At 34.7% G+C, this 72,089-nt stretch overlaps 2 protein-coding genes across 3 annotated transcripts; one reads left to right on the top strand and one right to left on the bottom strand.

The window, feature by feature from the left end:
• Positions 1-18,695: 18,695 nt before the first annotated feature.
• LOC128557464 (uncharacterized) lies at positions 18,696-21,079 on the top strand. Its single transcript, XM_053544843.1, has 2 exons — positions 18,696-20,113; positions 20,630-21,079. The coding sequence occupies exons 1-2, from the start codon at positions 18,700-18,702 to the stop codon at positions 20,857-20,859; spliced, it is 1,644 nt and encodes a 547-aa protein (XP_053400818.1). The 5' UTR covers positions 18,696-18,699; the 3' UTR covers positions 20,860-21,079.
• A 15,360-nt stretch (positions 21,080-36,439) lies between these two features.
• On the bottom strand, positions 36,440-67,685 carry LOC123556860 (uncharacterized). 2 transcript variants are annotated; one of them, XM_045347910.2, is made up of 10 exons: positions 67,500-67,685; positions 66,246-66,748; positions 51,557-51,800; positions 50,890-51,006; positions 50,046-50,468; positions 49,457-49,670; positions 48,651-48,816; positions 41,844-42,032; positions 38,648-38,880; positions 36,440-38,467 (listed from the first exon to the last, which is right to left on the bottom strand). In XM_045347910.2, the coding sequence occupies exons 2-10, from the start codon at positions 66,305-66,307 to the stop codon at positions 37,818-37,820; spliced, it is 2,298 nt and encodes a 765-aa protein (XP_045203845.2). In that variant the 5' UTR covers positions 66,308-66,748; positions 67,500-67,685; the 3' UTR covers positions 36,440-37,817. The 2 variants fall into 2 exon arrangements, with proteins under 2 accessions (XP_045203845.2, XP_045203846.2); XM_045347911.2 differs by lacking the exon at positions 67,500-67,685 and adding an exon at positions 67,292-67,378.
• Positions 67,686-72,089: the final 4,404 nt, after the last annotated feature.

Here is a 72,089-nt window from a genome sequence, read left to right as displayed (position 1 = left end):
TTTTTGCCGTGCGTTCCATTTGATAATAATTCCACGCATGCGCAGAACGGCTGCACCAACTCAGCAATGAGAGAAACCGATGTAGGTCACAATAGCCTAAATAGTTTTCCCTATATATTCTATATAAAACTGACCTTTTTCAAAGAGCTACCAAACATAGCTAGACCCATTTCAGAGAACAAATCCTTACCTCATTTTAAAGAGTTATGATAAAACTGATATAAAATGAAGAGAAAAGTAGGGGTCATCTATCTTCTAAGAGAGATTTCTCTGGTCACATTTACTTACTGTAAACTGACATCAAAATCACACTGCTGTGACCTGGAAGTACTACTCATACTAAAATTGAGCTTGACTTCACCAAATACAACCTGCTCTCCCATTTTTCCTACCAAAATGTCAACAACACATCCACAATGAAATTTAAACAAAAACTAGCCTCAATTTAGACCTCTGTTGCCATGCCAAGTGAAAAATTAGTGTTCAGATACCTGGCAGCCATTACGCGACTAGACCAGATGGCTCCCACGCTGGTTCCTTTAGATTAGTTAGGCCTATAAGAAAAACTGTTTTTCTGTAATAGTCTCAATTTCATTTGTATAGTACCAGTAACACATCTGCATGAAAAATACCAAGTTTCAGCTTGATTAAATCAGTTTTCCAGGTTTCATGGCATTTTCAGTAACGCGGGTCCCTGCGCCAATTTTCCTTCAAAACTGATGTCGCGACATAATTTTTAACCAGTTCTTCTAGCCAGAGCTGGTTTTTGCCCTATTTCATAAATTTTCACCATAATTTGCAAGCAAATTACACACTTACACTTTGAAATATACCAAATGTCCCCTCTGAAAGGTATAGATGGGCATAATTTAGAGTGCAAATTTGCATTTTTTTTAAAAAGTACCCCCAAAACAGTGAAAATGTGATTTTTTGGGGTTTTTATCAAGTTTTGCACTAAAATTTCAATGAAATGCTCATTTTTTTACTAAAATCTGACCAAACTAGTTCATTTATATCAATATCTGGACAAATCTCAATTTTTGCCCACATTTTCTTATAGGTCACAATAGCCTAACTAGTTTTCCCTATATATTCTATATAAAACTGACCTTTTTCAAAGAGCTACCAAACATAGCTAGACCCATTTCAGAGAACAAATCCTTACCTCATTTTAAAGAGTTATGATAAAACTGATATAAAATGAAGAGAAAAGTAGGGGTCATGTATCTTCTAAGAGAGATTTCTCTGGTCACATTTACTTACTGTAAACTGACATCAAAATCACACTGCTGTGACCTGGAAGTACTACTCGTACTAAAATTGAGCTTGACTTCACCAAATACAACCTGCTCTCCCATTTTTCCTACCAAAATGTCAACAATACATCCACAATGAAATTTAAACAAAAACTAGCCTCAATTTAGACCTCTGTTGCCATGCCAAGAGAATTATTAGTGTTCAAATACCTGGCAGCCATTACGCTAGACCAGATGGCTCCCACGCTGGTTCCTTTAGTTTAGTTAGGCCTGTAACTCATTGCAGACTTGGAGCGGTCGTCTGCGCATGCCCGAAAGTGATTATCAACTGTAGCGCTCGGCAAAAATATGCATATTTTTGCATGTCCGCATGCATTTAGTGTACAATATGCATAAAATACTGACTAAAGGTTAGGGTTAGTATCAACATGGTTACAAAATATATACATTTAAGATATTTTCGTTCAAATTTAGTTAATCCGGTATGTACCGGAGTCTGTAATTTATACCAGCGCTCCAAGTCTGCATTGAGGCATACAGACACTAAATAGAAAAATGGCGCGAAAAAAAATGGTAGTCGCATAATGGCGGATACAAATAGTCCTCAGTTTTTTTGCTCTGTAGAGCTATTTTCCTTATTTTCTTTGCAATTTTTTTGCTAAAATCACATGACAGATCTATGCTTGACATGTAGGTAGCATTTTCATAATGAAATAACAACATGCCAAACATTTTCATGGAAACTTAGATCATACACCACCAGTATAATTTGGGGTCTCATTTTTTAGCTGATTTTGCAGTTTGTGTGTTGCACTGAAATTATTTTTCTTGCATCAAACATGGCCCCCACTTTTCTTTTGATTTTTAGTTAGCACTGACAATATTCTTCAAGCAAATGTAAGTTACAGACATTTAAAATGGGACCTGATGTGTGCTGCGGTCATTGGAAATGGGTCAATTTTATATAGAATAAAGAACAACAACTATTTAGTGTGTTATAACCTTGAGTCACAGTCATGAGAAACATTCACGGTTAATTTGGTTATTAATAAAACCCGGCCCAACCCGGCCTAACCCAAACCACGGAAATAGCCGAATCCGATTGTACGGAAACCACCGGAAACTTACGGACGGAGGGCTAATATAATTACGAATGATATCGTGTCGATATCAATTTATATATTTAGAATTTAGAAAAACACTGAACTTTATGATGCCCGCGGGGAATTTCTTTGAAGAATGAGTTAAGACTGCGTATTTTTTCTGGTTGCAAAAACGTCTTTATTGTTTGTTAACATATACACAGGAAGTCTTTATAGATAGCATTGTTTTCTATTGCAAGGACGAGCCTTCTAATTAGTTTCTGAAATTTTGTATCGTTATCATAATATACTATTTCATAATCATGTTTTGTCCAAAAAGTTGTTATATTTTGAAGAAAAGAATTCCTCGCGGGCCTCATAAAGTTCAATGTTTTCTTAGTGTTTTTATTCTGTAATTTTACTTCCACAATAACGGCACAAAAAATGACGGACACCGAAAAAAATGCTGGTCTATTAATCTATAATTTGCTTACTTTATAAAAACAAAAAAAAGAGTTTTTTGTTTCACAGGTGCATTCTCAAGGCCTTAAAAGTTCTTTGTGCGTAAGTTTTTTTTTTATTATTCTTCTTTAATTCAGTGAGACTTTCCGGAAATTATTTTTTTGTCAAAAAGAATGAATACGAATAATTTCTAACATCACTGACCATTTTTAAAGCATAGAATCAGCAGTTTTGAAACTTATTATTAAAAAGTTGAAAAAAAATCTCAAACACCATAAAAACATTTAGGGTCTGGTCAAAAATTTAGGATAGGCTGGGATACCGGAAACATTTTTTTTTACGCACGAATAATGCAGCGTTAAATATTGAAAAGTTTTACATATGGTACCCCATATTTTAAAAAATATCCAGTATAAATATATAGAACCAAATACTGAGATAGATTTGTTCACGCAGTATTCTGATTATCTCTGGAACAAAACCGAATTGAACTTAGTCGACTGAACAGACATACGATGAAAGTCACGCATTTTTTAATATTTTTTTTACTTGTTAACAGTTATTCGTATCAACAGCATGTTTCACACAACAGCCTTTAATTATATGACGATAATTTCGAAAGTTTAGTATTTGTTTATAAACTGACCTCTCTTACGTATTATCAAATTTTAAACTTTTTATACATAGATGTCTCATAATCCGGAGGTCGCGGGGTCGAATCCCGTCAGCGGATTTTGACTGTAACTCAAGCAGTCCCTTCTTTCGGCGCGAGTACTGGTTAGTTTCCAGGAAGCAGTCATCGAGTGTATTTCACATTAGTTGGTGAACCGAAACTCGACGCAAAAAAGAAATATTTTAAATGGGAACAAATTAACCATTCAATTGAACTCATTGTATAGAATGATTCACACTGTTTCGTGAAAAAAGACCAAGTAAAAACTTGTTAAGGTTCGTTTGCTCTACACTTTCAGTTTATGCATTTGGATACTTCAAGTATAAACTTTAAAGGTTAGACATATCTTGCAAATTTTTGCAGTTGATTTAGGTCGATTTGATATATTATTGTATACAGCATGCCCCTTCAGTCAGTTTGCTGGTGCTCGGCATTGTATACAGCATGCCCCTTCAGTCAGTTTGCTGGTGCTCGGCATTTTGGATATAACAACAGAAGAACCTTTGAGCCCGCTAATCATGATTTACAAATAAGTCTGAAAAAAGCAACATAAAACTTTGAATGGATGTTGTTTCTTCAAATCTCACAAATTTCTTCATTAAGATTTTTTAGTAAATTTATCAATATCACGGTGTACAGCAGACGATTTACTCTAACATTACTTACTTTACTATGGTCACGTGACCACAACGGAAGTGAACTGTACTTGGATCTATATTGAGCAGCTTTAATGCTGTCGCATTCTGAGTCCCTACGTTCTGTGGGTTTGTCATCGGTAGAACCAAACCTATTGTAATTATGCAAATTAAATTGTTGCTCTTTTTTATACAGAGTAATTATACGATAGTTTGCAGTTTCCTACGAAGGATCTGGGTGTAGTTCTCCACATAAAATGGTTTGTTAAACTGCCCATATGTGGCCAAACCCATAAAGCATCTCAGAAAAGTTTTAACCTTACATATTTTTTTCTACTTTACGGTAAAGAAGGTGTAATGAAAGGGATTTTCCAAAACAAGTGCCATCCTTCAAAACTTGTTTAAATTATAGTAAAAGTTGATCTTCATCCGATGTACACTAATTGGTAAAATTCATACTTTTTACGCAAATGGCGCCGAGAAATCACATTTTAGCTCAACCCTTAACATATATAGTTGTGACGTTTCTGTTTTTTACGGCGATTAATTTAGTTTTTGGGGCGTCCATTAAATTCAAAAAGTAATTATGTTTCAATTGATATAACAGGCCCATTGAAACCTTTATATTTTCGAGCGGAATGACTAAGTAGTGTGTTCTTTAAAAAAAAATACAATTATCATAAAAATCTATTGAACTGTAAAATAAACGAAAAATACAAGAGGTCTTCTACTTCGTTTTTGTCTTAATTTTCTCCTATCCTATTTTCACGCGCAGCTACTGCACACCAAATTTTTACATACAAATGCTTGTATCTTAGGGAAAATAAATTAATCACCAAAAAAAGTTTACAACAGCATAAATTTCATTTTAAGTATATTCCTATTTTGCTAGCCATTTTCTATTTCTTTCCGATTTTTATTGTTACATGTGTATACCTGAATGCATGTTACACACAAAAGCGGCGTAATGAAAAACATAATATATATACTTCTTTTTAAACATTTTACTGATCGTTCTCCATTCAATGTGCATCTTTTATTTTCTGAAAATGTTCCTGAAATGTTTTTGAATGGAATAGAATTATAAAATGACTACCAGGTTCATTTTCACGCTGTGGTGCTGGGAAAATTTTGACTTTGCATACCATAGTCTCGATCAACTTAAAAGGCAGAATTAGTCGGGAAGAATTATTGCCTGTTTTGGCCTTTTGGCATGTTAAGTCCATTTTCGTCTACAATTTATTATACATTTCCATTGTAAGCACTAAACCCTTTCTCTACAGTAACTTACAACTGTCGCATTGAAAAATATTAGTCACGGATAGAGAGACCATACCGGACGCCAACCCTATGATCGCTCGATTGACGGGCAAACGCTCCAGCCCTTGTGACATAGACAAGAGATTATTGTCTACGAGTCAGTTGTATTTGAAGTTTCAAAACTGGAAAAAGTATATAAATATTGCATTCCTGAGAAGGTGATATGAAAAACGTTCACCGCGAGATATATGAATATCGACCGAGGCGCCAGCCGAGGTCTGTATTCATATTTCGAGAGATCACACTCTCATGAATACATTATTTATTTTATTATACCGAAAAAAAGATATAAAAGTAAAAACATTTGCTGGAAAATCAGCATAATTGATAAAATGATTTATTTAACATTAAAAAGTTATTACTTACCAAATAATGAAGACAGAATTAAGGAGGCTTTACTAGTAAGCACTTAGTAACTGTGGCGACTTTGCTGTATAAAAAGACTTTTTGACAAGTATAGTCTAGACGTTTACATATCGCTGATCACTATTTCAACATAATCGGCAGAAGTAACATTCGAAAAAACGGCGATAACTACGAAACATATAAGTGAGCACTCATTTTCTTAGTAGTTAGTTTATTTCCAATCTGATGGTGATAGTTTCAATTTAATATTTGATGAAAAACTGTTTTCAAAATTTTGCATGTAGAATTAATAAATCATTCAAAAGCAGAAAAGAAAAATGGGCCAGGTTCGCACATGCATGAACACAAGATAAAGTAATTTAATCCTAAGTATAAATAATCAATACGAAAGTATCGATCTCTCATAGGGAGATATGAAAATGTAATATCACATGCGCAGAAAAACAAAATAGCGTTGTTGCACATGTGCTATGAAATTATTGTTTTTATTATTAAATCTATATTTATAGTCCTTTTCATTGTTCTAAAAGTAGTCACATGATCAATGACAAAAAGTCGTATTGACTCGAAGGCGGACCCAAAAACATGTATTGATACCAGCTTTGATGCTGCGCCCTCGTGATATAATTCCTTCGCGTCTGAACTCCAAACAATGATTTATTCAACGACAAATCACTGGATGAGATATATTATTTCTTAAATATCACATGCGCAGGAATTGAAAATAACGATTTTGCGCATGAGATATAAAAACATTATTATTCTAGGTCTTTGCTTATGTCAAGTGCAATACCTCATCAAACGTTTCATCAATATTAAAGAGCCATGCCTCCAGATTTGGCTAAAAAATAATCTTTCTTTCAAATTGAAGTTTTGGTCATATTATGAACATTAGAATATGAATTTTTGTTTGTAAAATATTTTAAAAATTCCAAATCGGGAAAAAAAGATGACCGCGTCGGGAATCGAACCCCGGACCGCCGCGGCAATAAAGACATTTTCCCGTCGTCGTAACCAATAGCGCTATAGCTGAAGTAGTGAATAAATGGAGACAGATTACCTGGAGTAAAAGCATGGAAAAACGCTTTTCGATTTTCATCGTAAAAAGTAGTAAAACAGCAAATTCTCATGTGTTTCCGTAACATAAAGTTTGTCAGTAATTAAGTTTTAAAGCCTTCTTAAGAAATATAGCATTTATTTCAAGATATCTAAAGAATATTTTTTTTGTTGTCGAACGATCTGGAGGCATGCCGCTTTAAATACTTTGCTTGTACTTTTGTAATAATGAAGCAAAATACACCTAAATTTGCATTGATTAAGATGACGGTGTTACCATTCGTAATTGTATTAGCCTTCCATCCGTAAGTTTCCGGTGGTTTCCGTACAATCGGAATCGGCTATTTCCGTGGTTTGGGCCGGGCCGGGGTTTTATTAATAACCGTTCATTTTGCCGGTAAACAATCTCAAAAGTTCGGGATCTGAAGATGTTTATCAACTTTATTTTACCATGTACATGATTTTTGAGGTTTTTACAAAATTAATGCAAATTTCCATCCATCATTAAAATGTCCCAGTGGATCATCTTAGATTAAAAAATTAATGTAAATTTTGTTGTACGTCTGCAGTCCACTTCTGGTGCTGTCAAAGTCACATTTCTGCCATGTGACATGTATAATCGTACTATTTTATGCACTGTTTTGTAAGGTGTACGCATTATTTATCAATGCATTTATTACTATGCACTTAAACAAGAGGGCCATTGACCCTAAAACGCTCACCTGAGTACAAGGCTTCAAGTGTACTTGTGTCTCTGTGGAATTATAGCCGGGTATAATTTTTAGCGGTATAAAGTGATAAGCATTATCATTCATTTAAGTAAATTGAGGTGATGAATTATAATAATGATATGAAACTGTAACATATATTAGACATATTTATCAAAAATAGCTTCATTAAGTAAATAAATCAAGAAGAAATCAAATGCAAGCATCATTATTTAATATTTTCTACTTGATTTTCTTTGAAGTTGAGTTTAAAAGAAAATATGCAGATTGATTTTTTTCTTGCATTAATTAAGTTTTTACAGAAATATAGCAGTTTTGAGAGGAAATAATGTCAATTTATTTGGTCCTTACAATGTTAAACACAATCTTTTAAACCTACCAATAATTCTGTGTTTCATGTTCTAGTTGAATCTGCAGCTCATTTCATGAAAGAATATTTAAAGTAAAAGTAACTGAATCAAGAGTACTGACACTATGAATTGACATCCGAATTTGTGTCATCCAAAATACCCTGCAGTTTCAGATATGATTTTTCCCACTTTTCGCCAATAACACGTACTTTAGCAGTTGCAATTTTGCAAGTTTTGCAGGAAGTTTTTATTGAAATAGCCTATATATTACTTGCTGGATGGTTCGGCATGTTCTTCCAGCGTCCATTTTATTTGGTTTACAACTGTTATTACAACTGCATGAACAGATCTGTCAATTTCTGCCGACCGGTTTCATTTTAAATTATACCAAAATATCAAAATTTGTTTGATATATACAAGTATTTGAACATGATGTATTTCCGCTCAAAATAAAATGTCATTATGTGGTTTGCAAAAAAATTGTCGTGCACGCAAACGAAAGTACAATTTGACAATTTGACCTCCAACTGTTACCTTGACCTTTGAGATAGGAACCTGAGGTTTGCATATGACTCTCCGTCTCATTGAGGTTAACATTCATGCCAAATATAAACAAGATTGCTTCATGCATGTCAATGTTATGGTCTGGACAAACATGCCAGACGGACACATGCAAGCACACACGCACTGACGCACGCACATACACCGAATAGCCATTTGAACAACTATGTTTTCGGATCTGCAAGCGGGCTCGACAAAAAGCAGAATGAGTATAAATGTTCTTGGCTGCTTGTGTTCATGACTGTTTCAATGTTTTCAGATTTATTTATCATTTGGCTTTAATATTGAATATTTTCTGGCACCTTCTGTTGTTTCAAGTTTTTGCTGCAGCATCCATGACAGTTATGGCATAGAACATGACATAATAATATTTAAGCCAATCAAAGGGACAAAAGCCCTGCCCAGTCTGTAAATTTATATACTGAAAAGTCTTAAAATTTATTGATTGTCCATATATTTACAGAATGTCCATAAAATCGAAATCCTCGACCTATAAAAGTCGATATAAACCATGTGACCCCCGGGGCGGGGCCATATTTGACCCTAGGGGGATAATTTGTACAATCTTGGTAGAGGATCAGTAGATGATGTTACATACCAAATATCAAAGCCCTTGGCCCAGTGGTTTTGGACAAGAAGATTTTCAAAGCTTTTCCCTATATAAATCTATGTAAACCATGTGACCCCCCGCCCCCCCCCCCCCCCCCCACTCCCCAGGGCGGGACCATATTTGACCCTAGAGGGATTATTTGAACAAACATGGTAAAGGTCCATTAGATGATGCCATATACCAAATATCAAAGCCCTAGCTACTGTGGTTTTGGACAAGATTTTTAAAGTTTTTTCTTTCGGCTGCCATGGCAACCAGAGATCTGTATGGATTTCATTTCTTTGACTAATTTTAAATGAGGATCATGCATGGATCATTCCTGTGAAGTTTCATCAAAATTGGACTAGTGGTTTAGGCTGGGAGGTGTTGATGGACGACGACGGACGCCGGACAATCACTGTTCACAAATGCTCACACTTGACTCGAGCACTTCGTGTTCAGGTGAGCTAAAAAAACACAAAATGTGGCTGAATTTATGACTCGAACCAGTAGTTTGACTAATTTTGGCCATATTAGATAGGGCCCAAAATGTGCACCTCTGCGCAAACAGGTTCATTTGTTACTCTTTAATTAGTCCAAATAATTGTACTCAAGCGTTGAATATTGTTTTATTTTTTTGACTGGTCGATATCCCCCTCCAAGTACTCTAGGTAGACAACATAAAAAATCAGAATGTAAAATCGGTCTACACGAGGTCTCATTATTTAGACTACCCTTTAACAGTGTTTAATAGGCTTTGGTAACTACTGCCTGTAACTTACCAAATACTATTAAAGGGTATCAAATGAACAGTAAAACTGGTCACTTCTTACAGTATGTATCTAATATTTAGTGCACATTTTGGGCCATATATAGTTGATACTACAAATTATTATTCAACTTTACAATATTACACACTGTATTAGACCAATTGCAAACATCATATGAAACAGACAGAGCTAATACAAAACATAACTGAGCCAATATGAGAAAAACAGGGCCAATACGAGAAAAACAGGGCCAATACGGAATTCAAGCATTTTGATTGGTTTAAAAGAGAGGGCCAATACGGAGACGTCACTTCCGTTAGATTTTTAAATGACGCCATTTTATTTTACATCAGAGTTATAGATAACATTTTTTCTTTCACATTTTGACAAAAAAATCATCTAACATGTTCATGTAACAACCAAGTATAACTGAGCAGGGTGCACGTCTTCATAGATTACAATGATACTTTCGCTTATTCGGTATTGTGTAAAATGCAAGTGTTTCCGGGTAGAATGCACTTTAGGTTACATTCTACCAATTCAATTCCTTATTTATTTCATATTAATAACAAAACATTCAGACCTCATTTTCAGCACTTTAAAGCATTTCAATGATATGAAAACCATATATGGTCATTTAGTATAACATGTCTTCTTATCAAAAATAGAAAAATATTGACATGTTATGTTGAATATAAGAAAAATAATCTGTTCTGAGAAACATCACCCTCTAAAAATGCCCCCATGAAAACAGCCGTTTAGCAGTTACGCGTAGGTAGACATTTTTCGCAAAGAATAAAACTTTTTCCAAGAAATTTACAATGAAAATGGTCTAGATCTATTCTCAATACTATAAGCAATAAACATAAGCCAAAAATTTAACTGTCACCTCCTCATGTCACTCATTATACCAGATTTCATCCATAGCATGGAACTACATTTTGGACTACTTCACATGTAACACTGAGTAGTCACTTCCGGTTTGGTGTAATCCGTCCTTTAGCGGTCCCCGGAAGTTTACAATGCGCATGCGCAGCAAGTTGGGGGTGTGGGGTAAAGCGGGGCTGTGGGGGCGGCAGCCCCCAAACATATTCATCTCAAAATAAAGTTACCCCTTTTAACTTTTAATATTTAAGACATTATTAAACTACTATTATTATAGGGACCGCTAAAGTGCAAGTGCTCCGGATGAGACTTATCTTTAACAGACATTTTGATAGTGTGGACTATTTGTGAAATGATAAATAGCGATTCAAATGCTGGAAAATGGATGAATAAATTGGCGAACAAGAGTGTCAGTTGTGAACTGCAAACACTTTCGGATAAGAATTAAACGAGGCATGGGAGTGTATAATGTGTGCTTGGTTGTATTATCTTGATCAACACATATGTGTACAATTTTGTGTCTCGTTGTCAGCAGCCTAAAAGAAAATGACTTTTAAAGCAGTTTTATCACAGTTCAAATGATAAGATAACTCACTACAGTAAAGAAAATAAATAGGAATTCAAAAAATAAGGTAAGTTCTAGTTACTCTTGATTATGTCACATCAAAAATATCTCTCAAAATTATTCTCAAGTACCTACATACAACTCATTCTGTTTTACCGGCTAAAATGCTTATGATTTCTAAAATAAGTCTAAACAACCTGTCAAGATTTTTCACCTGAACGTGCATAGCTGCCACAAGGTAGCTCATTCACTAGTGAGTTCTTGTACTGTTACCGCCAACAGTCGAAAGTTGAATAATAATATTATCATTAATCAAGCGATTTCATATTGGCCTAGTTATTTGTCCTTGGGCAGTCGTATTGGCCCTCGGCCGACAACCCTTGGACAAATAACAAGGCCAATATGATTTTGCTTGATTAATAACATTATAATCTTACCAGAAAGTGCGTACACCAGGAAGTGCGTACCGCCTACTGGTACCGGTAAACTGCATAATTTCTAGGCAAAACTAAGACAGATTCTGGACATAACAATAAATGTTTCAATAAGATACGACTGATGGTCCATTAACGTTAAGGTGTTAACACGAACAACAATTTTCTTAAAGGAAAATATTTGCATAAAAACTTTGATACGTGAAGCTTTATGGATTTATTGACTTTGGACCCGGCAAATAAGGGGAGGTAACAATTGTTGTCGGGAGGCGGTATGATTATAGATAACGGAAAGGGCCCCTTCGCAGAAAGGGACTAACATGATCGGAAAGGGTCTGCCATATGTTTATCATTGGAAATTATTGAATTATTTCTTCAAAAAAAATTTCATTTCGTCATTTAAAAAGTAAATGAATTTAATATGCAAATAAAATTATCAATTTTCGATTTTTTGTTGTCTAGCCTAAGTTCGTTTCAAGTTTTATTTCTACATCAGGGCATATAATATGCATGTGATGAAAACATTGATACACATATTGAACCAGTAATTATAAAGACAATGCTAAGTGTACAAAACAACAAAGCAGCATATTGTATATCTAAAAAAAAACAAAAAATAAAGCTATAAATCATTTTACTGTTTCTAAGAGTTACACATGTGCATCCAACTATGAGATTAGTATATTTTATATGGAGAATGAAATTATTTAAACTGAGACAAAATGGTTTTACAAAATGATGCTAGTTTAATAAGTTTTGCCTTAATTATACAATTCATAAGATCATCTAGTTTGAATAAACTAGGATGGTTAAAATAATATTTTGACATGGACTTTTTTGTACTGGCACTGAAGAAGTCATATTCAAATAGATAGTGCAAATGCAGAATAGTTTTATACACTATTTTACAAATTTTATCATCTTTAGCGTTTAATAATTTGCTCCAATAACATAATACTCTAGATTTGGCCTGTAGCGTTAATTATAGGCCGGCATAATCGTGGATAGTGTAAGTTCGTGGATTCCTCACCACATATGACGTCACACTCCAGCTTTGGCGCACGCGCCTTTATTTTATCTTTATGCGCGCACTTGCTTACAGAAGATCCGCAAGTAAACACAAACTTTGGTCAACCACCAAAAAAAAAGTCAAAATAAGAGGTTTTAACAGGTAAGAACACCAATAAAAGCCCAAGCATGAACTGAAATTGAAATTTAGAGAGAGAGGGGATCTTAAGTAATGGAGCCTGCATATCACAGGAACTGCCAACAGACAAAATTTTAAAAAGGAGGCTCCATACCTAACGGGAGTTTTAGCAATATCCAACGTTATTAAAGCGGGTGTATTGGAAGTACCCGAGCCGAAATAATTAAATTGACACTTAAACTTTACACTAACACAACACAGACATAATGCTAAACGATCGAAATATATATAACAGCTCTAACAGAAGTATAGGGAGACTTTTCAAGGCCGTCAACGGTACAAACATACCAGACTAGAAAAAGTGGAAAACCATAGGTCACCTAAAACGACATAAATGAAAATTTTGCAGGATTTCGTTGAGACTGTACATGGACAGTAGTGAATGAAAGCTTTATTCCACGCCCTCCGACTATCGTCCACATCCGGGAAAAAATACTTTAGTCAATTTCTAAATAAGTATTGTTGTAATTTTATAAGATTTTAGATATTGTATTATTTTCTTTTCCTTAGGGTATTTCATTGCAGAGAACCTCTCTTACTTTCTGCATAATGCTGGGGTCAGCTAGGGTCAGTGTGTATTTCAACATGTAGCTCAATAAATCTTTAGGGTCTAGGCTACCTAGCTGGCAGGGCTAATGCTATAATTTATGAGATAGCGTTCCATATTAGGGGGATAGCTTAGAGTATTTTGTAGCTGGTATAAAAGGGGTTGTTTCCGTGTTTTCTGGGCTTTTTTCTGGACTTTTACTGAGTTTCTGAAGGTACGAAGTTGCAAATATGTGAGAAAAAGAGAACTTATCATTTTGAAATAATTGCTGTACATATTCGTTATAACATGACTTTACTGTAGATTAAAATGTAATAGACGTTTATGATTTGTGTTTGTATATCTACACAATTTATTACAGTATGTAAATTTCTCGTTCTGGAATTTCAAATATTCTAGACTAATCTACTAATTGTTGTGAAAGGAATAAAGAAGTACACTGTCCTGCCATTGTACACAACGCTATAGGTCACAATAGCCTAAATAGTTTTCCCTATATATTCTATATAAAACTGACCTTTTTCAAAGAGCTACGTACAAACATAGCTAGACCCATTTCAGAGAACAAATCCTTACCTCATTTTAAAGAGTTATGATAAAACTGATATAAAATGAAGAGGAAAGTAGGGGTCATGTATCTTGTAAGAGAGATTTCTCTGGTCACATTTACTTACTGTAAACTGACATCAAAATCACACTGCTGTGACCTGGAAGTACTACTCATACTAAAATTGAGCTTGACTTCACCAAATACAACCTGCTCTCCCATTTTTCCTACCAAAATGTCAACAATACATCCACAATGAAATTTAAACAAAAACTAGCCTCAATTTAGACCTCTGTTGCCATGCCAAGTGAAAAATTAGTGTTCAAATACCTGGCAGCCATTACGCGACTAGACCAGATGGCTCCCACGCTGGTTCCTTTAGTTTAGTTAGGCCTATAACGATTGTCTAGGTTATAACACACTAAATAGTTGTTCTTTATTCTATATAGAATTGACCTATTTCCAATGACCGCAGCACACATCAGGACCCATTTTAAATGTCTGTAACTTACATTTTCTTGAAGAATATTGTCAGTGCTAACTAAAAATCAAAAGAAAAGTGGGGGTCATGTTTGATGCAAGAAAAATAATTTCAGTCCAACACACAAACTGCAAAATCAGCTAAAAAATGAGACCCCAAATTATACTGGTGGTGTATGATCTAAGTTTCCATGAAAATGTTTGGCATGTTGTTATTTCATTATGAAAATGCTACCTACATGTCAAGCATAGATCTGTCATGTGATTTTAGCAAAAAAAAAATTGCAAAGAAAAGAAGGAAAATAGCTCTACAGAGCAAAAACTGAGGACTATTTGTATCCGCCATTTTTTTTTTCGCGCCATTTTTCTATTTAGTGTCTGTATGCCTCTATATTGATAGGAACCATGGCAAGACCTGCTTTCCATTGTCGTAAAACATATCAAGTGACTGTTCTGTCTGCACCAGGAATAATTTAAAACAGGTCACGCACGTTACAACTCCATTGACTTTGAGAGTGTGCAGTTTGTTCGAATAATCAAAGAATTCTGGTCATGGCACTCTTTCGGATGACGTAAATTATATTATTAGTTTGCTTTCTTTTACAGCAGTGTCGCCCAGCTGTCATCGGGTAGTTATACATGTTTTATCAGAATGATTTTCATGAAGCTAATATATGGGGAAAAAAATAAGTCACTTAAGTTGTGGCTGGTCTTTCCCTGTCTGACCTAGTGTCCGTCACAAGATATCACGTGACTATCTGTTGTCATCTGCTCATATTCATATCCCCATCACTTCTAGGTTCGTACACAGGTTGTTACAAATGTTTCAACACTGTAACGGTCGCCAAAACGAAACGAGGAGAAAAGGCTGCTCAACCCGGGGCTAGAGGGCGTGGACGGTAGCATGCATTTCCACTACCGTCTATGAACAGGCTCAATCAAACCGAGCCTGCAACATTTTCGTTTTTGTCGTGTTGAGCGGCCTGTGGAGTTTCCACTTTTTCTATTTTGTAATTATTTTATTGTTCATATGTCCTCAACAGCTCAAACTTGTTACGTATCGGAGTTTTAACATTTAGTTTCTTTTGCCTACACTGTTAATGATGACAAAACACGAGTCCATATAATTATGGTTGGCAGCGCATTGTTGTATACTAGTAAACGACATTGTAGTCATGGAACTGCTAAAAAGTGGTCTCTTAATAGAACTGTCTCTTAATAGAACTGTCTCTTAATGAATTTCAGTTAGGTGAAGAGAAAAGTTATTTTTATCTGTTAATGTAACTGTATTTAGTATGAACATAGATATATGTATATATGTATATTTCAAAATGTATACTTGTTATTGTGTATTGTCTCTGTTCACCATTATCATCATCATCATCATCATCATCAATCATCATCAGCATCATTATCATTATCATCATCACTTTTTCTTAAAACAGTTTTCAATTTTAGTTTGTTTCTGTTTCTGAGTAGAAATGTTACTGAAAGTTTGATCAACAACCATAATTGTTCGTCAGTTCGACTGTTACAAAGGTTAATTGCATTCAGTCAGGTGCAAAGCGTACTCGCAGTGAACACAGGTGAAGAAATGCCCGGCGGGAATATGGTACCCGGTTGCTCAATAGATATTTTTGTCGACTATTTTACCTGCCGGGTACATTAATTAATGTGGTCGCTGGTTGTTTAATAAAAGAGCCGTTAAAGGTAAAGGTAAAGTTTCTTGTTTAACAAGGTAGTCGACGAACAACTTATATCCAGCTGAGCCCACAGCGACTGATATCCCGTCTAGTTTTCAGTGCTAGGTTTTTTGCTTAAATTGGTACTGTTGACGCCTGCCGTCATATTTACCTCCCCAGCGTCCAGTCTGCTGGAAACAGTACCAATATAAGCAAACCACCTAGCACTGAACACTAGTCGGGATATCAGCCGCGACCGGGAATCGAACCCGGACCGCTGGCGTTGTAGTCCAACCTGCTAACCGTTGCGCCACTGACTCCCTTACCTTTCCGTTTAATGAAATGAATTTATGTACTGAAAACGTTCGAGAAGGATTTTGACCGGTCGTTTAATAAAAAATTGCTTAATAGAGGTGGGCGCAAATACGATGTCGACTGTACTACAATCATAACAAAGCTCATTTACCGACTGCTTAATACATATACACTTTACCTTCTGATCTATTACAAAATGATGTAGTTATTATTACCTTACATATCTGATAACCTAAACGTCACGTTCTATGAAAAATTGAAAAAATATCTCAAACTGGAAATTGAATTAAGGTATAACATAGTATAGTTTACAAGCTGAAGTAACTAGACTACTTCTATACTCATGACTTTTGTATTTTAGATTGCAGCAAGAGCAGGCCATATGAACTCTATATAAGTATGTAATACATCGTGATCCTTCTTGTATATAAGGACAGTTTTATATCATTTGTTTTTGTTGTCAATGAACCTTTTTATAACTTAATAATAAATTATGTAGACACTTGACGAGTGTTTTCTTTGAAATGTGAAGTTTTCTGCGTTAGCTGTCTTCAACTACTGCAAATGCAAAATACTCGGTGTTTGATTAGTTTTGTATATTCTTCATTAAGATATATTTTAGAGCTAGGAAAACATCACATTCTCTTCTGCTTGTTTGCGTATCGCGACCCAATTCCGACAATTTCTAATCTACGCAAAAGAGACAGATTATTTACTTGGTAATTACTTATCTCAGACAGAAGAACTAATCTCCTGGCAAAGCCCTGATATCTTATTACGGTTTAATGAAATCAAAGTAATTGTTAATTATGGTAGGGTGACAATCAGGTCCAATTTTTTTTGGACCAGACCATAAAACCTAACAAGCTGAGTCATATATCGAAATGTTCGGCATAGTCTGAAGTTAATCAAAATGCCAGGCTATTAGATGGCAACTTGTGGCGTTTTGAGAAATCCAAGATGGCCGCCAAGATGGCCGCCGAGATCTCAAAAGACACCTATCTGTCTATATAGACAGAATAACACAACTGTTTATTCACTTTTATTTGTTCTTTTAATATAATTGATACGAGTAGACATGATTTGTATTATTTGATCACTTTTCAGCACCCAACTGATTATTTATATTTGAATTTTGACTTTTATAGTCAAACTTTTGGATGAAATTGCGGGGTAGGGGGTGGTATTTTCAATGAGGTTGTGTTATTTTTCAATCAGATGTCACTTATTGTTTACTTAGATGTAAGTTAAGATAAAAGCAACTGCAAATGATAACAGTTGCATGAAGATATGCAGAGTAGTAAAGAATTGTGAACAATTAAAGGTGGGTGGGGTAATCTAAAATGAATCTTAGGTATAATTTTTACAGATGTAGCAGCCACAATAGAATAGTCCTTATAAATTTACATGTTTGTCATTTAGGTATGATATGTTTTAAATTTAATTTTAACAAAAACCTAGAAATATTCTTGGTAAACATTGTTCTGCTTTAAATAGATCTCTTTAAAGCTTTGTGCGCCATCAAAACACCGGACGTTTCAGATCGATGATATTTTAACTATTCAAACAGAATAAAAGCAGTATGAAAAGTGAAACCAATTATCTACCGGTAAGTTACATTCTGTCATTACGTTTTAAATCTATTAAACCTATCAAATCCATTGAAAAATACAGTAGGATTAATTTCAAGGGGTACTTTTTACTGGTAGGACTTATTTTACGGAACCATGTTTACTATAACACCTGAAGTTTTATGGAGGGAAAATTTGAAAATGTGAAAAAAAGTTTTAAATGTTTGCCACAAACCAAAATACTAGTCCAAATGTAAGTTATGGTGGTTTTACACATTATATATGTATAAATGTATATAAGGATCAATATTTAAGGGAATTTTGTTTAGAATAGATTTATATTCAAATTTGCAGTGTCATCATTGAATGTTGTTTACATGCACTTATTAGTCTTAGATCTATAATGTTCTTTCTAAAATGCATGTGGTGAGATGTTTAAGTTAGACAAGTAGCTCCTCTGTTCAGGGTTATTCTAGATAATACAGAAATGATGTTTGGCACATATTTATGTGCATGATTAATTCTGCATATTAGGTAAATTGAAACGGTGTTAGCATAAAATGAACCTCTTCAGATTTATCCCATTTAATTTGCAGTTTGTGCGGGAGGCCAACTACCATGGAAAAGAAACGAAAACTTACATTTTCTTCAGACTATTGCTGCTTTTGTCAAAAGCAGTTTATTTCAACTGGCAAACAAACACTAAACCCACTTAAGTTTGATACATTGCTATCTATTTGCAAGGAACAAAATAATGAAATATCACAAAATATTGTCGCAAATGAAGACAACATTAGAAATGGTGATGTAAAATTGTCATATCATAAAAACTGTCGAACAAAATTTATATATTTAAAACCATTTAATTCCAAACCAGATGTAGAAAATGGTGCCTCTACATCAAATAGTGATCTTGCGACACCACCAAAGTATACCAGGTCACAGTCAGATCAGTTTAGTTGGAAAGAAAATTGTTTCATATGTGGGTGCAAGTGTAGCACCAAACATCGTTCTAAATGGTCAATGGTTGAAGGATCAATTGATGAAAATTCTAAAATGTATTCACAACTGTTAAATATATCTTCATCAAAAAATGACATGAACTTACACTCAAGATTGTTAAGTTGTAAAGGAGATTTGGTGTCTGTGGAGGCTAGATATCATAGGGGCAGTAAAAACAAAAATTGCTTGTCTAAGTATCTGCTGAATTTGCCTAGCCCAAATACTGATAAAGTTCTTGACCAGAGCATTTTAGAAAAAGTATGTACACAGTTGAAAAATGAGTTACATATTGAGACTGAAACAAAACGAAGTGTACTTGAATTGACTGATTTAAAATCGAGAATGATTGAACTTTTTGAAAAACACGGAATGGAAATTGGAGTTTCGATGATGCGCACTAACAGATTAAAAGTTGCCTTTGGAAAAGTTTGGCCGGAACTTATGTTTATTCCACGGGAAGGTACCACCGACCTCGTTTGTTCACGAGAGATTGATGTTGATGAAGCGTTAGCAAAGTATGTCAAGTTAGAGAAGTCTTTTCAGTCGGCAGCCGAACAGAATGATATTGAAGAATGCCTATCCAGTGTATTCTTAGATGAAAATGCAAATGAAAACACAGTTTTGTATGAAGCAGCTGTTATATTGAGAAGACGAATTCAGCAGTCACATGGCCTTGACAATATGTACTTTTCTAAAGATGAGATCAACATTAACGAACAGGTCAAATTCTTAGATCCTTTATTGTTCCAATTTGTAAATTGGGTAGCCTCTGATTCAAAGCTAGAAGATAGTCATAATGATCCAGACCAGAGAATAGTATCTGTGTGTTCAGATATCACATATCTAGTTAAACATGTGATAACTCCCAAACACCTCGGATTATCCATATATCTCCACCACTCATTCGGGAGTAAGAAACTGATAGAGGATTTACACAGTCACGGATACACATTGTCTTACAACGAATATAGACAGTTCTTAACATCTGCAGCATTACATGCATCATCCATGCAGAAGAAGACATTTTCAGGTATATATAATAATAAATCTCATGTTAAATCTCTATTTAAAGATCACCAATGGTTTCAGAAATGTTTGGTCTTTATCAACATGTTATAATGGTCTGACAAGAGTTAAAAATGGTGGTCTTTGCAGACATGTTTTGTAATGGTGGTCATTATTCACAGGTGGTCAAACCGACCACTTATTATCTGCAGACTGCCTTTTATATAAAAGTGCTTTCCGTGAACGGCTGATAGCCATTTTAATAATATACAATGTACTTAGTCTAATAATTATTTGGTGTAAACAATATTTATTAATCACAATTCATTTAAAATATGTACACTATATATAACAAAGGTATACAGGATTGAGTAGGAAACTCTGAGCTTATTTGAAATTCTCTCCTTATATAACATTATAATTATACAATACTTATTTAAATACAAATGAAATTTCACAGCAACAATAACAATAATCACTAAAAATTCTTTAAGGTGTAATCATGTTTGGCTGGAGTGTAATCATGATCATTTTTATAAAGGTGCAATTATCCCTGCTCATATGTCACGGGAAGAAAGACCTGATGATGACCTAATCGTAGTTGCAGCGGACAACTGGGACCACAACGAAGCAACGCTTAGTGGGAAACAGTCTACACATGCCATGACAAGTATCCTGGTAACTGGAAGCAACCGGTGTGCATCAGAGCGCATACCTAGAGTGTCAGAACGGTCAATCAATCTATCAAGTCTACCAGGTATAATAAAATAACACGTAGAGTAATATTTTAGTTTTACTATTATCGATATAATATAATAATAAGAAGAACAGTTATATTTTATAATAATGATGATGACTTATTATTATTATTATACAAGAATATTGATATAATAAGTAATAATAAGTAGCAATGTTTTTAAAATGACATGACAGTAAAAGAACATGTTCATTTCATAATATAGGATGTTTGATATTCATGTAAGTAACTGCATAATTATATTGCAAGCTTCCTTGACATTTAGGTGATCAATAAACGATAAGATTAATTCAATAGCGACAGTAAATTCATTGTAATAACATATTTGTTAATAAAGCATTAATGTTGCAGGTGTTGGACTATCAAATACTCTGGTGTACAAGAAACCTACAAGCAGGCCAATTCCACCACTATCTCCAGTTGAGATCAGTGAACTCGAACCATCCGAGCCCGCCGAAACTCAGAAGATGCGCACAAATGAGTTAATGTATAACATTAATCGATTAGTAACCACTGAATGTCCGCCGTGGACTGTTTTTCAAACACATGCATTTCCTGATTCAGTTCAAGAACCATCTGAAATTGTGTATAATCCAATCATCATGGCACCTCCAAATGATCCAAACACTGTTTACACAACACTTAAACGCACAAAAGAGCAAGTAAATGCATTGAGTCAATCTGTGTGTCCAGTAATATTTGATATGGGTTTGTTGACCAAAGCTCTGGAAATTGTGTGGTCTAGACCTGAGGAATTTGAAGGTGTTGTACCAATTGAGGGCGGAATGCATTTTCTGATGAGTCTTTTTGGTGGTATCGGATTTATCTATGGTGATGCAGGGCTGAAACACTTATTGGTTGAGTCAGACGTTTTTGCTCGAAACACCGCTGATCATATACTGTCAGGCAAAGACTTTGATCGTGCACTTCGAGCATTGCTTATGGTTGATGAAGTGCTAAACAGGCGCCTGTTGATTAATTTTTTCAGATGGGCAGAGGACTATGGCCACACTATCCCGCTGTCTCTTTTTGAGAAGTTTAAGCTTCTCAACATTAGATCAAATGGATCTGACACAGTGTTGGCTGAAATCGGCAACCAGATCGAGGTGACAATCAGCCCACTTTTGAAAATGTTTCGTGCTGAAGGTAGGCTCAATTCACCACTATTTCAGTTCTGGGATGATTACTTGACTCATGTTTCTTTGCCCCTCAAACTCTACTTGCAGCTTCAAGGCATGCACTCTGGGATACCTATATGTACAGTAAGACCATATTGTTGCCGTTTCTCTTTTGTTCGAACCGCACTGTGTATGCACGGTACATGCCTTACATGGTGTTGAACATGAACCGTCTGCCAGATACTCTGTTAGATAGTTTTCAGAAAGGCAAGTTCGTAGCAAAACTCACAGATGGCACGTTTAATTGTGTTTGGATTGATTACGTATTGGAGGTCACTCAGAATAAAAGTCTGAAATCATCAGGTGGAATAGTTGGAATAACACACAATGACAGTGCTTTGATGCGATGGTTCCTATCAAGACCATTAACAGCCAAGTATGCAATGGAGTTTCAATCAGGGCAGAAACCATCGCACCATGACCCTGGGAAACATCACACAGATACTCCTTACCATAGGAAAGCATACAATGAGTCTGTTGATCAAATGCTTAAGCTCTTTGAAGAGGATACCTTCATTGACCCGTTTTGTCTGACTTCACCCCCATCTACCCTTACAAACATGGCCACTGGTGTGCCAGCCCCACCAGAGATTGCTGCAAGTCTATTGGGATGTCACATTACTGGTGAAACGATGTTGCACAATTTTGTACGTGACCGATTTCAGGTGAAAGGCGAACAGCCACCGAAGAAAAAATTCTTTGATCCAATGCCTCGAACAAAGGTAAAGACAATGGGAGCCACAAAGGCATCAGTAAAACTAAAAAACAAGACCCTTAACATCAATGGCGAAGAGATGTACCTCAGATTACTTGCCATCAATGCATACAAGAAGGTTCCATTGGAACGTGTTGTTTCCTTCGAGAATGCCCCAGCTCCCTTAAGTTTGTTTGCAGATGATGGTAGGATGTGTTCAACCAAAAAATCAGATTTCATGCAGAAGTTAGAAAATCTTGCCGGACCTGAAAATGTTATCAGGAATTGTTCTGACATATCACATATTGATTCTGTTGTGTTTGATGGTATGGCCATTATACAAATGTTGCAACCAAGGATGTCAAAAGCCACTTACCAGCAAATGGCTGAAGCATTTTGGGATCACATCCTAAGACTGAGTGCAGGTGTTTTAAATGTACATGTTGTTTTTGACAGGTATGATGAGAAAAGCTTGAAGATGCAAACTCGAGAAAAACGTGGTGAGAATGTATTATCGATTGCCCCTGTCTCAATCCAGCCCAACATGGTCATTGGAGATTGGAAACGTGTCCTGACTAGTAGCAGGTCCAAATCTGAACTAACAAAGCTATTTACAATGTATGTTGCCATCTAATAGCCCGGCATTTTGATAAACTTCAGACTGTGCCGAACATTTTGGTATATGACTCAGCTTGTTAGGTTTTGTGGTTGGGTAAGTCATTAAATAAACCACTTATCAGCTAATTGTCTCTCTACCATTAAGACAAAGGAATTAAATAGCGTCCGTTGAATTAGAAAAAAATAACATTGTCTCACAGGAAATGTGAACTGTTCAATGGGTGATAGACAAACAGTGCCAAAAAAGACATAACCTAAACAAATATGTGACCTAAATAAAGCGAGCCGCACGTATCTTCAGCAATCTTTAAGTGCCTGTGGTGGCCGTAAAAAGTCTACCCGTACTTGGATTCAGTGTTGTTATATTTTCTGTTCCTTTGGGATCATGGAGTCCACTCAATGTTCATAGATAATTGAGATTAGCTTAAGCCGGTGCCAGAGGGGCTTGAGGGGTGTTGCACTTTCCACTTCCACTCATGAACAGACTCAATCAAACCGAGTCTGCTATTATTTTGCTTGGTTGCATTCTATGCTTTCAAAGGATCTTCTTTCAGATTTTATTTACTATCACAACAGCAATCTTAAAGTGCCGTGTGGCGACCGTAAAAAGTCGTCTCCCTGTACTTGGATTCAGTGTTGTTATATTTTCTGGTCCTTTGGGATCATGGAGTCCACTCAATTTTCATGAGTAATAGAGTTCCGCTTAAGCCGGTGCTAGGGGGCGTGAGGGGTGTTGCACTTTCCACTTCCACTCATGAACAGACTCAATCAAACCGAGTCTGCTATTATTTTGCTTGGTTGCATTCTATGCTTCCAAAGGATCTTCTTACAGATTTTATTCCTCATTATGTACTTTTATACAGGCTTACGTACAAATTTATGCCGAATATCATCGTTAATTAAGTTAATGATACTAAAACTGAAACGCCAGATACAAAAACGTATTCAAAATTGTTGCACAATTAGACTCACAATATACAAAAACCTTCTGTCACAAAGGCAGAACATTTCCCAGATCTAGTTTACCGAATTTTGTTATTGCTGCTGCTCTCGAAAGTATTTTTTTTCTAAAAGTCGCAAATACTGCCCAGTTTTGCTAGTACTCGCACAAATAATTGTGACAATGAATGTACCTTTGGCTTGTTAGACATCTCTCTAAAATTGTCCAGAATAGACTTAACATGTTTAAAATTTATGTGAAATGTGAATCGATTATGACAATCCTTTATTTCTCCTTCCAAACTTTACATACTGTATTGTTAACTGTACATTATACCCAAATTTAAACCGGTGTTTCATTTGTTCTTGGTAATACCGGTATAGCGATTGTATTTACTTCAGTATCAAATTTTCAGATCCTTGAACTTTCCATGCAAATTACGTTGGTCACAGTGGGCAATACAACAACCAGTCAGCGTATATTGTAAGTGATAATAAACATCATTCAGCAGGCACTTAAAATTTCCATCATGTTCACAGACTTCGCTACAATAAAGTCCGCAATAGCAATAAAGTATAATGAGAGATATGTCCTGATTTTAGAGAGCCGATTATACTGTCATAGCAATTAGATTATGTTTAGTACAGAAAATTTGTGGATCACCTGCTTGTCTGCTAAAAGAATACTTAAATGTAACGATGGGAATGGACTTTGTCAATTACTGTAATGGACTTTTAAGTCTGCATATTTTGCCTGGGTTTAAAATAAGGAATTTTACGTGTTCGATGATATTATGAAAAGAAGAAAGAGAACAGAGAAAGTCATACAATATATCTTCAGGTTTTGGTTTTACCAGCCATGCATGTAGCAATAAAGTGTCAATATGATTTTAACAAAAATGAATTGTCATGGTTTTATTTAATTTTCTACAAAGTCACTGAGCTATGGAGCTTATATCAGGAACAAAACGCTGATTCTAACACGACCCTATCTGTTATCCTATTAATCAAAGAAGGCTATAAACTGTGTGTTATTATTCAACAATTCATTTTTCTGACGTCACAATTATTACGTCATAGCGAAAAGAAATCAACAGATATCAGGCAAATATTTGATGGATATCGTCAAGTACATACATAATAACCCTTGAAAACGTGTTAGAATCGAAATAATAGATTCTATATCTCAAACAGTGATTTGCTCGTGAATAAAAGCATTCTTTGTCGTTTAGATGCGTATTATTATATTCCTCTGGCTGCGCCCTCGTATATAATTCCTTCACATCTAAATTCCAAACAGTGATTTTATTCAACGACAAATCATTGTTTGGGATATATGATTTCTTAAATAACATATATTGTTATAGAAAGATGGAAATACAGTTCACACATTGATTAAGAAATAATTTTATTTATATCCCAAACAGTGATTTGTCATTGAATAAAATCATTGTTTGGAGTTTAGATGCGATGGAATTATATCACGAGGGGGCAGCAAATCACTGTTTGAGATATATTATTTCGATTCGAACACGTAATCAAGGATTATTTTGTACATCCTTGACGATATCCATTAAATATTTGCCTGATTTCTGTTGATTTCTTTTCCAGCGCACCGCTTTGCCGTCTAACACTTTGCGAATTGTTGAATAATAACACACAGTTTTCAGCTTTCATTGTTTAATAGGAAAACAAATCGGGTCGTGTTAGAGTATGTTATTATGCATGTTGGAAAATGTAATTGTATGCAAAGTGTTTTATGCATTTGTAAGCAAAGTATGTTTATGTAATACGTTGCAATATAAATAAGAAATAAACTAAAAAACTAATCTTACGAAAGACAAGAATGAGAGGAAATGCATAGTTTTAGACTCATAATACTTTAAGATTTTATCAGTTGATCTCCAATTTTGTACACTGCACCTACTGGAAGGAGTTAAGTAAAGAACCATACCTTTAGCACCAGTCATAAACGAACTATATTCATCAGCGATGTGGCTGTCTCTCAGATTTTCAACGTGTATAAAATACGAATGTGCAAAGACACTTCTGCTTGATTATATTACGTAGCCTGTTTACTGTCTTTTACTGGTTGGAATTTAGCCATACTTCATAGGACCATTCACTCTCAAGAGGAGGTGCGCATATTGTCTTCATTATCCGTTGGAATGAGTTTTCAATGAGATATTGCACTTTTAACTGTATGTGCCCAGTCAGTAAATTCCCTTTTTGTTCTTTTAATATGCAAATTTCGGGTTTTACCGATATTTCATGTTTTGTTTTTTATCATCATGACTGACTGACATTGGTTTGAGTCCCATTTGATATCCTGTTACTGACAGTTTGATCTGATAACTATTTTATACATAAATTAATTAGGCTGTAAAAGGGATCTTCTTGTAAACGGAATGCAAGAATAAAACCAGTTTACCTATGCCGCTAGCTTAATATACGTATAGCACGAACTATCAGGCGGACAAGTTTATATCTGCCGTAGTGCGATCTACTATTAGATTATTAGATAACGTGTTAAGTATGGAATTAATTGCCTATAAGTACGACCCTGGTAGACAAACTATTGTATTAATGGCACCGCGTGTAACGTAAATTGCAATTATCGACGTTACAGAAGAGAGTAACTGTGGAAATTGCACTGTCAACTGTAATCAGATGAGTTTTATTACTCAGTTGTAAGAATCACCTGCTTGCCGTCGGACGATAATTAAATGTTACAATTAGCTGTAAGATATCAATTAAAGAAATGTCTTCGAGGATTTATTTGACACTGTAACAGTATAAGGTAGAGTTCAGCTTCTGAGAAGACCATAATAGCAGGAAATTGTACAGAAACAATGAGTGTTAATGATGTTTCGTTTGATGCACTATCTTCTGAGAAATCATTTAGTAGCTACCTTCAGTTCTATAGGTTTTGCTTTGTATCACTGTGTATGAATATTTGACCATGTCGTCTTGTGGTTACTGACACTTACGAACGGGGACACGGTTCACCATGCGTGGAGTGAAGCTTGGCACCAATAATTCATTTAAATTACAAAGTGCTGGTTTCCACATTTCTTGTTTCAAGGCGATGACCTGGTATGTTCCTTTTTTATGTATGCGTGTGTTTAAGGGTTACATGTATGTTTTTTAGTTTTCATTCAGCTTTTATTTTTGGCTTTTCTGTTGGTCTTTTGTCATATTATCAGTTCCAAATGACTAAAATTAAATTTGTAAGAGACTCATATTGGTTACAAGTATAAACGAGATGCAAAACATACGATTTTGTAAAAATAGACCTCCTTATTGAAATGACAGTCGAATCTGATATGGTCCAGGAAAAGGGTTCAGTAGCTTCTAAATACTTATTATTTTATACAACAGAACATTCATCGACTTACATTTTTAATTTTATGTTACTAGAACAAGAAGAGCTGTAGCAGTAGCATGGGCTATTGTGAACAGCATTTTTCGGTCAACATTTTTACTGATATCGTTGATGTCAATATTTTTAAAATGGTAATATTGCGCTGCTTCTAACGCTCATGTTGACAATTTGAGCGATTCATATATAGTTTGCTGATCACAAGTTTGCCGTTCCAATTCGCGCTGTAACATTTGAGTAAGATTTAACGCTGATGATATTAAATTTACGAAGACATAAGGCAGTACTTGAAAGAAAAATATATGTCAAGTGGTATCAGAATAACTGATAATTTACGTCCTTTTTAGCAACAGTAAAACTGTAGGACGGTAAAAGCTGTTCACTATATAAAACGCGTAAGGATTGTGCGTTCCTAAATAATAAAGGAGTATGCGAACAATTAGTACACAATTAGCTATGTAATCAAATTTAGAGACGGACCTGTATAGGCTTAAAAGATTTTAGACAAGTTATTAGTTATACTATAGACAAGATTGTTTTAACAGCGCCAGAGACATGTCACAGTCGTCATATCATTTTGATACAGAGTAGAGACAATCGTAATAAAACATATAGTAAATGTATATGGACGCGAGACCAGAGGCACATGTGATCTAGACGTCTTACATATGATTCTAGGTATACTTAAAATCACTCTTATTTTCACTCGAGGCTACATATACAAAAGCCTTTAATTATGTAGCCAAGCGATTAAAAGTCATCATTCACGGGTTTTTTTTTTTCACTTTTCCAGAGTAAGCATTGTAATTTGCTATATTTTTACATAAGGTGAAGTTATACAGTGGAACTACATATATTGTCACATTTCTTTAATTCTATCGTTAATGAATATTCATCTTCATATTTTTGATTTACTACTTTTTGTCTTGTACTTAAACATTCAACGTAAAGTGCGTACTATATCGCTTGCTCCCTTACTCACTCCGATTGTAGCCGATATTCTTATGCAGATTGTAAGATTCTGAAGAGAATTTTTGTCTTGTCCTGATGTCGTCGTGGTTAATCTTGTAAATCTACTTCATCTTGAAAGTGGCAATGAAAAGCTCTCATGGAGAAGTTGCTGTCACTCACTGTTGTAACTCAGACTGTTTACTCTGAGCATACATACACGTCTGCACTTTTATACCAAATGTCTCGAACATTGTACATTTGAATACTAACTTAGATAAAACAAATGTGTGTAGAGAGAGAGAGAGAGAGAGAGAGAATCTTAAAATGTCTTATATATGATGTAAAACGAAGGTTTCTACCATCATTTTATAACAGAAAACCGAACTGTAATATGACGTTAAGGGTAGCCAAATACCTTTGTCTTGTTTATTTTTGTATGACGTCAGATTACGCGTGCAGTGTCACGGAAAGGGCTTTCATTGATATATTTAGACCGATGTTGTTTTTACAATATAAATGCTTTTTTTCTTTGAAATTCAAAATGTACAGTGAATGTAACATAATAGGGTTAGTATATACATCATAAGGGAAGAACATATGTTCCGGTTCAAATATCAAACACTGCTGCGCTAAACCATTACTGTGTAGTTTTGACTGCGTTATTTCATTATATTTATTAACCTATTATGTATTCGAAGGCATATGAGCAATGAGAAAGAAGCACCATCTTAAGAAGACAATCGTTTATTATGTCCGAATACAAATTACACACCCGTTAACCGGTTCCGAGCAAAACAGTTCGTGGCGGACAAAACAGTTCACCGATATTTTTGCCGGTATCTGCATTGGGGTAAGTATTCTCCATCCAAGAATCGGTTGGTGCAAAATATGTTAAAGATTTTTATTTCTGTAAAAAGTAGCATAAACGAAGAACATGTCATGTGCTTCCCGTTTAAAACTAACTTATATTTAGTAAGTTATGACGAGTTAAAAGTGTGATTTTGTTGAAAAAATGTGAAAACGAAAGTTTATCACGGTATATTTAATTCACTTTTCAACTTCGGTCTATGGTATTAACGTCAACCTTTATAATAATGTTTGCCCTGAATATTGTCCAATTTTTAAGTGACAAAACGCAATATTCAACGAGTTATAGACATTCAAACATGACATGGTCGAAAAAAAGTGTGGCGGCATTGCACAGCTTAAGGTTATTTGTGTGGCGAGCAAGAGCAGTCCTGTTTATTTTTTAGTTTACTTTAATAAATGATCTAAATAGTGATATCCAGCTATGAAAAATAACGTTTGTAATCAGACAACAGCAATTTACACTAATTTTTATTAACAAACAGATGTAAATCAAAGCATATATAAGTCATACAACCGTCTAACAATGTAATATATCATCAACACTTCTTCATACATTTTTAAATTATGTTTACAGTGGTACGGTAGTTTGATGTGATGCCTTCCCATTTAGGAACGTTCCACTTACTTTATTATATCATTTGTGATATTTCTTTCAGGATCACAATGCACATGAACCTGTGCTACTACTGCAATACAACAGCTGACGTTTATAGGCACTTAATTCAGCACCTCTGTAATAGCCATAGGTTTGACACGTTCAAGTACAAACAACTTGAGCTTGACTGTCGTACAGGAAAAACTAGATATCGAACAAAAATATTTGAATGTATTAAACCTGTGTCACATATATTATCCGTTGATGAAAACAATCATTTACACATATCTCTTCTTGAAGAAAACACACTGAAAATTCTTTTTTATCTGAAGTAGCAGAAAACAATCTTTCACTAAACGTTAACGAAAACAAGGAATAAGGAAACACTTCAACATTCAAATTAGAATCCTCTCCCTGTTTTTCAGAAGAAACAGACCCACCTGAAGTAAATTTAACTGATATTTATGACAATATACCTGAGGTAATAGAAACATTACATGAACATGGTCAGTTAGAATTATATAAAAAAAATGGCTATCACTAGTCGCTAGTAAACAGTTCCCAATGGAAAACATATGTTATTTGTTGTTCCTCGATTTTGTAGAATGGTCTTCGAAATCCTCGTCATCCCGGTTGAGATATATGCATGAATTTTTTAAAAAAAATGGGAAAGTTGGTTACAAACTGTTCCATGGGAAATTGTTGCGTTTCATGGCTGGTCCCCGAAATACAGGTCAAGTTGTAAGTTTGCAGCAAGTTCTTGGTGATTGTTCTACACAAAACTCAAGTTTAAACTTTGCAGTGCCTTCTAAACCAATCATAGCCCAGGACGCATTGGAACCAATACTACCAGGTGTTTTTGTAGACACTATGAAGATGTTTGCAATCTATGTAGTGGAAAACCCTATCAAAACTGGCATAGACGGAAAGAAAATTGCAAGGGGTAAAGGCAAAACAATGGGAGATATAGATTGCTGGTGGTTCGAGCCTGATCCAACACTGACTGACAGAAAAGCCCGATTAAAATCCAAAAATATGTTCTTTTTACAAAATACATGTGCTGGTTTAATAGTGCCAACTATTGACTGGTGATGTGTATATTCATTATACGCATATTTTACATCACTATATGCATACGAATTGCATCATGTCATCCCCGCTGTATTTTCTGAACATTGCTGTGCTAGTACCATTTGTTTTTGTCAGATTACAACGAGTAACAGGCTTGATATCACTATTTAGACCGTTTATTAAAGTAAAATAAAAAAACAACACAGGACTGCTCTTGCTCGCCACACAAATAATTTTGAGCTGTGCAATGCCGCCACACTTTTTTTTTCGACCACGTCATGTTTTAATGTCTATAACTCGATGAATATTGCGTTTTGTCGCTTAAAAATTGGACAAAATTCAGGGCAAACAATATTATAAAGGTTGACGTAAATACAATAGACCCAAGTTGAAAAGTTAATTAAATATACCGTGATAAACTTTCGTTTTCACATTTTTTCAACAAAATCACACTTTTAACTCGTCATAACTTATTAAATATAGGTTACTTTTAAACGGGAAGCACATGACATGTTCTTCATTCATGCTACTTTTTACAGTAATAAAAATCTTTAACATATTTTGCACCAACCGATTCTTGGATGGAGAATACTTACCCCAATGCAGATACCGGCAAAAATATAGGTGAACTGTTTTGTCCGCCACGAACTGTTTTGCTCGGAACCGGTTAACGGGTGTGAATTAGGCTTTTGAAATATTTAAAGTTATCTATATTCCCATTTACTACAAAGCTCTCACACCCTAATAAGAATTCCTACAAAAATATCTTGATTTTCAAGGCTAAGTCTTTACTATAAAACTTGAATCTAGAGTAAATGACAACCAAGCTTCTAGCATTCAGGATTTGGCATTTGCGAATTCCAGAATTTTCTAGGGCAGAACACCACTACAGAAATGTTACAACACTTTCTAAAAAATAGCAAAAACACTTTTATTAATAATGCTCTCAAACACAAAATAAGCAAATCTAAACCCTTTATAATAGACCTTTTGAGACCGTTTTTAAATACATGTACTTCCTTCGAATATATTTCTTTGGGTAAAACGACACAACACACTGGTGAAACCAATTTATGACGGAGGTTTCTTTCTCTCAGAACTCACCAGAGTACAGAATTAAGCAGCATTTAAAATATCAAAGTTTGCGGGGAAGGACCCCACATCCCATCAGCGGGATTGATTCCCTTCTCATACTCTCCCTTATCCTGGTCCCTGAAGTCCGAAGACGTTGGTTTCATATAAGATACTGCGTATACACCAGCAGATTTGTGGACACACCATCGCGCCAATTTTAAAAGCCAGCATGCATAATTATACTTTTTGAAAGCCTAAAATTTAGACCTAAGGATTTTGTGCAGCCAGTAATATGTAAGCTGGAGTCCAGTAGATAGCGGATTTCAGATTACATTCTTAGTTATACAATGAAATCTGTGAAAAGACCCTTTGGAAGTAAAGAACGGCATACTCAGTTAGACTGAGTCTGTTTATAAGAGGTAATGAAATGTGGAACTCCACTCACTTCCCCCTTGCACCGCTGAAGCGGAATTCTGTTACAGTAAAAATGAATGTTCTCCATGATCCAAAGGACCAGAAAATATAACAACTCTGAGCCCATGTACGGGGAGACCTTTAACAGCCACCATAAACTGATAGAACTGTATGATTTCAACGAAGCTTCTTTCTCAAGCAGTTCACGGTCTGATTTCACTTAGTGTAGAAAAAAGGCGGGGTTTAGCTTACATTAGGAATAGACAGGAGTTATGCTATTACGATGTTTGTTTAAATAAAAGCGATTATTACTAAAAATATAGGTTAACATATATATTTTGCTTGAATTTACTTCAGATTAGCATACAGGTGTGTATAAGGTAGTCATTAGCAAGAGCGGGGATATCATATCTCAAAATGTTGTTCATAATGCCATTGCCATAGAGCTGTTCTGCAATTCCCTTTTCTCAGGACAGTATCTCCCAGAATACGCATAATTTCTCCATGTATATCCATTTGATAGCTCATTTATTTATTAAGGTACCAATCATCATCATGTATATGTATTAATATCAAAATTGAAGCATTTTGCTTATCGTTGATGACAGTGGTCAAAGTTTGAAGCTATATTTAAGATTAGACTATTTCTTATCACACAACGTGCGTTTTAGTTTCTGCATAAGAAAAGTATAACAAATAATATATTGAAGGAAAATGAAACTGTCTTTGGTTTACTCTGGTGTTGTTAAAAAAGTTATTCAGGCTTTCAAAAGCAGCAAAAAGTACTGGTTCCAAGAAAAATCCCATGATCTCACCAAGATGTTCAAACGGTCGCCACTAAATTAAAGTGAACGCGGAAATCCTGAACTTGTCAACCCTCTTTCTTGTCAAAATATGTGCAAGAAATAGGTGTTTTGTTTTGTATGTATTAAACTGATTGCCTTTGCATAGAAGCAGGCTTTAAGCGATATGTGCAGCTACCTTCCGAATCCATTTATATGCCCTTTAAATGTAAGCGCAACATTTACTAAGTACTTTGACATTGAATAGAAAAGGTGGAAACTCCACAGGTCGCACAACAGGACAAAAATGAAAATGTTGCAAGCTCGGTTTGATTAAGTCTTTTCATGGACGGTAGTGGAGATGCATGCTACTGTCTACGCCCTCTAGCTCCTGGTTTAGCAGAAGGGCGGATTCAAAATTACGATCATTTCAGGTTCAAGGACATCCTAACCACTCAACGTGTGAAGCTGTGTTGAAGGGGCTCACATTTTACAAACAATAAGTTTATGCAGCGAAACACAGCTTCGAACAAATAAAAATAGGTGGGCCTGAGGTCTAGTGGTAACACGCTTGACTGTCAGTCCAGAGATCCGGGGTTCGAATTCCGGTTCCAGGCACTGGAAATTTCTGAGATCCTCTTGAGTGTCTCCCACTTAACCAAGAAGACTGTACTTGTTCTTCCCATGAAAGACGGTTTCGCGTATCGATGCTATACACCGCCCACGTTAAAGAACCAGACTGTCTATTAGCAAAGGGCTAGGCTAAGTTAGCTGGACAGGCCTGTATCTAAATATTTCTGTCTATCTGTTCTGTGGGCTTTATCTCAATCTATCTCTCTGGTCAGATCGCTCTGTGCCTGTATAGTAGAGGATGAATTTCGCGCCTAGTGTGACTGTCTTTGAACGTGTTTATCATGAAAGGGCGCTATATAAATCTGGTATAATAATAATGATGATAATAATAATGATAATAATAGTAATAATAATAATAATAATAATAATAATAATAATAATAATAATAAAAAAACGCTGAATATCCTGTACTGTTAGAGAATGGTTGTTCTAAGAGAAAAGCCAGAAAAAAATTCTAACAAAAACAAAAGCAGTCTGCGAAATTTACATAATGTTAAAGTATAACACATGTCCTGATATAGAGAATACAATAACTGAATGGATTTTTTACTAACCCTGGTATTGTATTTCTAATAAAGTTCCACACAACACCTTTTATAATCTCTAATGAATACTTATTGTCGAAATAATTCTCAATTAAACCCAATCTTCTGGTTATAACTTTTCAAAAGATGTTAGTTCCAAAGATAACTAAATCAGAAAAGCGTTTTCGTATATAATATATATTTCGGATACGCGCAGGCTGGTCTGGATCCATGCTGGTCGCAAAGCCACTATGTTGGTTTTCTCATGACGCGGCTCATATTACGACTTTTCCAGCCTTTGATCATACTGGAAGACCCCAGGTGCCCCTCCGGCCAATGAGCGGGCATAATTTCTCTATGATATGTTTGTTATGTTAGAGTTCTTTCTAAAAATGTATAGATTTAAATACTTTTTAAATTGAAAAAGCTACACACCTTTTTAAGATTCTGCACAGAATATATCATAAAATTCTTATGCATGTATTTGGTCCCCAATTGGTTCCAACTTTATAGGATTGGATTAAAAAGTCATTATATTAAGTGTTTTCATTACATAAACATTTTGACTTTTTTAGCATACTATATCAATGGACAGATGTGAAATATTAAAAGATTTATTCGAAGTATCATAGTAAACATGTATTTTATCTAAAAACGTGCTGATTTCGGTCATTTCAGAACTAAAATTCAATCATACGCAACACTACCTTTTTACTAACATTATAATTATGATGGATGTGAGAGGGGATTTTTTATTATCATAGTTAAATGTGTTACTAATAAACGAATTTTGAGGATGAAAGTCCAAATTATTGTTTTTACTTCAGCAGAGATCACGCATATACATGTTGCATTTCGGGAACACACTGTGTATTTCACATTGTGTATATTAATCTAAAAAAATGAATACTTTAATTTTCGAAAGCTGAAAAAATAGGGGCCATTGTTGAGAACGCGTTTTTTCTATAGTTTTCACACGAGCATTTTTGTCACAGTTGCGTTTGTTGATTCACCTGGCAGGGATAACTTTTATAAGTCTTTAGCCTTCTTGCGGCAAGTGATTCTTCCTTTGCGACCAGTGCAAACCTAGATTCGAGCAGGCTAATCATGGTCTGCACTGTTCGCTATTCAGTAAGTAAATTATCAATGAACATCCCTTTGAATAATAAATGGTACGACCCATATTGAATGACAGACCAGTTCATTTTAGAAATTTAGGTGGGTAAAGGTTAATACTGTTCTGTGACATTGTAAGCATGGTGGTTTAGAGTCAGACCTGGTTTTCACTAAACAACCGGTTGACATTCCCCAATGATGGTTCTAGGGTTCTAAGGTTCTAAGGAGGTGCCATTACTTTTTGTTTTGTCCTTATTTTCTAATTACTTTGTTTCTATATTATGTAAATGTAAATAGTTTTCACGTACATACATACAATGATATATTGTTTTGGTTTCGGACAGGCTCCGTTTTTTTTTTTTGGTACTAGACCATTCCTATTGGGTCTTGATTTTGTTTTCACACGTGCAGTCTCTAAATAGTACATCGGCTGACCAAATTTTCTTTATTTATGTCTTTTTCTATCGCATACCTCTATCCGCTACTTTGTCCTATCGTCTAATTTTATCCTTTATGTATTTATTCCAGCGCACCCCGTAATATAGTAATTGGCAGAATCACGTTACCACATAGACGTAGGCACATAATCACACAGTCTGTGAACAGTACAATAAAACACTTCTTTTACAATATATGTATCGTGACATGAAAAAACTCTGACTGTACGAATGAGGATATATTCGGCACTCGCAACTTCTGTTACGTTAAATGGACTGAAAATAACGTGATGAAAAGAAAAACTAAAACTTGTGGTACCATCTAGATTTTATTATAATCTAATCTAAACGACTTCGTGGCACACATATATATTTGTATATAAAAGTACAACAGAATTACATTTGTTCTGTCTACTCTATACCGTTCACTGTTGTAAAAAATCAGAAAAAGTACATTTTATAAGTGTCAAATGTTTCAGTGACATCCAATTAAAACTTTGCCAAGCTTTGGTAATTTGGTATTTATGTTGTTTGCAAATACCTCTCAGAAAAATGTGCGTACTAAGTTTGTAAACTGTACTCGAATCAGACGTGTTTTGTGACCCCAACGATCTTTTTTTTTGTGATAAAAGGACCTTATTTTATGAAAATCATTTGTATAACGTCATCACTCATTCACCTCAAAACTATACAAACCATACCTTCAGATTTACTTGGAAACATTTGCTTAACATTTATCTGACATTACTACAGACAGGGCTTTAGAAAATTACTTAACCTGTATCACCTGTATCTTTGACTGTATTATACAAACAAAAAACAATTAAGGAAGGCATTTCCTACAAAGCCACACCATTTATTCTGATTATGTCTATGCTTGCGTCCTACATATTTGACAATTAGACCAATCCTATTTATATTCGTGGATATACTTTTGATAATAAAACAATTTCTTGCTATAGACATGGATACAGATTTAATCATTATATATACATGAATACATATTTGATAATTAGACCATCTTGCTATATATTCATGGATACATATTTGATCATTATATATACATGGATACATACTTGATCATAAGACAACCAATTCTTGCTATATTCATGCCTACATACTTGGTGATTGGACTAACTCACAATATATTCACGAATATAGACCAGCTCTTGTTATATTTATGGGAACATATTTGATCATTAAACCAATCTTACTATATTCATGGATACATATTTGATAATTATATTATACATGGATACATCATATGTTATCATTATAATTATATTCATGGATACATATTTAATCATTAAACCAATCTGCCTATACGGACTTGTTATATTCACGGATAATGATTCTACCAGTTCTAGTAAAGAAAGCTTTAAACGTCACACTGAGAATAACAAGATTGTCTCACAACAAAAATCATATAAACCATATAAACATCGTGTTACCGCTTTCTATCTCAAGCCAAACAATATTCAATTACTTTTAACATTTTGTGTCATACTGTCTATATGTTACCTTAAAGAAATACAACATGTAATGTGACGTTTGCTTACATATTTGAAAGTTATTTCAAATGACACAATACTGATACAATAACTATATTTATATAAGGTTTGATTAAACTACCGGGAGGTACAGTTGTTTTCTACAGTTATATGTTTATCGTCTCCTTAAATGGGTATATACAACTACACATTAGTAACAGGAGTTTTGCTATCGTTTACGTCCGTTTTTTCCGCTATAATGGTGTTCATTTGTCCATATCCACCATTCATTTTGCATGCACTCTTCCTATATTCTTTCATTATTTTATGAATCTCCTCAGTCATCGGTGCTATGACAACAATGAGTGCCATGACAACGGCAAATATTTGTGTGCCCCAAATCCAAAAGGAAAACTGGGTAAGGTCCATCTTAGGAAACATAGCCATAATTCCGGGTATCACCACTGCAAAAGCAACAATGCACACAGCGCCACCGATATAAGCTACAAGTTTGGCGCGTCTGAAAGTTGCCGCCATCTGTTCAAAAGTTGGTTTACCCTCGTATTCCAAGCCTTTCAAATCCTCTCTGTAGTTCAGTTCCCAAGGATTTAGAGGATTTTCTATGTCGTACATCTTTTGCCATTCTAAGTTCTCAACATCTATACTTTTGATTTTATGAGTGAAAAGTGATACTATTATACAGCCGAAAAGACTTGCACCAAAACTACTGCATGTTCCTGCCAAAATGGCATAGTTTTGTACGGTATTTTGAAGAAATTTACCAAGTCCCCCTTCGTAGAATGAGGCAGCAGCAAGAGTAGCAGCGATTCCACATAAAAGACCGGCAATTCCACCTGAAAAATGTCATAAATCAACTGCATGACCACCTTTTTTCATTCTCTCGTGTGTCGTTTTCTTTGGCGTAACAGCAACCCACTACTTTTAATCAGCGGTATATTATTAAATAAAAGTACTCTTCTTAAATATTTTTTCTGCAAAACATTATGAAAAATACTTATCATACTTCTCCTTACCTGAAATGAGGCCCTTTCCGGTTGCTTTCACCCATATTATAGAAAGTATCACTGGAGGAAAGCAAGGTATGGTCACAATTGCGCCACTGTAGAAAATCCAGTTCAGATCTATTCCGGTTTCGAACACGACCAGGCCAAGAGGTATGATTGAAATTGTAACCATGACAATACACCAGTCTTTGAAGCCTATCAGGCTGTCCTGGTACTCTCTGTAGCGTCCATGCGTACTGCACCTAATTGAAAAGAAGGTGACAAGTTTATATTTGGAGAAAGATTAAAAGCAAATACATATGACTTAATCACACGAGGTAATAATTTTAAGCAGAAGAGTTTAGGTTGTTACAAGATATAATAAATCGAAGTATCAGTTTTAGTTTCAGACGTATTCCTAATATTACGTTAAGTCTATTAAACTAGTCCAGAATTCATATACATTTGACAAGAATTTTTACAGTTTATAAATGAAAAATAATTATATCCTCTGCTATCTTCTGATAAAGTTGTTTTATTGTCTTTTCCTGACTTGCGATAGATAAAGTGAGAGGATATCTACTTGTAATTGAAAATTATGAAATTTAAATTCGTGACAGCGTGTATGAGAAATTCGAAATTCTTGAATGTATATAATACGTTTCGCAAATTTCACTATGCTACGTCAGGAAAAAGTATATATTTCACGGTAGTGCTTAGGTTTTTTTTTTGAAATCTAAATACTTTTAATGACACCTCGATATCTCTTGCAATATCTTTCATACTGCAAGTAGAACATTTATGAAACGTATGTCATCAATTACATTGAAATTTCAACAAAACCGTGTTATGTATTTCATTTTTAAAGAAGTCACAATATACATCTGAATAGTTTTATTTGACAAAAAAGTCATTTTACTTTAATCACCGTTTCCTTTTACAATATAGAAATTCATTTTGTTTATTAACAAAATTCATTTATTTGTATTTTGGGTCTTTTGAAACTGGGATGAGGATGCAAAGTGAATGACAGTGTATCATAGCTTTTATCAATGTTTGATAAAAATGAAGTTTGTAAAATGAAAGATATTGCAAAAGTATCGATAGGCGTTAAAAGTTCGTGAAGTGTATTTATCAAGTGGTAAATGATCTTTGAGTTCATTAGAGGAAAGTTAAGGAAACAGCCTACAGTGACAAAACCTGCGATTATTATACCTCAGATATAAAGCCTAGGTGGCTAGGTCCAGGGTGAACTGTTAACCTGAGAGTTCAAAGGTCCAAATACAAAGTACACGGGGGTTATATAAAGACCAGGTGGCTAGGTCCAGGGTCAACCGTTAACCTGAGAGTTCAATGGTCCAGATACAAAGTACACGGGTGTTATATAAAGCCTAGGTGGCTAGGTCCAGGGTCAACCGTTAACCTGAGAGTTCAAAGGTCCAAATACAAAGTACACGGGGGTTATATAAAGCCTAGGTGGCTAGGTCCAGGGTCAACCGTTAACCTGAGAGTTCAAAGGTCCAAATACAAAATACACGGGGGTTATATAAAGCCTAGGTGGCTAGGTCCAGGGTCAACCGTTAACCTGAGAGTTCAAAGGTCCAAATACAAAGCACACGGGGTTATATCTGAGACATGTTATGTCCGTCGATCCGTTTGTCATTCGGGCTGTCCATCTGCCTGTCAATCATGTACGCCAAATATCGAAGAGTTCACAACACAAGTTATTAGGCGCAAGGCCAAGGTCAAATTTGGCGGTCAAAGGTCAAATATGTAAACTTTGTATCTTCTCCATATTCTCTAAGATAGAGTGCTGAGCGCACAACCCATGTCACTAGGTTCAAAGCCAGGGTCAGACTTGGAGATCAAATTTCATTCTCTTGGTGAAGGATTTATGGTTTGGGCTTTTCTCTCATATATATACTAGGCAAATGTCATGATTATGTTCCATAAAGACAATTAGTTAAATTTAGCATTTAGTTATACATCAGACAGACAATAGTCCATAAAAAACTAGGAAGCTTAACTTCGTAACTCCTAACTAATGTATACCAAAGTCCCCAGTTGACTATAATATGATATGGAGAGTAATGAAGAGAATACTGCAGAGCAGACTATAAATACCAAGAAAAGACCTAGAATCGTTCTAAATGACGAATGGGAAAATATCTAGACCAATTACCAATGCATCTTGGTCATGGCGTTACAGAATTATTTATTTCTATCGCGGATCTCAGATCCAACATGAAATTTTTCCATGGAATTTTAGTTTAGTCACCAAAGAAATGTTTATGTTTGTATTTCGTCGAAACATAACTTGACCGCCTCTCGTAATACAATGAAATGACTAAACTGTTTAAAACCCAGATGTTCAAAATGTTTACAGCTGTTTAAGTGAACGGTCGAATAATATTTAAGGTTATATTTCGACATTTTCGAGGACACAGTAAAACAAATCTATGAGTTAAGAGTTAGGTCCATGTTTCGGAGAAAAAAAGTTCGAGCATCATCAAATCATAGAAAGAAAGCATTGTTTTACATGAAAATTTAACAGCATATAAAACATTTATATTATTCTACAAAACCATTGTCAATTTACTCATATACTAAAAAAAATATGTATTGAATTCCGGAAAGGGACAGCATGTGAAGGGGCCACACTTCTGGATAGTTCAGCGCCTTTAAAAACTCACCATTTCTTAAAAAGCTGTTACATGTCTTCGTTTTGATGCATTTGCATCAACGTACAAGTGTTTAAACTTAACATAAATAAGTAAATCATCGTTTTTGACAATTGTTTATATTTATTTCTTTACAAATGGCATTCTTTTTAAAAGGGCGATAACTCCTTTAGAATATTTTAAGTATGCAACTCTATGGGATAGAACAGTAAAATATGAATTGGACAGATGTGAAGATGCTCTTCGTTTACTAAAAAAATTCTGTTGTTTTGTGATATACTGCTAATTTAACCTGAAGGATTGTTAACACTAAATGCTTTGACAATGAAATCAAAATATCATACAAGTGTTTATTCCCAACACTGTAATATTTGATAAAAAACTTAAACGGCGGTCAGTCTAACAGCCGGTTAAATTTTTCAGTGTCGACAGAGGACAATAAACAACTGCTTTAGTTGCAAAACCCTAATCTATGTAACATGGAAACTAAAAGCTCGTACTTAATTTGCTATGAAGTTCCATTGCAATAGAAAAGTTTTACGCACGTATATGGAGGCTTTATGCCATTAGAATGTTGCACACTCCGAATCTTCATATCATCTTTGCATTGTTGACAACAGGAGACATCCGGGCACTCACATCGAGACGTTGCATTGTTCTTGTTGCTCTTTTTCTTCACGATATCTTTCTTCTTTTTGCCACACAGTACACAGTCAATTTCTGTCAACTCACGTCTGTAACAATTAAGTAGCTATCGATAAGATCAACTGCTCCAATAGAACAGAAAAAAATACGCATGGCAATAGACAACACGTGTTTTATCACTGTGCATAGGTATATTTTTAAAGGACTTTAAAACTTGTAATGTAAACGCTATAACGAACACGTTTTCATAACACCATGTGAGCAGAAATGTTAAACATATTCATATGGTGTTCATATTTTTACCCTGCAAATTTATATTGATCGAATTGTTTTTAATATTATTTGAGATTTCTTTCAGGGTACATAGAACGTATAAAGTCTTTGCTAACGTTTTAGTTGTTCTTAAATTTTATTTTTTTTTATCATAAATTAACTACAATAATCTGTAACAGGCTTTATTTTACTCATGGCCTTTATCAAATATACACTTTGTAATATACACAACCATGACAATGGTGGCAACAAATATCAAATTGTCCAGCCCTTTGCATTTGGTTACTATGCTTTCCTTTTTTATTGTACCATGATGAGACAGGCGGAGGACTCAATCACAGTAAGCTCTTAAATCCCCAGCAAGGGCCGGGACGGTGTCCCTTGTCCTGCTTTGTCGTGCCTTTAATTGTGTTTCTGTTCGTGCTCTTTGTTCTGCAAAAGTCATTGAGTACATACTTTTGCGGTTTTATTCAGCTTTTATTTATGTATCTTTACATAAGCCTGTTTATGTTTACAATGTGTTTCTGTAGATTATGTAAATCATTTAATTGAAGGAGAATATAACTTTTTTCTATGACAGGGCTGAAGAGTAAAGGTAACCGTTTGAAGACAGTACTCTGCTTTTTTTGTATGTGTAAGTCTGTTTATTACTTCCATGTCGCTGTTACAGAAATGTATTGAATTTGTTTAATTTATGTGAACATGTACCTAGCCGCACCGTACGTGCGTACATTTAGCCATATTTTCATACAGAGTCTGTGTATGTATGCATTCTTTGTATCTTACTTTTACTTGTGGATTTTTCCCATGTCTTTATCAATAAAAACTTTATTGTTTCGTAGATTTGCGACTGTCATGGTGTTATTATTATCTCGGATGTATTTTACGTTCTCTTTTAGGGTTACTAATGATTAATGGTACTACTAAATCTTTACTCTCGTTATCTAGTGTCCCTGTGTCGCGACTTGTCTTATTATCGTCGATTCCATCTCGTGTAATTTACTTGTTTATATAGATTTAACCAGAGACAAATGTAATTATCTCTTACACATAATCTTTTTTGTACGAGAAACATCAAAGAAAAAGAACAAAAAAGCACACACTAAAGTTGTCAACGCCTGAAAACCGTAAAAATGAACAGACTTGTAAATTTTATAACGGCGGGTTCATTTTATTTCGTTCTAATTAGCAATTACAATGGTAACATCGCGTAATAAAACAGGTGATAAGATCAGTAATTGAAACTCTACCCTAACAGAAACAAAACGGACAGAGACATTGTCTATTTATTATTTATGCACACATAAACCATAGTAGTAAATACCTATTACGGATTATCTAAGAAAGTTCTCTCTAATGTTCCGTTTATAGAATGTGACAGTTTTCATCATGAGCGTTTTTTTAACATTCTGCAATTTTTAAACATGCCTCTTTTTAGACTCCTATTTCAGCCGTAAATAAATTAACTTGTTTTTACTTGTTTGTTACTCTAAATAGGGATCATAAGAGCCTACGAGGTAGTAATAACATTATCTGAGATATTTTTAATTTCTGACGGAAATACACTGTATATTTATGCTCTTCAGTGAATATTGATATTATCATGAAATAAATTGATTTTATGTTTCAAGAGTGAAAATTCCTTTTTATTTTTCACTCAGGCTAGCGCGACAATTAGATCACTCAAGGGAGAGTTGGACCTCCCGTGAAATATAAAGCAAAAAAATAAAAAGGGTGGCTTCTGGTGACTTTTCTAACCAAAACTATGCCTTTTCAGTTTAGAACAAAGTATTCACAAACGGCTCGGAATGTAATGGAAGGTCTATATAAGTTGATGAACGTTGCTGTCAGAATAATTTGTATATTTGCTATATTGATAACGTAACACATACGCACAGATAGTGCTTGACTCCCTTTTCATTGCTATAATTATTGCTGAATTGCTGTAAATAATAGGATTTAAGTCATTTATGGACGATTTGGGTTAATTACAGTGTTCGCTGGATCCCAGCATCACACATTATATTATAGACCATAGTAAAAGGGAACCAGCTATTTGTTAGAGCAAGTACTCGTTGTAAAATACTATGTTCAAATTGAACCAATCAGAAACAAGTTCTTTAAATAGCACCAATCAAAGCTCACGTCTGCTGAGGTATAAATAGGTAGATGGATGACAGAGAGATCATTCTGTATCCAGCGATCGAAGAAGACACATCGAGGATTCAACTAATAATTTATTCCAGTACCTTGATGAGGAAGTTATTGCAACTACACTGTCAGGGCGGATAAATTATTAAAAAGAAAACGTTTGAAGTTCATAGACTTAAGAAGAATTGCAGAATTTCAACAAGGTTTCGATCTATAGGGCCAGCGCATAGGGGTAGTTGAATGCTATAGACGATAGCAAATATAGGCTGAGCATCGAAAAGCTGACAGAGACCCAGAGTTTGGTAATCTACTGAGATAGTAGGAGAGTTCCAGCTTATAGACGGTTCAGTGCTATTGGCGAAGTACAGCCAAGGCATCGGGGATATACCTATATGGTAGTTGAATACTATGAGTGATAGCATATCGGCGCTGAGCATCCAGGAGTCAGGGCAATCTTATTGAGTTGCAGCTTTAATTAAGAGAACATAGGCTGAGCATCTATGCGATAGGACTCGTACGTTGCTGTTCAAAGACATTGTCGGAAGGGAACTTCGACACAGAGACCAGTCAAGTATAGTATCTCCAGCCTATAGGAGTTTAAGCTGCTGATTTTGAGTTGAAAGTTGATAGGTGAAACATTGAATGATTTTTGCCTCATCCCTGAAATTATCTAGCTCATAATTGGAATCATTGGTACACGAATAATTTAGGCAAGGTAGCCAGAGGAAAATTTTATATACGAGATATTCGGTCTCACCAGCTACACGTTTTAACAAAAGACATTCTACATCGTTTGACAGCTAGTCTAAGACCTAGTCACCTTAGTGATTGGACCCATTTCATTGTTCAAGATATTAAAGGCGTAGGCACTTCCTTGGGTCATATAGCACGTATCCTGACAGTTACAAATCTGGGTCGAGGAAAGAGGTGGGGGCTGGCATTTTGGAAAGACTTGGACTAGGCTGTCTATTTATTCAGGACGAAATTTGTTTTTCACAAATTAACTAATTTTTCTGACGCCAAAGATCACAATTGTATTGACACGACTGTATAAATTTTCACTGGAGTTAAAAATATTTTAAATAAAAACCAGGAACAGTATTTTTATCGGAAGGCGAATTATAGTTTAACGTGGACGGGATGTTGACTGTTAAAATGACGAAAAGAACGATATCTTGACATTTATTTAGATTTATTCCCGGAAAGCAATTAGTTATTTTTGTAGCAAGCTATCGATCGTAAATATAAGAATTGGATGCTATTTTTGTGCGTTCATATGGGTATGAACCACACTGGAAGGCTTCTTGCTAATCATGAATTTGAAATAAGTCCCAATGTGGTTTATACCCGTATAAAACAACATTCAATTGTTAAATAAAGTACACATGTGTGCATACGTGTTACAGCGGAATATATACAAATCACCTTGCAGTAAATACACTAAAATCCATAGGAACTGATCAGACTGCTGAAGACAATCTTTGACCTATGCACAATTTTAAAACGACAAAATGATGAAGCTATTTCAAAAGATTCTTATTTCATTCTTCAAGTAAATTTACGGTAAATTCTCTTTTAAATTTTGCAGTTAAAAAAAATGTTGTAAACATTATATTGATTTCTAGACCAAGGTAATTACTAAAAGTTATCATATTGTTTTCCATTTGTTGCATATTTGTAGTATCACAATCGTCCTTGCCATGAACATTGATTTTTCAAAACTTACAATTTCCAAAAAATGTATCTCTACATTCTTGGAAACAATCGATTAGATAATGATACAGACACAAAGGTCTTGCGACAGATGTTTAGGCTGAAATATAAAATCTAAATTCACGAAAAAAAAAACGATAATAAAGGAAATAAACAGACGACATTAGTAATTAAATATTTGCTGGTTATTAGTATTTATTACATATGTGTATCCTAGGTTTAAAGAAATCGAGGGTAGGATGTATAATTATTACGTGTGTTAAATAGTTTTGTTATGATGCATTTTTTCGGCAATAAGTTTTGGGAAATGGGTGTCAATGAATTGCATTGACTTTCTAAGTTCATCTGGAGCAATTTTCATCAGATTGCAAGAAAGTTACTTAATTTGGTGTAGGGAAAAGAAGCGACATACTTTGATTCCAAAATCTAAACCAAACGCAATGTTGGGAGGGGTTATACACAATTTAGATCACACTGAATGTACTATATGTACTAACAAATACCTAAATTCTAATCATATCAACAACATCAGTTTAATAATAAGAAAATAAAGCTTCAAGGATTGGTAAATTAATCCTCGTACTTTTTTCTCATAAACTAGATAATGGAACACTGGAGTAGAAATTTAATAGACGGAACAGTAATGTCTAATTTGACAACAGAATTTTACGTTCTTGACAGTGTAAGCAGGATTACGCGATAAACGCCACATCACGAGGTAATTTGGAATGCCACTAGTGATAACAACTTCGGAGAAATTTGTTACATTTTCATAATTAGAGAAACTACGTTCTTCCTGAATGTTAATATAGATTTAGAAGATATACTCGGTGTCATTATCATTTATACCGATAAAACTGATATATTTCTTTCTCGCAAGTTCAGCTGTATCTATATCTTTTTCGGCAATAAGTTTTGGGAAATGGGTGTCAATGAATTGCATTGACTTTCTAAGTTCATCTAGAGCAATTTTCATCAGATTGCAAGAAAGTTACTTAATTTGGTGTAGGAAAAAGAAGCGACATACTTTGATTCCAAAATCTAAACCAAACGCAAAGTTGGGAGGGGTTGTAGGTGAAATCAAGGCAAGTGATTATACACAATTTAGATCTCACTAAAGGTACTTTATGTACTAACAAATACCTAAATTCTAATCATATCAACAACATCAGTTTAATAATAAGAAAATAAAGCTTCAAGGATTGGTAAATTAATCCTCGTACTTTTTTCTCATAAACTAGATAATGGAACACTGGAGTAGAAATTTAATAGACGGAACAGTTATGTCTAATTTGGCAACAGAATTTTACGTTCTTGACAGTGTAAGCAGGATTACGCGATAAACGCCACATCACGAGGTAATTTGGAATGCCACTAGTGATAACAACTTCGGAGAAATTTGTTACATTTTCATAATTAGAGAAACTACGTTCTTCCTGAATGTTAATATAGATTTAGAAGATATACTCGGTGTCATTATCATTTATACCGATAAAACTGATATATTTCTTTCTCGCAAGTTCAGCTGTATCTATATCTTTTTCGGCAATAAGTTTTGGGAAATGGGTGTCAATGAATTGCATTGACTTTCTAAGTTCATCTAGAGCAATTTTCATCAGATTGCAAGAAAGTTACTTAATTTGGTGTAGGAAAAAGAAGCGACATACTTTGATTCCAAAATCTAAACCAAACGCAAAGTTGGGAGGGGTTGTAGGTGAAATCAAGGCAAGTGATTATACACAATTTAGATCTCACTAAAGGTACTTTATGTACTAACAAATACCTAAATTCTAATCATATCAACAATATCTGTTTAATAATAAGAAAATAAAGCTCATAAACTAGATAATGGAACACTGGAGTAGAAATTTATTAGATGAAACAGTTATGTCTGAACTTGACAATAGGTATTTACGTTCTTGACAGTGTTAGCAGGATTACGCGATAAACACCAAATCACGAGATAATTTGGAATGCCACTAGAGATAACAACTTCGGAGAAATTTGTTACATTTTCATAATTAGAGAAACTGCGTTCTTCCTGAATGTTAATATAGATTTAGAAGATATACTCGGTGTCATTATCATTTATACGGATTAAACTGATATATTTCCTTTCTCGCAAGTTCAGCTGTATCTATATCTTTTTCGGTCATAACACGTTGGCGTTCCGACGTTAAACAAAGGCCACAGTATAACAGCAGAGTATAGAGAGAAATGTAGTAAGTAAGAGGCAAATGAGGCTACATGAAATACCTACATTGTCCCCGCATACTTGACTCGGATGCTATCTGTTAAAAGATTTGAACTTAAGACACAAAAAACGGATGTCGTTACGAAAAGAATAAATCGGAACTGTACAACGCTTCATATAAATAATATGTCATCTGTATGGACAAGTACATTTTTATGTAACAGAGCAACTTCCCGCCGCCTGCATGAATGGGTACAGATATAGTTGGTATCAACATTACGCTACGTGAATGGACAAATGTATGTTTGATGTATATCATAGAACAAAATTACTTATTGAATGTTTTATATGTTATGTAACAACATTACGTTTATACCTGAATGGACGAATGTATGTTTGATATATATCATAAACGATAATTGATGACATTGCCATGACCTCTCCTGACCCTGTCGACATCAATGCCATTGCTCCCATGGTCAACACAAGAATACCACCGGCACTTCCCAAAACAGTTTCTGCGATTAAAGGTGTAACCAGGCCTGTGTAAAATACAGGTAAGCTTCGGAAATGGAGTAAAGTAGAACAGACCATATTAGAAATGTACAGTAAAACTGAATGTACTAATACTCTAAGATAAAATGTGAGCAAAGATAACAGTAGTTGTTTCACAGTTCGTTTAAACGTGATACCGGTCAAAACAGGTTTTGGCCCTTTCGCTGTATTACGATTTCCGCAATTTACCCTTAAAATACATTTCCCCACAAAGACGGTTTTACCTCTGATGAATAGACTTAGTCAAATCGAGTCTGATATCGTCATGCTTTGTTGCATTCTGTGTTCCAAAATAATCTTCTTACATACATTTTAAGTAGTGCTTAAGTATCATGTGGTACCCGTAAAATTTTGTTATATTTTCTGGTCTTTGGTATCAATTAGTTCATTTAATTCTTCGGGATGCTGATTCCACTTAAGCCGGTGCTAGAGGTGTTAGGGAGGTTGAGTATTTTGTTTCCTACCGTGAGCAGTTTCGTTTTAACTGTCTGCAATTAATTTGCTTGACTGCATCATGTGCTTCAAAAATAATATACTTAAAAATTTACATTATCATACAAATTTTCAATATCATTCCTAAGCAGTTTCAGTTAAGTTTTATCTATTTATTTTCTTTACAAAGTTTACCTTCGTCTATTTGTGCATTTGTAAGCAGGTTTGTCTTATTTTCCGAGCTGAGTGCAAGGTAAGCCAGTCCAGTGGTTGTTGCCATTGTGGACGGTATCGCGAACCATATGAGCCCGCCAAGCAGGAAACCGTACACACCTTGGGTTGGCTTGGCAGCAATACGGCTTTGCCATGAGGCTTGATCGCAGTACGTCACCGCTGATGATACAAATACCTACAAGTGTAACTAATTGATTAAAAGAAAGAACTTCTATGAATTTGTTTGTAATATTATGTATAATATGGAGATCTACAGTCTAATCACACTTATCAAAAGATTTGTAATAACACAATTAAAGCTCAAATATAGTTTTAAAATAGGTTAAGCTTTATCCCGGTTTTGGCAGCTTTAGCGTGTTAACGTTACCGGCCCAGAGCTTACGCCCATGGAACATTCTATACCGTTAATATGAGGAAACCGTTCCATTTATAATGACGTTTCTCATTCAGTGAACCAAGAACTCTACCACAATAACGTTTTCTAGTTCAATGATTAAATTTTCAGTTAACATTCTAAAAGTGTAAAATATAATATGCGTCTCTAACTGACCTCGATAACTCCAAAGAGAAAGGCGACGCCTGATCGGAAGGTCAGATAACTGTGTTCGTAATTTTCCTCCGGACCTTTGATGCAAGTGATCGCGTTGTACATCTTTTCCACATTACCAATGGCGGCATAGTCTTCGTCTGTATTGTGCCAAATTTTCACAACGAAAACAATAAGCAAAACAAACACAAGGCAGGCATTGAAGTATGACACATAAAAAGTAGTACCAAGACCTCCAATCAAGGAGTATGAGCCGAACAATACAGCCATTGTAAGAAGGGTAAATTCATCTGAGGCATCCTTGGTCAGCGACTGGATGGTTGCTCTGCCAGCTAGAAGTATTCCAATTGTAATGACCAGGTTGGTTACTAAGGCAAAGCAGCAGAAAACTATATGTGCATTACGACCAAACCTGGCATGTATCACCTGAAAATGGCAACCAATTGATACACAATAATTCATAAATTCTATAATGAACAGGTGAAACAATAAGATAAACCCACGATGTTGTTTGCATGACTACGCGCATATGATCGCTGAATTTCCAAACACAAAATTAACATGAATAAGTAATAATCTTGTGACACTCCAGTTTTCCTTATCCTTATCACGTTAGAAATGATGCATTCCACACAAAGACCTGTGTACAGCTATTATATTTGTGTCATTTTTATGAAAAGGGACTGACGAAAACTGCCTTTAAAACGTATTGCAAGGGAAGACCTTCTTAGGGAACACCTCCTTGCGATGGACTTGATGGCACATACTTGTATCTGGTTCAAGCTCTGGCTTTACAACGATTAACAATAGTTATCCAATGAAATTTCACAACACATTAACCAATTACCTGTAAGTAGGTTTTAGCACCCGGTGCTCTTGTTTTGAACTGGACGGAGAAGATTGGAAAAATAAAAATATTAAAGATGATACCCACTGCATACCAAAATGGTCCCGCAATGCCGTTCTGAAAGTTATAATGCACAGTTGTAAGTACGTGTAGTTTTGGCCAGTACTTTGCTGGCATTAGAAAAAGCACCAAAATGCATTTTTTCCCAAGTTATATCCTGCATACTAAAAATGTACTGCTGTTTTTTTGTATTTATCATTATAGATATTTCTACAATTTTTAGAACCTCAAAGAACTCTCTGTTACCTGATATGTTTTTACAATACTGTAAAATCATTAAATTTCGTGGGCATGAAATTTCGTGGTTTTGGTCAAATTGGCAATTTCTTTGGGTTAAGAATTCGTGGATTTCAACTTTTGAACATAAAATGAATGGGAATTTTACTTGTTCGTTGGGATTAAATTTCGTGGATTTACTCAACCACGAAATCCACGGAAATAAGTCCCCCACGAATATTAATGATTTCACAGTATCAAATAATGGATACCATTTTTAACACTTTTTATCTCCATAATTATTATGGAAAATTGTATACCCTAAACATTTGTTATGTAATTTTGTTATCTTGTTATCTTCTTCTAGTAGAAGACCGATGGAAAATCATACCTTAGCTGTGAGTGTAGCACTGTGCAGAATATCCCCTGGCCATATAAGTTGGGAAGCAACAGTCACCGCCGTCAAACTAAGAGATACATTCCCGCCGGCGTCAAAGGTTGTGTCCAAATTGTGTTCGTCGTGAAAAATATGCTTCCTCACCGCATTATGTACCAATGCTAGAATGATTGAGAACCCACCAAACCCGAGAATCATCAACAGGGCAGACTCATACCGCTCCAGCACTGGCTCAACACTGAAATAGTATATGGAACTTGTAATAGAGTTAAGTATTGGCTCGTACAGTTTGACGTTTCATTAAATAGATTTCATTTATAAACAAATATCTTCGCATCGGAACATAGCGATTGGCAGTGAGGTTCGGTACGCACAATCAACAAGTTAGGCTGAGCAGTGTGTGGTTATTGCCACCAACCATTCCAAGCCGTTGCTCCACTGTTACTTTATTAGTTTGTAAGGTCCAACATCTTTGAACATGTAATTTTACGTGCATACCTACCTGCATACACTGCTGTATGGTTTAGGTTGGTGCTGGCTTTTCCTATTGACTTTTATCTTGTAATTGCTAAATTTATAACGTCGATCAGACAATAAATGAAAAGGTATTTATTTACTATCTAAAATCGTCAAAATTCATTTTTATTAGTTAGCTAGATCTATATATGATATTTTATTTTGCTTTGTTTTACGGAACCTCTGCTGCGTATATACACTATGTGTCCTGTATGATAAATGTTTTGCATTCATTCAGTATTTTAGATATTATGTATACTTAGCAGCTTCATTGGGGAGTTTGATTTCATTTTGAACGCTTATACATCTATTTTATTTAAAAGCCCGGGCTGTACGCAACAGTCTTGTATATGAAATGAAACTTTATAACATGTAGAATGTGAAAATACACTTTATTTTCAAAACAAACAACATCCTTTTTTAGGAATGAACTGTTATTTTCATGGTTGTCAAATTCTAAATAAAGAATTTCAAATATGATGTTTAAAGGTAATTTTAATGTTAATTCTACGACCAGCAAATAACCTACATATATACAAAGCAAAATCTATCTCGGGTTATTCTGCAATAACCCATGAGCGTGCCTACGGCCTTCGTGATATATTCTTACGCATAAGAACTCAAAACACGGGTTATTCTACGATAAACCACATTTGGGAATTTATTATTTCTTAATCAACAATACCCAATCTTTTTTTTTCTTAAAATGAACATATTTTATTATTTTATGTTAAAACAGTAAATATTGGGGAATCAGATATAATAATACTGCTTTATCATACACTTTTTTTCTGCTAGACAGGTGTAACTTTGATAAGACTACATCAAAGGCTAAAATGCTATATTTCATTTTAAATTGGGTGGAATTCTCTTTCAAATGGTTATTAATTTAAATAGCTCAAGTAATTATTAAACAATAATTTATAATTTCATGATCAAAAATATTAAATGCTCTAGATAGCAATCGATGCAGAATATTATAGCAGAAAATTGTGTAGATATACTTGCAATATACTCTTTAGATCTATCGTTTTACGATTTATTAGGTATTGGTTAAGTCAATAAGGTTTCTTAATCCATGTGTAATTTTCAAAAAAAAAATAGAATTTAAGATTATATACGTAACATTCAAGTTATATTATTTGATTTGTCTTTCTACTTAAAGTTCCTGAGAATCCATTTTCCTTAAAACTCGTTCGTAAGTGGTATACGAAACATCACTATATTCTGGTTAATTTCGAACAGAACGTGTGCATGGCCTCTCTGCTCATTTCAAATGACGGTAAAATTAAAAGCCTTATACAAATTACATATACAATTATTATACTTAGTATTTTACTGAACGGTGATTTGTCGGACTCATTTGCACTTTTATCTAATATTTATGAAAAACGTTTGCGTGCACATGCATTTTGTTTAAGTACATGTTTTCAGAACAGTAGGGCTAGCGAAGATAGCAAATGACCTCAGACGTAATTAGGTAAAATGGAAATAGTTTTGAGGGTAAGAAATGGACTAAGATAGCTAAGAAAACAATCTATTTCAAGTAATATATCTGGCATCAATATATGTAACAGGAATTCTGTGTCAATGTTTTTCATTCAAAAATGGTATTTTATACTTACGGAGATTTTAGTTCAAGGAACTCTATCATAGAACATTTTTGCAGAGTTACATTAATATGAACATACACGTCGTGATTTTAGCGAGATTTTTTCTGAGTTGTTCAAACTACGGAAATCTAAGTAAAATCATACCTGTAACATATATTTGGAAATCAGTATTGCTTAAACGAAAAGGACGAATACAGATATGGTCACTGTCGGTATTTATCCATATAAAATCATGTGGCATATTAGCAATATCAGTACGGATATGATACTTTTCGTATTCATCTGGTAGAAAATCTTACTCTTCAACATACTGATGACTGACATAGTCTGAAAACCTGTTGCCTAATCAAACCGCCGCACCATCTAAACACAGTTGTCTAATACAGGCATTGTGGAGTATGTTGCAACTTTGTATTAAAACCTCTTTCCTTTGAATTAACAAATACATATTTAATTCAACAGATTTTTTTTTTCAAAGTTATTGCAAAATAGTAGACGTCTGATGTTGTAAGCAGTAGCTCTAACCAGTTAATAAAGTAGCAAAACTGTAGAAAATCAAACATGAATAAATGTAATTAAATGCAAAAGGAGCGGGTGTTCCTACTTGCTGTACTAGAATTTAACTATAATTTAAATAATATAGTTGATGTACTTTTCTATTAAGTAGTGCAGACGAGATTAAAATATCTCTTAGGATAAGGCATGCTAACTTAGTGATTGACTTACATCCATTCTTTTCTTACCTTCACATCTGCATGCATGGATATAAGAAGCGATTATTATAAGAATTTTTACTGGCCTACAGTATATGAACCCGTGAATATAGTAAAGACGCAGTTAATTGGAAATCACTGAAGATGTGATCGTCCCATGATTCTACAATTTCATTCTCTCACTCAAGTATTAATTTTACGAGGGCTATAAACTGTATTCTGCTAAGAAATGTGAATTTAATTGTGGCTATCAGATTGTGTGCCTGGGGATTTCGCGTGAATTTGCCTGATACCGACCCGAAATGCCCTAATATGGTCCTAATGCGGCCCGTCTTGACAGACAGCTGACGGGCTAAGCTCATATTAATCATGCTTAGATATATTGTATTGTCTTTTCAATTAATTATAGTCCGATAACTCACGATCTATAAAAACGTATCTTCCTAAACCTTTCTAGATACGCTAAAACCAATATGGTCAATAAATCTAACGTCAATAAACGCTTACTGGGAATGGCTCTTGAATGTTTTGTTCATTTTTTTAACAAAACTGGGAGAGTTGAAAGGAATGTCAAGGCTATGTTAAGATATTCATGACTAGAGTTTAATCCGACTTTTTTGCTTATATCACTTCAAAGAAAATAATTAATTAGGTTAAGATCTTTTGAAACTCTAGTGAGTTTCGATGTTACAGAAATCCAGTTTAATTAGGCCATATATTTCGCCAATAAAAATGCAGTTAAATAGATAATTTCCTGCCTATTGCTTATAAATTCTTCAATTGTTCAGAACTCAGTTTGAACTGCGTATTTAAAGGACATTTGTATATTGCTTAAGAAATGGCAGCAAGGTTTGATAAAGGCATTTAAAAAAGACAGTTCATAGTCATCTTTGAGGAAAATTTGTGTCTGAAATATTTCAGTGTGTTTACACGAAAAAGGCAAACGATGTTGTTTATGACATTCAACAACGAACAAATTACAACAGATTATGGAAAGACAAAATTGTCTTACATTTGTTTGCCAATTCTATGAATGCAGCGATAAAATGCCACATTTGCCTATCATGTCCCCATTGGTTTTAATTCTACAGACAATTAAAACCAACGAGGACTGTACTGTCGTCATTTATTACAAATGTTTGATACATTTTGAATTTATCAATATCTATTATTTTTAAATAATCAGGACACACTATTATTTACCACATAATAAATAATAATTTCCGCAGCTACACTAATTTGCAGCTTCAACTTTTTTTTTTGGGACTTAACGTCGCACCGACACATGATAGGTCATATGGCGACTTTCCAGCTTTAATGGTGGAGGAAGACCCCGGGTGCCCCTCCGTGCATTATTTCATCACGAGCGGGCACCTGGGTAGAACCACCGACCTTCCGTAAGCCAGCTGGATGGCTTCCTCACATGAAGAATTCAACGCCCCGAGTGAGGCTCGAACCCACATAGATGAGGGGCAAGTGATTTGCAGCTTCAACTGCTTCAACGGATAGATAAGTCGTGGTGTACGGTTTTAAAGTTTTTATTTAACGTTTGAATAACTGAAAGCAGACAACATGCCGGCATTGGTGGAAAAAGAAGCATCCAAGAGTAATGTTTTGGAATATGTAGATCTTATGATGCCAGTCTCTGAATTCGCGTTGTCATATCCGGTGGAAGTAAAAAGCTGTTACATATTTCTGAATCAAAAAATGGCGTTTTGAATTGAAACAAATAATCTAATGTATTGCCATTGCTTGGTTTGGGGCATGCGTACCCGGTTATCAGCTTCTTTGTTTTGGTAGTAATATAGACAAGAAAAACATTAGAATGAGAGGTACTTATCCAGTGGGAAAACTCGACGTTCCAGTAATGCAAGCTGAATTTTTGGACTATTTGTTGACCTCGTATATCAAACAAAAACACAGACACCATTCTCTTTTATGATTCAATTTAAGTAAAGCTTTTTGAAAATCTGTTAGTTTTTTATAATATAGTCATTAAGGTGTTTTCATATTGGCTTTGTCAGTTGGCATTAATCTGTCGTATTGGCCGTCAGTAAGTACGACATTTCCTGGCTAGGGTTAGGTTAATGTTCCCGTTCTTGGATCAGAAGTGACTCAGTCTTCCTATCTCCGATTGGGACATTTTCTTATGCAGCCTTTAAGACCTTGTTTTAAAGTTTATTTATTGATTTGTGCAGTTTTGAGCCAATGAACTCTGAATTTCTCCGCAACTTTGTTCTCTAAGGTTTTAGGGAACTTTCTAACTTGACTTGTATCTGCCTTTACGTCGACAGACTGACTTCTTCGTCTTGTTCGTTTTGTTCTATGTGTATGTGTGTATATGCTTCTTCTGCTGTGGTATGGGGAGGTTGCGCTGTTTGAATGTGGTTTTCCATATTGAGTATTTCTTTCTCACCCCCCCCCCCCCCACCCCCTCTCCCCCAGTACCCGCTTTCTTTAACCCATCCATAATATATACATTTCATAAAATCAAAGTGTAATTGTTGATTGAAACCTGAACTAACCCGTCTCATATATCTTTCCACTACAGTTTCTATATATGGCGGGCCTACACGGCGATGCATGGCCCTGGGCGTACATGGCGATGCGTGGCCCTGTGCGTACATGGCGATACGTGGCCCTGGGCGTACATGGCGATGCGTGGCCCTGGGACTACATGGCGATGCGTAGTCCTGGCTGTGATTGCTTTGCTCTATGCTTCCAGCAAATTTACCCTTGATTTTTAATTTTCGAACGTTATGTAAAATGTATAGCTGTCTGGAAAGTTATTAACGTAGAGCTTCAAAGCAATCCTTAAATTAAAAGTTCACTGATTATACAATTAATGTGTCACAAGGGGGCATACATGCTGCAAAATTAATATGTAAAAATAAAACATACGATTTTAGATTCCATGAAAAATGACAACATTTCGTCGCATCAGCGCCAAAAGTTAACTAACTGCCATACCTTAAGATACAGTTAACCACTGTTTACCCCGTGGTGACGACGTGTCATATAGTTGTGGTTCTATAAGTTTTTACTGTTTGCATTGTTCTCGGTGCTTCCGAGGGATCTACTTTCCAGATTTTTTTTAAAATTTATTAACCTAAACTTTGATTTCCCCAATATCCGACCCTTAGCCCCCCCCCCCCTCCCCCCTTCTGTATTTTGCATATAATTAAAATGTACTTGTTGGATTGTTGGAGCAACCCGTCTACAATATTTTTCCGTTACAGTATTTTTTGTTGTGGGCCTACCTTGCAATGCATGGCTCTATGGCTGTGTTTTGGGTGTTCTGTGCTTCCGGGAAATCTACCCATACTTTTATCTTTTAGAGCAAGAATTAATAATTTCGAACGCAGTATTGGCTCTCAATATTAAAGCACTTATGCTTGATAGTTAAGCATTTCTTATGCGGCATTTGAATTTGGCAATATATTGACGTTAAAAGTATTATAGCCTTAGGGCCGAGATTTAAGTGAAAATGTCAATTTAATTTCAGATACAATAAAGATGTCGTAAATATATTTTTAAGCAGCCATGTCAGCTTCAACAGCTCATGTGCTATCTAAGCTTCATGACAACAAGAGCAAAAACGTTGTGGACGATTAAATTATTGGCTGCGCTTCAACCAAAAATACCAGTGTAAACAATTTTATCATTTGCTTAAATTAATGATCATATGTCAAATATTTTTCATTTAATATGATAAGTGTAAAATATGAAAACATAAACGAAATTGGTCGCATTTTGCGATGAGAAGCTATTGAATTACCAAAGCAAATCAAATAAATACAAGATGAAAATCAAGACGTTGCATCCAAAATTGTTTAAATGCTTGGTCGAGGCGGAAAATTGATAGTTTAAATTCAAATCAAGACAAAAATAATTTGATAACCCCGTTAGAGAATCTACGGATGTGAACAAAGATAGTACATGTTTAACTACAACTATTATTTAGTTTATAATTGGAAACATTCATTTCAATAGATTGCGGAAACAAACCTAAAGAAATAAAACTGCAATATTACTGTCGACTGTGTAGAAGGAAGTAAGTTATTGTGAAATAGATACGACAAAAATAATTTTAAAAGTAGTTCCTTTAATATAAAGTAACATAATTTTATAGGATAATATAAGTTCACTACATTATTAGCATGACACGTAACCTTAAGCTCCCGTATTCGTGTAAAAGACTACTTTTATATACAAAAGTGTTATAGGGATATTATTATAGTTGGAGACGCTCCCTAATTCTTGTAGATAAACCTATAAGATGATTTTAGTAGCACAGAATGCAACCAAGCATGTAATAGCAGACTTGGTTTGTCTGAGTGTGTCCATTACAGGTCCCGCACAACCTCCAGCACCGGCCTAACCGGAATTCTGTTAAAGAACATTGAATGGAGCACATCATCCCATTAATTATAACAAAACCCAAGTTGCTTTAAGCGTAACATTTTTCTTATCTTGCTGGTGACACTTTTAACGCCGATCAAATTTGAATTAGTTCCCTTCTTAAGAAACAAAAAAAATTACACATTTAATCAAATTGCACTGCCTTTATGTGTTGATAGTATAAGTTTGTTGATACATATTTTCTAAACTACCCTTCAGTATCCAGCAGGTTATATGATTAAAAAGTACTCATGACGTTGTTTGTCTTATTAGAAATCTATTTTTATGCCCCCACATTTATTTAGGGATATATAGCGTTGCTGCAGTCCGTAAGTCTGTACGTCCGTCCCGAAAACTTGTGTATCCAAATCTTCTCACCCTATAAGCCTGATTTTCCTAAAACTTTCGCAGTTGAACAAGACTGATGTGCAGATCTTTAGTTGCGACTATTTTTACAGCAGTTATGGCCCTTTGATAGTTTTGCTATAAAGAATGTAGAGCAAACTCTTGTGAGTCTAATTCCTCAAACACTGTTGAATGGAAATGCATAAAAGTTTCACAAATGAAGGACCTTGATGCGAAGATGACCTTCAATAATAGACATTTTTCTGTGGATATTTTTCTAGAATTATGTTCCTTTCTTAATTTCAAAAATAGGCCACAGTAAAACAATTTGGTGTGTTCAACTTCTAATACACTTTTTGAAGGAATGGATTCAAAGTTATCTTGACCAGTGTTATTACCCTTTGTTAATTTCACTATATAGAGTATGGTGAGGAAATTTTGTGAGTTCAACTCCTCATAGTCTTTGAGGAAATGGATAAAAGTTGCACCAGATAAAGAACCTTGATATGAAATGTGTCTTCAGTCAGCCAAAATGAAATCTATATCTGCCTATTCTTTAAATACGTAGAAATATTTACATACTGAAAAACGCTGGCAAAGGATAAAATGATATCATATAGTCAATTATAAGCCTTTGTTATATTCCTTTCATAGGACATTTTTAAAGGCATCTTCCATGTCGAGCTCCTCACACACCATACAGTTTGCTTCAAACTTTTAGTCTAACATCCTTCATGTGAAGGTGGTCTGTGTTACTAAAACTTTGCTAATTAGAGGATGGCGCAATATGTGGGGGGTCTGTGTCGTATGGCCACAATTCTAGTTTATTACAAACTCAGCCGTGCTTCACTTCTTATGTTCCGATTTGTTTTTGTTTTTACTTTTTGTGAATATTACTCTTTGAATTGTTATTGAAGGCAAAATCCGCAATCAAACTTTCAAAAAGAATATTGAATAACAGCTAAAATTCCTTTTCTCATGACGAAAATTTAAAGTAAAGTTCTGTACGTTTATATAAATTATACAGGTATAAACCTTTTAGGAACTATTAGCAAATCATCCAAGAATCGCTAGTGCTATTCACGGATTTGGTAAAGGTTCCAATGTGGCTTATACACGTAAAATCGCACAAAATATGAAAAGCATCATTCCGTTCATACACGCATAAACAGAAAATATCAACAAATGTTTGTTTACTTCAACAATAAATTATTTAGCCAAAACAGGTGAAATTACATTGATAATGTTATTTCATTTAAACATTTGTTGGGAACCTGTTACGAGTGAATACAAATTCACCCCACAAATATCATCTGGACTTAAAACATTACAAACATATGTCACCTTCTTGACAAAACTTGCATTATTTTATTAATCAAAGGGCAGTAGCAGATGAATTGAATATTAAGTACGTAATTATGAACGGAGACAGGTGTTGTCAAATGTCTATTTTCACAACATTTCCAGGTTAGCATTTTTGAGGTAGCAAGGTACACTTAGATGCGAAAATTTTGGGCACGGACGGTCTTACATGTAGCGAGTCACAATATTGCACTTCCCCTATGAGCAAAATTTGGGTGGCTATTTTATAAATTGCGTGCATGTTTTGTGCTTTTAATTAATGGCAAGATCAGGATTCTCATACAAGAATAAAGAAAGTTATCAAAGCGAAAGGTTTACATCATCCATGAAAAATAGCGTGCCAAAATCATCAATTTTGCACCTTTTGAACAGTCTACAATGATTCCGCTGCAAGAACACTGTCCAATTTTATTGCATTTCTTAATTTAATAGTCCTTACGGAATGGGGGCCAATCCAGCTCGTTTTTTCGGAAAATAACGAAAATGTTCCTGAGTATCAATCAACAAGCACAGAACCCTTCCGTGAATTGAATTTTTCCGCGAAATGGTGTCTCATTGATCATACAAAGCTACCAGCAGTTAGTTTTCCAACTGACATCAGAATTTTACATGTATCGGCTGTATAAATTTTCTAAAGAATTAATAATCATTATCTCTCACCTTAATTTACAGACATCCAAAATCACGATGTTCTCTTTATAACAAATATTGACGGGGGCCAAAATTCGAAAGTATACCCTGCTACCTTAAGATTTTTCAGTTAATGAACAAAAGAGGGTTTTACTTGTTCTGAACTTTTATATGTCTTTCGCCAATTCAACCAAATAAAAATGTTTTCAATAGCATGAAAAGAAGTCTGTATGAGATACTCTAAACTTGCCCACCCCTAATGCACAAATTTAGCCAAAATTTACAAATCGTCCCTACGAAACAAAGAACGTACACTACATCCGTTTTTACCATTTTCTGACTTGATTTAACGTATTTTGTCATTAGGAATGATATAAGGGCAATTCTGCACCATTTTGCGAAAATAAAATGTCTCCACCCCTTATTTTCTTATTTCATGGGGTCCCCACCGTCCGACCATCCCCCTGATTGACGAACTGCATAGCTGGTGGGCCAAATATGCGCTGTGTGGGTTAATAATTGACTTTTATGCTTTTATGTGTCCTCACCGTAACATTTTTGAGCTGCTGTGCCGTCAGGTAGCGTTTTAAGCGCCCAGAAAGTTTAGAATTTCGAAGATGAGGTTCTAAACTATTTGAAACCGCACAAATTTAAGAGTTCTTTCAAAATTTAATTTTGGCAGATTTTCCTTAAGGTAGCAAGGTACACTTAGATGCGAAAATTTTGGGCACGGACGGTCTTACATGTAGCGAGTCGCAATATTGCACTTCCCCTATGAGCAAAATTTGGGTGGCTATTTTATAAATTGCGTGCATGTTTTGTGCTTTTAATTAATGGCAAGATCAGGATTCTCATACAAGAATAAAGAAAGTTATCAAAGCGAAAGGTTTACATCATCCATGAAGAATAGCGTGTCAAAATCATCAATTTTGCACCTTTTGAACAGTCTACAATGATCCCGCTGCAAGAACACTGTCCAATTTTATTGCATTTCTTAATTTAATAGTCCTTACGGAATGGGGGCCAATCCAGCTCGTTTTTTCGGAAAATAACGAAAATGTTCCTGAGTATCAATCAACAAGCACAGAACCCTTCCGTGAATTGAATTTTTCCGCGAAATGGTGTCTCATTGATCATACAAAGCTACCAGCAGTTAGTTTTCCAACTGACATCAGAATTTTACATGTATCGGCTGTATAAATTTTCTAAAGAATTAGTAATCATTATCTCTCACCTTAATTTACAGACATCCAAAATCACGATGTTCTGTTTATAACAAATATTGACGGGGGCCAAAATTTGAAAGTGTACCCTGCTACCTTGTGCGAATACAAATACAAACAGGATGCATATATCAATTAATTAAAAGATAATAACTCTGGTAATATTGCAAATATTCTTACTGCATTTGCTAGAAACAATCCTCAAGTTTATACAAATATTAATACATAAAGCCTATACACTACGATCCTATACTCTATGGCAGAGATTTAAGGTCTGAAGATAATCTAGTCTAAATCAACACATGAAATACTGAGTAATTGCCCTTTAGTTAATGAAACTTATGTTGTCCTCTTCGTGGGGATATATATTTAATTGATTTGCTTGTGTTTCTTAATAGTGAAACTAGAATTCTAATATGCTTGTCTCTGTTAAAACACGTTTACGCTAGAATGACGTCACATTAACGTGCGGTGACGTCAAAGTTTTTGTTGCGACCAAGAAAGAGCGCTACTATATTTTATCTACTGTTTTAGATTAAAGGCATGTAACGTTAACGTATGTTTGTTCCCTGTGGCAGTAACTGCAGAATCCCTCGGATAATTTGGTGCTAGATTCCGTTTAACGTCTGAAGGCATTGTGTACGCATAAACTAACCACTATTTTTCAGGTTATTAACTAATACACAAATGAAATTCTTGTATTTGACATTCTTAAGTCCAGTTATTATACCTTTCAAATGGATTTACATAATTTTATAATGATTTTCGTAAGTATTAATTTGTGCTATTGTTTATAATGTGTTATAGTTTTTAATTCTGTTCTATTTGTTATATTTGAGATTTTTACAAACTTTTGCTAATGGCATAACAAAGCTTTTAATTTCTCGGCTTTAAATCTTGTTACATGAATGTCACACAATGTAAAAAGGAAAGAAGAATAGTCACTTGGGATATAATATTTTATAAAAATATCTAGGTTTCTCGCTATTGCTTAGCTAATTTTGTCACAATAGAGATTCATGTACGGCAATCAATCGTTTCTTTTTCTTTAATACATGAAATTAGATTTGAGTAAATGCGATATCTTCTGTAGTTGAAAACGAAAACTTTGATGACATAAGGTCACGTCTCATCAGACTGGGATTGGTGGAGGGGAGGGGAGGGCGATAGGGGTGGTCAAGGGTCTCCACCTCCCTCTTGATTTTCGGGCCTGCTCTGATCCATATACTTAACCTGGGTCGAGCGGTTAGGGAAAATTGGTTGAAACACATTTTGAATGAAATAAAACTTGTATAAGTTCATAGAAACAGGCTCAGTACCAGCTGGAGTTTTATACAATATTGATTTGATAATTAGCTTGATGTTAGTTGTTTACGTTTCAAACAAACAGTTCTCAGTCATTTGTAAAAACGTGCCAAAACGTCTTAAAAATCAGCATGAAATGCGCAGATCTCTTTAACCATGGGCAAAAAAAAAACAAGCACACGGATCTATACATTTGAATTCAGCATGTTATATGCCATATGTTTATTTACAAATGTAAGAAGTTTCATTAAAACGTTCGAGAAAATATTATCAAAATTGTCACTTTCCCATGAAACATTTGCGAGGTCATTCTTTTTCGAACCAGTTTTGCAAAAAAAAAAAAATCTTTTTTATTTACCTAATTTTCTAAGTATATTTTAAAGTTTTGAAAATCGGCGTTTGATCAAGTTCTACATTGTAGAAAAAGTTTTGACCTGAACGTGCAGAATTACCATTAGGAAGCATCCCATTATCTCTATGAATGGTTTTAATGCAATGTTCTGTAACTGAAATACAACTAGACGAAAATAAAGCAGCTAAAACTGTGCGTAATTTACATAGATAGTTTCGTTGGTCAGATTGTTATTATATTTAATGACGGATTAAGCAAGATACGTAATTTAGTACAATAACGATATAAATGACTCTTAAATTTTTTTCGCAGCGTGAAAAAAAAAAGCTGCGAGTTCTCTCTGCTTAGCATTAAAAGTATGAAATGAAGTATGAACACAGGTTCATTTCAGCTTTTGAGATAAAGCAAATGAGTTAAACATAATTATGATGGATTGGGTGAGATGTTTGCGAATTAACTTCCTAAAGGCAAAATACTTTAAATCTTTGGTTTCAGTCGCAAGACTTAAAAAAACGCTAGTGAATCTTGCAAAACAGGATAAAGGAGTCCAATGTTAGTAAAATATAAGTATCTAAATTAACAAGGGATACTATTGATCATAGAAATATGACAGGAAGGACTGTTTGTAATATTAGTATATTTACATTACGTCTAACCCATTTTATTTTTTTCACACTTTTAATATTATCATTTTATTTTATATAAAAATCTGAATAATGAAAAAAATGACATTCTTTTTTGGAGAGAAAGTAATGAACACAACCGATTGATTAAATGGTCTGATCTTACTACATATGAATTTTACTTTGTTGATCCAGTTGTAGTCACAATAGAAATTTACTGGGAACCAACTTCGTGTTTTACAATCGTCTTTCTTTACCTTGTATTCAATTAACATGTACTGATTTAATGGTAAAATTATGAATATTTTGATAGATAATTTCCTGTAAATTGATAAAACAATTTGTATGAGTTTTTATATAAATAGACCATACCTTATTTCATATTCCATTAACATATTTTATGTTTATCAATTTATATATAACTTGCTGCATTTATACGTTTACGTCGGTCACAGGAAATACAAAATATGCTATGAACAACTAGGAAAGTCTGAATTATACAGATAAAATTCTAAAATGATGCAGTAAATACATCGTGGATACATTCGGAGTGTTCATAAACATAAATATAACTTAAAAATTACAAAACGTTTATAAGCCTTTCATTCCCTAGTATCGATTTGTAGAATCCCTGTAGTGAAATATTTCTAAAATCATGCGTTAAAGTGACAGAAAGGGAAAATTTTCATTCACTCCTTTTGATGTTTCAATAGTCGCAGTATCCAAACGGCAATTATAACCTAATTGTTACCAAAGACATAAACTGATTGTTTGGAATTGTCACCTAAACTATCCTATACTCTAGAAATATTATAACACTGTCATTTGCACACATAACTGGTCATCAAATACATTTGCTGAAGCGTCCAGTTATTTTTCTCACGACTGTGTGTCTTTTATAAATTAAGCACAGAGCCTCATACGCTTTCAACTCAAGGCTAATTACACTTCATTTGAATAAGCGACAATCATGAGGGAGATATGAGTTCCATTGTGAGAATCTAATAGTCTATGTATCTGCTCTTCCTTGTCGTTGACAAAAGACTTGGCTGTTAGAACTTTTGTACTTCCAATCATTTGTTTTGTGAGAAACTATGCATCTTCTGAAAACTCCTTCGGGACTGTGTCTTCATTGTGAGAGTATTTCATAGTGATATTGAAACTGAGTGTGATTTGAGAAGTTTTGTGTAATGTAAAAACGATGATCTTGATAATTTCTCATCCGTTTAAAAAGGTCAACCGTGACTTTTGTCTCATTTTGTCGTGTTTTTTTTTCTTTCTCAAATACTACATCTTGATTCATTATTGTAAAAGAATACATATTAACTAATCAATAGCAATTAAAATATTAAACATTCTTTAAATCAACAAATGTTGTACTAGGAATGTTTTAAACGAAAATCTTATTTTTGTTAATGAGTTTCCTTGATATGTTTGCGATTTAAATTTGAAAAATATAAAAGAAACTAAATTACTAAATGTACTGCCTAACAATTCCGCCGTTAAAACAATTATTTTAAACAGAAAAAAAAACCCACTAAATTAGCAGATAATACTCCTAAACTATTATATAGTATAAATGTATATCAATACCGCTTACCCTGAATTTCCAATGGGGGTTGCCAAATCAAACGGACACTCTAACGTTGCGTTGCCATCCATTTTGGATATCCCTTGATGTAACTTATTATATATGTCCTTTTGTACAATTAAACCACTGTCTAGCCATGAAAACTTTACTTTAAAACTAGTGTTATTTACAGATTTAAAGTCAGTTTCTTTGTAACACTACATCGTCTAAATGAAACATCACCAAATCTTTTGTCCTTTAAATGTTACAAATCTTACGTGCACAATTTAAACCATATGCTCAAACGAATATGAGTTTTATTCCCATTTTCAGATAACTGTATGTTTATCTTAAATCTAAACAAATAAAACCAGCTGGAGAATGTTCAGCAGCAATGGAACACTATAGATATATTACAGCGTTACTTTTCACAGTTCACATTGTTATAGACCATTACAGCTTGCCGTTGTTTACAAATACTTGCATAGCAACATTTCTTACATGGTGGTATCTAGCTGGTTCGAGTCCCCTTCCTGTAATATAAAAGGAGAAAGAGAATATAAATAAAGCCGCCCAGAAACACGTGGTGAATGATTCGTCTAGAAACGCGTGGTTAATCAATTGCCTTTTTATCTATGAAATTTGTATCATGAACATTTTGTTGCTTATACTTACGTATTAGATAAAGAAGGCTAATTTTCGAAGTAAATTTATCAAGACTTATTATGTTTTCTGAATGCAAAACATATTTTTCTTTATATTTGCGGATGAGTATTTATCGTAGACAGTTTTTAAGGAAATAAGGTTCTAAAATTTACGTTGTAAAGATGAAAAGATGTCGCATTAATTAAAATAATTAAACTACATATAATAATCTTATATACTTTACTATTTAATAAGTTTTGATACATTTTCAAATCAATATTTTTTTTAAATTCCGACACAAGAGTACGATTTTCATTACTTTCAGTTTTTCCTTAATAAAATTCAAAAAATATTATTTTTAATTTTCTCTCGTATTTCTGTAAGTTGTCTAATTGGACTTAACACGATAAACATTTCTTTTTGGAAATTACTATTTGCAATAATCCATTTTGTAAGTAATTAACTGCGAATGGATGTCTGGTTAACAGATTATTTCCTTTTATTTACAGTTTTCATTACTATTTCGCGTTAGGACAATAAAAAAAAAGCTAGTACATGTCGAAAACTGATACACCACTAATCTCGGCATCTTCTTGGATCTGCCAAACTTTATCTACATATGTCAATCAATGCCTTTACCTCAAAGTTTTCCCAGAATATGGTTATCTCCAGTATAAATAAATTTTCAAAATTACACGCAACATTTCAAATTCCTTCGCACGAGTTGTTAACTTGACCCCGTACCTCACCCGTGTCTGCAAACGTTCTACTGAAGTAAGCAACTGCTAATCCTAACGCTGTGTGTGTAGCCTTGTTACCGAGAAAGTGCGTTCTTACCTGAGTGTACTGATTGGAAAATGCTTGGAAAATGCTTGGGAGTCCGTTGAAGAGCGGAAGAATCCAATAATTAATGAGGCTGTCATCCTGGAATCTGTAGAGGTTTAATCTTTCTCATTCTATGTCATTGTAAGAAGGTACTATTGTTTCAGGCTTGCAGATAAATGTCTGAATCCATTTGATTACTTTGCAAATGTCGTTAAATGAAATTCTAAATAAATTAAAACACAATGATTGAGTAAAGCAATATGAAATTCCCTGAAAAGTGATCAAAAACATAATCACGGTATAAATCTGAGTAAAGAACAAATGGGTATAATACCAGCTGCTTCCAATATTAATTATAGAAAACTACTTTTTTCCAGTACAATAATTACTTTCACCTAATTACCTGTTAGATAAAGCCCAGCTTGGATACTATATCGCTTTCAGTCTTGTAAGCACCTTCATTTAGCATTAGAGCTAGAGTACTTAGGGCCGTTACTGTGACAAGTATACATCTAATGATCTTACGTAGATCAGATTAAGCTATGTTATTTCTGTCGGCTAAAGAAACACACAACATGAAATTTAAGAAAAATAGGACATTTGTATGCGTAATATACTTGAAATGTGAGTCTGGTAGCTATGATTTTCCGAGGGTTGGTAACAATGGCTGCACGGATACATTACGTACAATAACAACACTAAATTTTTGCGAAAACTGTTTTTCTTTTTTTATCAGAGATCTAGTCTCATACTAAAAACTTAAGCAGCTGCACTTAAACGTTACCCCTAACTGATTACCCGCATTAAACCCCGTAGGATTAACATTTGTCAAACTAGTTTTTAACAGATATGAATGTCATATCATATCAGCTCAAATACCAGTTTGACAAGATTTTTTCATGGGCATATTAAATGTAATGACAAGTAGGCCTACCGTCTTTATATGAAATTCGTGGAGAAGAATTGCTTACAAAAAAATCATAAGCGAATTCGACGAAACTTTGCAGTGCTGCTGTCTTTGAGCATTCATAATTTAGATAAGAATACATTATTTGTTTGTTCTCGTTTGTTTTGGGTTTAACGTCCTTTTCAACAATGTTTCATTTATGTAATAGCAGGCAGTTAACCTAACCAGTGTTCCTGAATTCAGTAACAGTAGGCCTACAAATCTGTCCTCCACAAGTATGTGCCAATGATTTCAGGCACAACCTATTTTATCAAATCGTCACGGAGCACAGACGCTTCGCTCGGGGATCGAACCCCCGTAGATCCGCGCTCTCACTATTGAGCTATCCTGGCAGGGAAATTATACATTAAGCGCTTATAAATGTTTCTTTTATTTATAGATTTGGAATATATTCCCAGGAAGTGAGACACGTGTTTTGTTGTATCCATTCATCGATTGAATCATTCTGTAATACATTTTAAAATAAAATAGTTTAACAAAAAACTCATGACATAGCAAGCTGACAAACTTTTCATAGGCAAAGGTGAGCTTTTGTGATCGCCCTTTGTCCGTCGTCGTCCGTCTTCGGCGTCGGCGGCGTCGGCGTCGTCGTCGTCGTCAACAATTTGACTGTTAACACTCTAGAGGTCACAATTTTAGCCCAATCTTAATGAAACTTGGTCAGAATGTTACCCTCAATAAAATCTTGGACGAGTTTGATATTGAGTCATCTGGGGTCAAAAACTAGGTCACCAGGTCAAATCAAAGGAAAAGCTTGTTAACACTCTAGAGGTCACAATTTTGGCCCAATCTTAATGAAACTTGGTCAGAATGTTACCCTTAATAAAATTTTGGAGGAATTTGATACTGGATTATCTGGGGTCAAAAACTAGGTCACCAGGTCAAATTAAAGGAAAAGCTTGTTAACACTCTAGAGGTCACAATTTTAGCCCAATCTTAATGAAACTTGTTCAGAATGTTACCCTCAATAAAATCTTGGACGAGTTCGATATTGGGTTATCTGGGGCTAAAAACTAGGTCACCAGGTCAAATCAAAGGAAAAGCTTGTTAACACTCTAGAGGTCATATTTTGGGCCCAATCTTAATAAAACTTGGTCAGAATGTTATCCTCAATAAAGTCTTGAAAAAAGTTGATATTGGATCATCTGGGTTCAAAAACTAGGTCACCAGGTCAAATCAAAGGAAAAATTTGTTAACACTGTAGAGGCCACATTTATGACTGTATCTTCATAAAGCTTTGTCAGACTGTTAATCTTGATGACCTATAGGTCATGTTCAAATCTGGATTAGGTGGGGTCAAAAACTAGGTCACTAGGTCATTTCAAAGGGAAAGATTGTTAACACTCTAGAGGCCACATGTATGACTGTATCTTCATGAAACTTAGTCAGAATGTTAACCTTGATGATCTTTAGGTCAAGTTTGAATCTGGGTTATTTGGGGTCAAAAACTAGGTCACGGGGGTCAAATCAAAGGAAAGGGAAAGATTGTTAACACTCTAGAGGCCACATGTATGACTGTATCTTCATGAAACTTAGTCAGAATGTTAACCTTGATGATCTTTAGGTCAAGTTTGAATCTGGGTTATGTGGGGTCAAAAACTAGGTCACGGGGGTCAAATCAAAGGAAAAGCTAGTTTACACTGTAGAGGCCACATGTATTAACATATCTAAATGAAACTTGGTCAGAACGTTAAGCTTGATTATTTATAGGTCAAGTTCAAATCTGGGTCAGATGGGGTCAAAAACTATGTCACTAGGTCAATTCAAAGGAAAAGCTTGTTAACACTCTAGAGGCCACATTTATGACTATATCTTCATGAAACTTAGTCAGAATGTTAATCTTGGTGACCTTTAGGTCAAGTTCGAATCTGGGTCATGTGGGGTCAAAAACTAGGTCACAGGGTCAAATCAAAGGAATAGCTATCTAACACTTTAGAGGCCACATTTATGACCATATCTTAATGAAACTTGGTCAGAATGTTAATCTTGATGATCTTTAGGTCAATAGGTCAGGTGAGCGATACAGGGCCTTCATGGCCCTCTTGTTTTATTTACATATACTTACTTTACAGAGCAAATAAGAACTATCTTTAAAAGAAGATGGACGCGAATTGTAGTAAGACAAGAAGTTTATGAGGATTTCGTATTATTTGTATTTTTCTATCATCTGTTCTATAGAACATTTTGCAAATAGCAAAACTAAACACCAAACTTTAACAGTTCAAATGGTTCTCTTTCAATTTTTCACAAAGGTTTAGTAGGTGTGCAGCTTTGTTTCGTTTTTTCTACGAGGAATAACAACAATAGTAGTACCTAGAAGACTTCAATCGATCGACTAATCACAACCTTATTCATGTGATGCACAGACCGTATTCAGCTCTTTCTGTAAATTGATATTATGTTGGTATTTGTAAAGGTTTTTATTATATTTATTAAACTTACTATTCATTTTTTAGATATATCAATATTCTTGCTAAATATACTGGGCGAAACGTAGCTTAAAAAGCTGTTAGGATTGCCAGGAAGGATAAACGTTCATGTCAGCGTTGCACAATCAGCAGAGTGCAAAAAATATACACTCATCCAATCAGGCAGAGTGTTGCAAAAATCTTTCATTTTGATAAATTATCTATAATGTGTTATCAATTAGTCTGATTTGCAAACTTCAGTCACCTGACATGGACCGGTCCATAGACCTGTGCTCTCCCTAAAACTTGTCACATTCAGGCATACTGTATATATGACACCAGAAAATGTTTTATTTTGAGTATAATAAAATTAAGTTTTTAACCATACAGTTACCACATTGTGCCGTTTAACATGTGTCATAAAGGTGTATAGGTATAACTATATGTGACAGTATATATTTTATCCATTCTTCTGTTCTTTATTCACTTGCACATTATTTATCATTGAATACACATACATTTTTAGCTCATCTGATTTTTTGAAAAAAAAAGATGAGTTATTGTCATCACTTGATCGGCGTCGGCGTCGGCGTTGCCTGGTTAAGTTTTATGTTTAGGTCAGTTTTTCTCCTAAACTATGAAAGCTATTACTTTTAAACTTACAACACTTGTTCACCATCATTAGCTAACTCTGTACAGCAAAAAACGTAACTCCACCCTGCTTTTTATGGCCCCTTTTGGACTTAGAAAATATCAGATTTCTTGGTTAAGTTTTATGTTTAGGTCAACTTTTCTCCTAAACTATTAAAGCTATTGCTTTGAAACTTGCAACACTTGTTCATCATCAAAAGCAGACTCTGTATAGCAAGAAACATAACTCCATCCTGCTTTTTGCAAGAATTACGGCCCCTTTTGGACTTAGACAATCAGATTTCTTGGTTAAGTTTTACGTTTATGTCAACTTTTCTCCTTTATGGTCAAAGCTATTGCTTTAAAACATGGAGCATTTAGTCGCCATTAAAAGCTGAC

Source organism: Mercenaria mercenaria, chromosome 5 (genome assembly GCF_021730395.1).
Source record: "Mercenaria mercenaria strain notata chromosome 5, MADL_Memer_1, whole genome shotgun sequence".
Taxonomy (NCBI): Eukaryota; Metazoa; Mollusca; class Bivalvia; order Venerida; family Veneridae; genus Mercenaria; species Mercenaria mercenaria.
This window is presented reverse-complemented; position numbering and strand designations above follow the sequence as displayed.

Coding starts and splice junctions, on each gene's coding strand:
- LOC123556860 (XM_045347910.2), bottom strand. CDS start 66,307: ATGGATGGCAACGCAACGTTAGAGTGTCCGTTTGATTTGGCAACCCCC. Junction 49,671..50,045: donor TTCTCTTTGGAGTTATCGAG/GTCAGTTAGAGA, acceptor TTACACTTGTAG/GTATTTGTATCATCAGCGGT. Junction 38,468..38,647: donor CGGAAAGGGCCTCATTTCAG/GTAAGGAGAAGT, acceptor GACATTTTTCAG/GTGGAATTGCCGGTCTTTTA.
- LOC128557464 (XM_053544843.1), top strand. CDS start 18,700: ATGGAAAAGAAACGAAAACTTACATTTTCTTCAGACTATTGCTGCTTT. Junction 20,114..20,629: donor GCAGAAGAAGACATTTTCAG/GTATATATAATA, acceptor ATTTTTATAAAG/GTGCAATTATCCCTGCTCAT.